At 42.3% G+C, this 72,089-nt stretch overlaps 1 long non-coding RNA gene and 1 pseudogene across 2 annotated transcripts in view; both read right to left on the reverse strand.

Annotated features, from left to right (window-relative positions):
* Window positions 1-5,020: 5,020 nt before the first annotated feature.
* Window positions 5,021-13,512, reverse strand: LOC309489898 (up-regulator of cell proliferation-like; annotated as a pseudogene). The gene is made up of 3 exons (XR_014211727.1): window positions 13,410-13,512; window positions 7,805-10,350; window positions 5,021-7,196 (listed from the first exon to the last, which is right to left on the reverse strand). The product of XR_014211727.1 is annotated as an up-regulator of cell proliferation-like (transcript).
* Window positions 13,513-60,574: 47,062 nt separating this feature from the next.
* Window positions 60,575-72,089, reverse strand: part of LOC309489904 — a 76,088-nt gene continuing 64,573 nt past the window's right edge. Inside the window, exons 3-4 of the long non-coding RNA XR_014202560.1 lie at window positions 67,782-67,846; window positions 60,575-61,475 (exon numbers count right to left, since the gene is read on the reverse strand). This is a non-coding gene — a long non-coding RNA (uncharacterized lncRNA). The remainder of the gene's footprint in view (window positions 61,476-67,781; window positions 67,847-72,089) is intronic.

Genomic DNA, 72,089 nt, shown 5'->3' on the forward strand with positions numbered 1-72,089 from the left:
AACAGACCCAAGTTCAAGATGCACAGGCCTGTCAAGAAAGCAGCAAAATGGCGGAAAACAAGCCAATATCTGCACAGCTCACAATCGAATCTCTAGTCAAAGAGCTCGAAAAATTCAGAAAAGACATGACTGGGGAATTGCTCTCTGGAACCAACCGATCTTCAATCGAATCGATTGGTGCGACTCTGACAACACACACAGTGACCATAAGCGAGATGGAATCGGGTCTCTCAGACCATACCGACCGAATAACTCAGCTCGAGCATGATGTAAACGCTCTTCAATCAAAACTGACGACCATGGAGCAGGAAAACACGGTGCTTAAAGCTAATGTAGAAGATCTGATTTCTCGCTCGAAGCGCCATAACATATGAGGGGTAGGCCTTCCTGAGGGCCTTGAGGGGAAAAGCGTGAGGGAGTTCATGACTAACCTGCTTTCTGAACTTCTCTGTGACTCCCTTACAGAACCACCTGAGCTGGGCCACCACAGCCTGAGGCCCAGACCTCGCGCAGAGGAATCTCCACGTCCACTGATTATCAGATTTCATCAATACATCGTTAAGGAAACTGTCATGAGTTGGGCTAAATCTCACAAAGACAATTATTACAAGGGCCACAAAATTAAGATGTACGAGGACTTCAGCACCGAGTTGGCAGGGAAACGAGTGGCTTTCAACAAGATCAAGAGCCTACTTTACCAGCAAGGAGTGTGTTTTGTAATGCTGTACCCTGCTCGCCTCCGAGTGAGTCGTAACGGCGGGGAACGGATCTTCAACTCCCCTGAACTCATCAGAACTTTCCTAATTAAGTTGTGGACTAATACTCGTTTCCGAAACGGGATGGTAAATTCAACAGGTACAAGCTGCTGTAAATAATTTAAGGACAGTTTTAAGCTCTCACGCTACTTATGATTGGCCTTGAGGGAACATTAGACTGTCACACTACGAGTGCCTCTGTCTGCTTTATTTTGATGTTATTCACGCATCCCCAAATTATATAGTTTATGGGTTGCACATTAATGAAGCTATTCGGTTGATGATTTTAAATGTCATACCACCTGATCCATGTTTGCAGTGCCATCTTGTGGCGGATCGCTTATATAACTTGCCAACTTTAAATATTTTTTGTTTAATGTTTTCTTATTATCTACTAGTTTTTTCCTTCTCATAGTCTCTCAGCACACAACTAAGCTTTGATGGCTGTTTTGGGTGTATATTTAAGTTTTAGGAGTTGACAGTGCTACGTGGTTGATCTGTTGTGTGAATCGGTGTTCTGGCTACTCGTCATGTTCAAAAAGATGAGCATCAGAGTTGTAAGTATAGGTTTGTATACCCCCCCCCCCCCCCTCCCCCCCTCTCTCTCTCTCTCTCTTTTATTATTATTATTTTTCTTTTTCTTTCCCTCCCCCTTCCACACCCTTCAATTTACCCGTCTCAGACTTTTTTCTTTTCTTTTATCTTCACAATAATATAAATGATTAGTCCTAAAGTGAACACAGAGGGGCTGGCTGATCATACTGTCAAATCTGTTACTTGAAATGTGAGGGGTCTAGGTGGTCAAATGAAAAGATCAAGAGTGTTCTCGCACTTAAACTATAATTTGAACTTTGCTAAAAGTGAGTGTTTTCCCATAAATGAATTAGCAAAACAAATTCCTCCAGCTATGCTCCCTTTCCACATGTCCTCTAGGGGTTTCCATTACCTAGGGTTTCATATTTCAAACTCATTCAAGTCATTGCACAAAGAAAATTTTACAAAATTAATGGACCGCATTAAAGCAGATCTTCAGCGTTGGAACAATCTTCCACTTTCTTTAGTAGGATTGAATCAGTTAAAATGAATATTCTACCACAAATACTTTTTTATTACAGACTATTCCTATTTTTCTTCCTAAATATTTTTTAAATAATTCGACACCATTATATCCTCATATATTTTGGGCTGGTAAGCCTCTGCGTGTACACAAGTCAACTTGTGGGGGTCTCGCTCTACCAATTTTCCTGTTCTATTATTGGGCAGCTAATATTCAGAAAATATATGCATGGTGTAATTCTCCGAATATTGATTGGTGTATGACAGAAATTTGCGACGCTTCTCTAAATACAACACTAACCCGATTGTGCTTTCATCGCTCAAAATTTTTTATTAAAAACATTATCCACCTTAATGACAATTTGTGTAACCATCTTTTTGTACCTTCTACTTTGGATTCAACTTTTGCACAGCTCAGAGAGAAGGGCCTAGATCTGTTTCATGATTTGTATCCTGATGATATTTTAGCACACTTTGCTACCTTCCCTCACCAGCCAAAGAAAACTTTAATTGAAGATATAATGTCACTTCCGAAATCACATATCTCCTCAATGTATGTCCTGTTACGCTCTTCGCAGTTCCCTCCTCTTTTTGCACTCAAGGGAACCTGGGAGAGAGAGCTAGGACTGGAGCTTGACGAGGAGATGTGGAATAATACTAGCTAAAAACTCTCTCGGCATCTGTGCTCGCTTGAATCTTATTCAGTTTAAAGTTGTTCACAGAATTCAATTCACTAAAGCAAAATTTAAGAAACTTTCTTTAACAGAAGATGATATGTGCAATAGATGTTCGCTATCCCCAACAGATCATACTCATACATTTTATACCTGTCCTAAATTGTATTCATTCTTGTCTTCTTTTTTTGCTACACTGTCAAAGGCTCTTAATGTCTCTGTGAAACCCTGCACAATTTTTGGAATAACACCTGTTGATGGCTTGTACAACAAGCGCCATGCTGATATTATTGCTCTTGCTTCATTGGTGGCCAGAAGACAAATACTGTTGCATTGGAAATCCTCATGCCCCCCTTCTAATGTTTCTTGGCTGAAGGACTTACTGTCCTTTCTACACCTGGAAAAACTAAACACTCCATCAGAGACTCTGTTAACTCATTTTATAAAATGTGGAATCCTATCCTTTCCTTTGTTGAGATTGTCCTTTCATTGGAGATTTGATTATTTTTCTCCCCCCTTTTTCTTCTTGTTCTGTAATTGTTTTTTTCTTCTGTGATGTTTTGTGGGATATTTTGGGATGGGTAGAGTTAAGAGTGTTCTGTATATTTGTATCATTTTTTTTATTCATTTCTATGGATGTTAGAAAAGAAAAACAGTATGTTGTGATGTTTTTTTATGAGATGCACAAATTGTCACTTAAAAATCTGCTCAATAAAAATATACATACAAAAATAATAAAATACACTAGAAATAACAGTAAATTTTACAATGGCTACTTTTCTGAAATTAGACAACCTTCGATGACATATGTGACCCCTTCTAGATGAGACACAGACAATTGAATTCAGAATCGCATACTAACAGACTACTCTAACTATTTTTGCCCCAGAAAGATATAGGAGAATAGTAAGAGTAAGCTAGGATGCAGTTCTGAATTCAGCATTTGACTGAGGGAATGAGTGAGGCATATACAGTGCATGCATTCCTTGATTCAGTGTCTGTTGCTTGCAGGTGGAGGTGATTAAAAGGAGGTTATCTTTTAATTGATCAAATCATCAATGATGATCATTAAATGTTGACTTAGAACAGTGGTTTTCAACCTGGGGACCCTCCACCGCTCTGCACATTTTGTATGTCTCTCTTATCTGACACACAATTCAGTTCTCAATAGCTCTCATGATGAATGACTGAATCAGGAGTGTTAAATGAAGAAGAAATACAAAATGTGCAGAGCGGTGGAGTTGAGTATCACTGACTAAGAAAATGGATCGATAGAGCATCATCAACTCTATTTTATTCAGCTCTGTTGTATAAATTATTGCATTTTGTAAGACAAAGGTTCAAAATTTAAGATCAAGAAAAAAAATACCCTGTGTTCTCCCTCAGTCTTCGTCCGTTCTTGTTAATGTTTAGTGTGATTTTCTCCTGGTTCCTGAGCGTTGTCATTAAAGACTATAATCTTCATCCTCCTTCGTCTTCGTGCTATTTCCACTACCATGTTACATAACGTTGTTTGTCACAACATGTCTATTTAAAATAAAGTGTTGACCGGACAGTTTTAAAGACTCACTTTAAAAAAAAAAGAGTTGTCATTGCTAATGCTTTCATTCACCTTTGGTTGTAAAGGTTGTGCAGGACATCTGAGATATCTTTAAACATCTGAATCATTTAGATTTACTCTATCCCACATATATTGTAAAAGGAATAACAACTACTTGCAGGATGGAGGTGTTGGAGGCTACATGCAGAGGACATTAAAACTCCAAGTGAGTCCATTAGATGGCCTAATAAAAGACCCAAATGTGTATAGAAGTTTGATATGTCCATGCTTTTTAATATATTTTATCAATATCTTTAGATGATTGTTTCAATGGTGGTGACTTTGTTCAATTGTAGATGCATGACAGACAATATATTATTAACAATAAAAGTTACAGAACAACTCTGATGCCGGTAACATTTATTCAGGTCACACTGATTTCATGAGATTGGCAAATGCTTCAAATGTTAATTAAACTGATGCAGATCTCAGCAGTGTTGTGACCTCACTAATACAGATGTGCCTGTATATGTCTTAACAGAGTCACAGAACAACACTCTTAACAGAGATACATTCACAACACAAATCAAAATCAAATTCACAATCACAAAAATAGCTCAGAAAAACACCTCACAGTTACAGTACATGATTAAAAATCAAAGACTAAGATTTGAAGCTCGAACATTTGAAAGAAAATCTGTTCTAAAATAAGATGTCATGAATGTCAACAAAACAAAATAATTCATGCATGTATAGGTGAAATAATTATTTGTCACTAAGAGTATACCACAACAATCGAATTAGTACTACATGTTTACATAAAACACATCTTTATTTTATTGGAATAAAACACTTAGCTTAGTTTAATTATTTTTTATGTTTTCTTATTACAAGGCAAGAGCAAGTGCAAGCAACTTTTTGTATAATGACACTCATGCATTAGTCAGGATATGCAATGATTAATATTGAAACCAGCAGTTTTTAATTTTTAAAAAATTTGTTGTCATAGTTAATATTCATGGATACTTGGATTTTAAGGTGTGAGTTTTAAGTTTTCTTACCATCATAACAAACTAATTTAAACAGAGGTCAGAGAGGTAGTTAATTGAGGTTTAGGCTTTTCTCTGCATCTTCTTTTGTGATTTCCCCCCAGGGTATTTCTGCAGGCTCTGCATCGTACTCCTCTGCAAACTGCTCATTGAATTCTGCCATCACGTATTTCCAGTATGCTGAGGCCTCTATACTGGGGTCTGGATCGATTCGCCAGTCTGGATAGATTTTGCTGTATTCTTTATATGGATGCGACTGATCGTTTGTGTCTTCGCACTCAAAGGTTGTGTTGCTGTGCACTAGTGATGAGCAGATGTCGGTCACTAGTTTTTCAGAATCATTAGATCTGTAGCGGCCGAGACCTTGTGGTCTGTGGATTGAGACAAAGTGTTCAGTGTGAGCGTCTCCTCCAGCCTCACATGGTGCCTGACAGAATGGACATTGTTTCCCACAGCCTTGCACTCGTTTGAACAGCACGTCCTGGGGTTTGGTTTGAAGATGATCTATTTTCCTTTGAAAATCTCTTTCTTGGAAACTTGCTTTCAGTGATTTATCCATGTCCATTACAGAACATTGAAGGCATTCAGCAAATTTTTTGGGATTTGCGTTATTCAGTGAACTGATTTTGTCCACTGCGTCCTTGGGAAAAACAAGCCTATTTACAAGTTTATTACAAATGTTCTCAATAAATCCCTTGATGTCATTTATCTCTGGGTCTCGCTCTGCCTCTTCAATGGCCTGTTTAATTTCACTGATGACTTCATTGACGAGTTTCTCCTCCAATGTGAACATTCTGTTCTCTGCTGAAAAGTGCTCTTTGATTTTGTCCACAATAAAGGCTTTAACAAACGTTTCATATGACGAGATGAAATGCAAATATGTTTTAAATTTAGATTCATCGAGAAGATTTTTCAAGACTGAAATCTGAAATGTTGTCCTTGATCCAAAAATTGCTGAGTTTTCACCAGTCACCATCTTGTCTGCCATTTTCATGCCCAAGTTCTCTGAAATATATCTTTCTAAAGCAGGTTTTAGGCAGTTTCTCATGAATTCATCAGCTTTCCTCTGACACTGCGGTCTCTTTCACGGTAAAGGTCAATGAAGTCAGAGCGGTATGTTTGTTTGAAGTTCTCCAAGGCTGTTCGTGGGTTGTTTTCCTTGATGAATTGATTGTGAATCTCTTGAAATTCTCTGCTTGCAAAGCCACATATGTGCAGTTTAAGGGACAGCTCAAAATCTTCATTTAGCTTAAGATCTTCATGAGCCTTAAGTTTCTCATCAATCATGTTAAGAATTTCCCCGATGTATGTGTCATCATAATCATCATTACATTCCCCCTTTGCTTTCACAAATTCCTGACAATCCCTGATAAGGTTGTCTGACATCTCTTGAACTGTATTGATCCATTGAGCGTGCCACTTCCTGCTAAATAAATTACCTTTGTAGGCAATAAACTTTCCATGGCCATGACTGTTTAAATCTTTAACTTCATCTAGGCGTTGAGCCATTGAACTTCCTCTAGATTGAAGATTTACCCTCAAACGATGAAAAACTCTTGTCCCGATATCTTGTGGTTTGAGCCTTGTGCATCCCAGTGTCCTGACAGTCTCCTGCCACATTTTTTCAAATGCTTCATCCAGCATGGAGTCTGACATGTCTGACTTGTTCTCACGACAGTCTCTCAGCAAGTTCAGCACTTTTCCCTCCATTTTGTCCATGTATGTCTTTTGGATTCCTTCCACTTTGATCATTCCACTTCGACGTGAAACAGCTGCATCCAGTTTGATTGTGACAGAATTTGAAAGTTCCTTCTTCAAAGACGTGGCAGAGTTTATAAAGTCTTGTCGATAATTTTCCACTAGTTCAACATGACCTTCTCCTTGTTCATAGTATGATTCGATCTTGTCATTAATTTCATCTTGTCCTTTTGAAAGCTTATCTTCTGCCTCTCGCAGTAAATGACAACGAACATCTTCAACGGTGAACTTCTCAGAGTTTTCAAATTTTCCATGGTTTAAGATCTTGGTTTCAGCTTCTAATGCCCATGTGTGCATTTGCTTTCTCAGTGTCCAGTCCCATCTGTTGTACTCTGTGCACAGTTTCATGTATGTGTCACAGTGTCTGGTTGTGTTTCCCCGGGTATCCACTAGATGTCCTCCTTTTCCCCACGGTGTCATTCACAGGAACTACATGTCCCACTATCCCTGTCTGCGTGATTACACCCAGGTGTTGGTATTTGTAATCACCCAGCTGTCTCTCGTTGTTCCCTCGTTGTTCTTGTATTTAATGCCCTGTTTGTCTCATGTTCTGTGTGGATCGTTGTTTTGTGTCACCTCGCTTGTGTTCCTGTGTTTCTTGCCTGTAGCCTGTTTAGTGTTTTGTATTGCCTGTCTGGACTTTGAACCCTGCCTGTTTTGACTATGATTTTGGATTGCCCTATATAATAAACTCATCACTGCACTTTGGATCCGCTTTGCCCTCTTCCTTGTGCGATCCGTGACAGAACGATCCACACAGAACATGAGACAAACAGGGCATTAAATACAAGAACAACGAGGGAACAACGAGAGACAGCTGGGTGATTACAAATACCAACACCTGGGTGTAATCACGCAGACAGGGATAGTGGGACATGTAGTTCCTGTGAATGACACCGTGAGGAAAAGGAGGACATCTAGTGGATACCCGGGGAAACACAACCAGACACTGTGACAGTATGCATCAGCCACCAGGCTGTTTCTGAAACTGAAGATGAATTTCTCAAATTTCACAGCAGTCCACAAGTCTTTGGTCCATTTAAGAAATTCATTGATGTTGTAGGACTCATAATCTCTGAAGATTTCCATTATATGCTTTTTGAGATCATATACAGACTCACTATAGCCAATACTCACTGGTGCCATTGGGGGCTTTCCATGCCACAATCCAGGGATGTAGTGGTCACCCGTCTTAGTGTCATAGTTCATCACATCTGTAAATTTGCTGAATTCCAGTTTGTTCTCCATTTTGGCTGCAGCTTGTGTCATTTCATCCAGTTGTTCCAACAGAAATTTACGGTCTCTCATGTTTGAGTCATGAGCCGAGACATCAGCAACATTCTGGTGTACAAACAAACACTTGTGTTTCTTTCCCGTCTCCTTCATCCTGAGGAAGGCGTGAACAATGATCTGTAAAATGTCTTTCATCTCTGTTGAATTCTCCATGGCAATGTTGACAATTGTTACATCACTCAGTCCAACAACAAGAGTTGCCAACTCATTGTCATGTTCATGGCTGTTGTCCAGTTGTGCGAGCTCAGGGGATTTCAGTCCTTCAGTGTCAATTATCACTATATAATCACAATTGAGTTCTGCTTGGCGATCGTCTGCTACTTTAATAAGCTGCATAAAGGCTCCCCTGGTGCACCTTCCACTGCTTACTGCAAACTGAACTCCAAACATGGTGTTCAACAGCGTTGACTTTCCTGAACTTTGGACCCCCAAAACTGTGACAACCATAATCTTGTTTTTGGACTCCACCAGTGTGTTTAATTCAGAAAACACACTAGAAAGCCATTTCACAGGGATATTTGAAGAATCTCCATCCACAAGTTCAAGTGAAAATCCATCCAATAGGAGTTCAGCACAGAGTCTAGGTAAGTGTTCCAGCTGTTTTCGGTGAAGTGCATCTTCTGGAAGCGAGACTGAAGCCTCGTAAAGCTGGCTCATCTCTCGAATGAAGTGTTCCACTCCTAAAGAACTGTTTGAAATCTTTTTATCAAGCTCAGCAATTTCTGCCTTGTTTCCACAAACATCTTGACATTTCTGTTTGTACAGTTCTCTGAGTTGAGGCAGTACTTCATGTGATCGATTCTCTAGAGCGTTTCTCAACCATTTTAAGTAGTAGGCCCTTTCTGGTGTTGATATTGCACTGATGAAGCAGCTCATAGTGGCAGACATGTTTTTGCTACGTTGCTCTTCTCTGAGTTTATCTTTCTGCATCTTAAGGTACTCTTTGTACTTCCCAATATCCTTATCCCCTACTTTCTTTAGTCGGCATTCCTCCTTCTCTAACTTGGCCAGTTTCATCAAGATCTCTCCTTGCAAGGGCAGCTCATCCTTCTTGAACTGCACTATATCCACTATTTTTGATGTGATTTCATCTGCACTTTTTTTTGCATGCTGACATTCTTCACCATCCTCGTCTACAAAGATTCCCAGATTTCGTGCAATCTCAGCTAAACGAACAACTGAGGTTTTGTGATTGTTGTTATTAATTGCATCTTGTAACTTGCTCTGAATTTTATCAACAAAGTCTGCATCATTCTGCTTGGCTTTAAAGATGAAATTGCTTTTCTTCAGCTTGAGCTTGTTGACTATAGCTTTTATGCTGTTGTTGTTGGAGTCCCCCACAAAAAATAGCCGAGGCGTAGGTTTCTGACTGGGGACTGAAATGAACTGAGTATCTAAAAGTTGTGATTCAAAGAACACAAACACAGCAGTTGACGCCTCACAAAGAAAAGAGTACTGTGTTTCAGAGTCCTGGATGTCACCTCTCAGGTTTGCAATCGCTATCGGCTCAGGAAAGACATCAATGTTCTTGTTTCCACAAGGAAGATACCAGGCCATCTCAACCAAGCCATTTGATATTTTCTTGTTGATGTTTCCACAACCCATGTTGAAGTGCACAAAGGTATCAGTGTATTGTTGTGAATTGCTGAGCAGTTTATTCAGAATTTCTGATTTGGAAATGTTGCTCCTGCCAAGTCTCACAAAAGACACTAACGGTAGGTCTGAGAGAACAATCCTTTCTTCCACAAATCCACTTGGATCTGACAGGGAGTGTGGTCTGTATTTTTTCACAATATCTCTCATTGCCCAAAGCATAAGCGTGATCTGATTGTCATCACTGTTTGGAAGCAGCAGAGGAACCGCAAACTGACACATGGACATTGTCATGATCATTTCCTGCTGAAGAAAACTGTCAGAACAAAGAAACACAGCAGTCAAAACGTCTAAAGGGTTTACTGACTGAGGACAGTCTGATTCAGCACTATCCTGATCATCATCCCACTCTGAATCTTCTGCCTCATCTGAAGAGGAACACTTAACACTCCTCGCTGTCCTTTGTAGCAACATCAGTCTCTTCAAGAACAGCCATGGCAGATCTGAAAGGGACTGGACAGACACATCTGTCACACTGTTCTTGTTGATCTGCAGCACTGTGTGGAGAGTGAGTTTCTTGCCATAATACTCTGCCAAATCCACATTTTCCAGGAGTTTCTTCATGATGTTCCCTGTAAATTAGAAGAAAATGAGTTACATTTTAAAATATCTTCTTTTGTGTTCAACAGAAGAAAGAAACTCATACAGGTTTTGAACAACCTGAGGGTGAGTCAGTGAGTCAAAATGTTCAGCCCTTAGTTGGACTACAGACAAATCACCAAATAATACTAACCGAGAGCAGGCAGCACATAATAAGAGGTATAGACACAGGATATATGGGAATATGGGATAGCCAGCATGGTCAAAATAGATAACAGTTTAGGTACAGTTTTTGCTCATAAAGCAGTATCAATATTTTCTGCCCTAATTTTGATCTGTCTGAAACACTCTGTATTAGTTCCGAGTGTTATTTAAGACAGACACTGTTACAACTGGTTAACCCACCCCTGGTAGACTTCAAGAAAATAAAAATAAAATACAAACATAGAATGTAGACCCAAAAAAAGAATAATAATAAAAAATAAAAATAAAAATTACATAGATGTTAAAAAAGTTGACACAATATCAAAAGCAGCATGCAATAAATTCACAGTCTTAACATTGGATCTATGCATACGAGAAGTTGAGAGTTCCATCGATATAATGTCCAGCAAAGACACTGTCCATGTTCGTCTGTCCATTGTGTGAGGAGGATTCCAGCGGTTAACTTAAAATTGTTTTGCCGCTGTGAGAGCGGCTAACAGTAAATATCTTTGTTGAATGGATAAGCTAAGGTCCCTAAAATCTTTTTTTTTAAATGGTGTGGGGTCAAAGAAATATCAGTGTCCAACAGATATGATAAGTCCTGTGAGAGCTGGGCCCAAAAAGGTGAGAGAGAGGGACACTTCCAAAAGAAGTGCAAGTACGTGCCTAGAGATCCTTGAGAACACAGATTACACTTGGGAGAGGAGGATAGATTCATATAGAAACGTTTCATAGGAGTCAAGCAAACCCTTTGTAGTAATTTCCAGTGTATCATTTGATGATTGGGGTTCTTCGAAGACAGCTTAAACATCCTCCATACCTGATCCGAAAATAAATGGACTGCATTTATATAGCGCTTTCAACAGATCCATGGCCACAAAAGCGCTCACTCATTCATACACCGACGGCGGTGTCAGCCATGCAAGGCGCCATCCAGCTCATCGGGAGCAGCTGGGGTTAGGTGTCTTATAAATAAGTAAATGAATAAAACATGCACATCTTCATTAAGATCTTTGGCCCAAACAGTTGTAATAGATAAGGGTTTGAATGAATGCTCAAGAAGATACCGATAAATAACCGAAACAGAAGAGGCTGATCTCTCAGAAGGAATGATTACTTTTGCAGTGGGTGAATAGGTAAATGGGAGTCCCAAGGGACCCCATATGCCCGAAGGGCCGATCTTATTCGCAAATACATATAAAAAGATGTACCTTGTAAATTACAGACTGAGCATTGTTAAATTCATTGCTAGGGAGGTCGTGTCTGGAGTGCCAGGGCGATACCTGAGGGACAGACCAAGAGTGTCACAGTGTCTGGTTGTGTTCCCCAGGTCTCCACTAGATGTCCTCCTTACCCCCACGGTGTCTTGCACTAAGAACTTCATCTCCCACAATTCTGTCTGTAAATTACACCCAGGTGTCTGTAGTTTGTAATCACCAGCTGTCTATCGTTATCCCCTTGTCATTCATGTATTTAAAGCCCTGTTTGTCTTGTGTTCCTTGTGGATCAATGTTAGATGTCACACCGTTTTGTTCCCGAGTTTCCTGTCTCCAGTCAAGTTGGTTGTTTTATGTTTTTGGACTGATATTCTGGATTTTGACCCTTGCCTGTTTGTTGATTACCCTTTTTGGATTGCCCTATAATAAAACCCCGTTTACTGCATTTGGATCCTGCGCCTCTCTTCAGTTTTAGCGTGATCGTGACAAAGAGGGCTGCATCTGGGGGGCTGGGTGGTAACCTAACCCTAACCCATGCGGAGAGAGGCCATATCCTTAAAGGTGAACTAAGTAACTTTTTTTTACCTTAACTGAACAGCTTCGGAGTCATTGGAATGGTTATATTGCTTATTTCGGGTTGAATGGTGGTCGTTTTGCACCCCCCTGGTGTCCGTGAGCGGAAAATACGCACTTGCAACTTTGAGCCGGCGGGCCGCCGGCCGCTGCGTCAGGAAGTCTCGCGTGATATCAGGTCTCACGATGTAAACAATTGCTTTACGGCCAAAAGAAATCTGCTAAAATGCTGTCATTATTGCGCTCCCTCACGCTGTTCGAACCCGAATGAAGAAGACGTTTTAAAGAACGTCCCGTCTGCTTTGATGTCGTTGATCTATAGCCTCTGGTGTCTGAGAATCACCAACGAGTTTTTACAACAGTGTTGTCAAATATCTATTCCGAAGCTGTGGGGGGAGCTCTAGAGAGAAACCTGCGAGCAAAAAGCGACAATACAGCGAAGAAATCCCGAAGCTACTGAGTGCTGCTTTAACTTCAAGACCCACAAGACTGTGTTTGAGGTATTATCATATTTAGTCAACCTTGTCCTAGTTTTGTTTAGTAAAGTTTTAGTCAACTAAATGTCTGAGCATTTTAGTCTAGTTTTAGTTAATGAAAACTAAGCCACATTTTAATCATGTGGCATAATGGTTAAATTGATAATCCTGATTATTTTGTTCAAAATGATAATCAATTATAATGAATAGAAATTTATTTTTACATTTCATTAGAATTATTATGGTTTCACCTATAAGCAGAAAAATCAAGAGAATGTCAGCCCATATGAATGGTTTATTTTACCATCTAACCACCATCTCATCTAATTTCCTGATTTATTATAGATTTATTATATCAGTGGTTTTCAATTCTGGTCCACCTGGGGACCCACCGCTCTGCACTAATGTCTCTAATAACTGACACAGTCAGTGCAGTTTATGGAGCTGTAATGATGATCTGAATCAGGTGTGTTAAATAAGGGTGACATACAACATGTACAGAGCGTTGGGTCCCCAGGAGGACCAGAATTGAAATCCACTGATCTATACAAAGATTGTAGAACAACAAAAACAAATGAAACTAATAGTACTAATAGACAGAAAGATAGTACTAGTACTTACTCTGCACCGGGAATGCTTCTCTGAGGTCTGGAGGTGGCTGCACTTTTTCCTTTGATTTTCTATGTAATATACGTTTAAACAAGAACATGTTGTAATCACACAGGTAGATGCTGCAACTTGGTGGTGGTTGAGGAGATTCCCCCTTCTGTAAAGCGCTTTGAGTACACAGAAAATGTAAAGAATTATTATTATAATTTTGTTTTTTAGAATAAAAGACAAATCTAGACTTTCATTATTACAGACAATTATCAAAGTATAAGAACATACTGTATGAAGCATAATGTAATAACTGCACATAATGTAAGAAGTATTACATTATTATTGTAATAAAATGTTCATATTGTAATAATCTTCTCAAAACGTAATAAAATCTTGAGCTCATAATGTAATCATTTTTACAGAATGAGAAATGTATTATATTGTAAACTCACCAGAAACATTTCATAGTTTCATAATTGTATTAGTACTCCCTTTAACCAGTGTGGATTGGAGAGATCCTTAAGTGTGGTACGAGGAAAAATACTATACTTGACAAGTGTTATGGTAATATTAAGGACGCTTATGTAGCCAAGGACTGTGGAACTCAATTCGGGGAATGACTAATGTTGCATGTCGAAATGAATGGATTCCAAGACGTGCATAATTTGATGGGTTCGTTTAATCTTGTTCACTGCTTACATTAACTCAGCATTTATTCACAGTCCACCGAAACTCTGCGCGCGTTCACAACACTACTAAAAACTCTCTTCCTCTGTTTCTAGTTCACGCCCGCACCTCTCTTCCGTGGGCGCCCCCTCTCCTGTAGGATCGCCATAACATGCCTGCTTGAGCATCACTCAATATAAACCAAGCAGAGATTATGCGTCTGCACAAACATTGACTTAAACATATTTCCAGTATTAACCCCATCAAGAATTTAGAATACATATGAACTAAGTGAACAATAAAAATTAAATAAAGACATATAGGGGGGTACTCTCTCTCTCTAAACATTAACAGTAGCATTACAGGGAATGTTATTATGAGCCCCACACTCTCCCCTCCAAAAATGAATGCTGTCTCAGCATTCCATAGTTCCCAGAGTCTCTGTTTTCAACACAAGAGCAAAGAAGTACATAAGGGAGTCAGTCTCTATACTTGATGCTAAGTAGTCTTGAAACTGTCTTTGCGTGACATCTATCTCCCATTTCATGTCATCTGCTGACGTAGACACCACTGGCCACATGATATCTGAAACATTGCTCCGTCATACAACGGGCCACGCATCAAGTGCTGAAAGGTCGCAACCATTAACATATTCCATGCTCTATACACAGACCCACATATGCTATTTTGACTGTATCATCATATTTTAGCAAACTATGTGCCAATGTCTGTTTACTGGTACTTTATGTGTATTAACTAAAACATAATCCCATTAACTTCTTCTTAATTATGAACTTATGAACTGTGTTTTTACTAACTTGTATAGTAACTATGAAATCAAATTACTCTGTGTGTAATAGAAGGCGTGCCTAATGTATCATATGTCAGTGTTTTTGGTGGATGTATTTGTCTGAAAGGATACTTTCTTTGTGGCAGGTGAGTTGCAGCTGGGCTGACGTCATCTGCCTCATCGGATGATGTCTCCTGTCGCCCTTCTACCATCTCATTTTCATCTTCCAATTCATCTGCAGACTTCTCTGAGTTTCTGTCCTCTTCCTCACACATTTCCATGGGCAGTACATGCTCGCATTCTGGCTCTTGGTCCACTTCTCCTTCTGTTGCCCTTAATTGGAACTCATCCTCCTCAATTCTTGGTCGGCGTTTCCTCTCTGCATGTTGTTTTGTCGGCACTGCCGTCAAGCCTCTCCAATCATCCTCGTCCTCAGAATCCTCTTCCGTCTCAGCGTCCATGTGATGTGTGTCCTTTTTCCCCTTTGCCACTGTCACTTTCCCCCTTGATTGCGTTATATTCCTGTTCTGCTGGACATAGTCAACAGGTAGGAAGTCGCAAGGCAGCAAAAAGTTTCGGTGTAGGACCCTCGCTTCCCCTGGGCCACGTTCTGGCTTAACCACGTAGACTGGGCCGTCTGCATACTTCCTTTCCGTCACAACATGCACTCGATCCTCCCAGTACGACCGGAGTTTCCCCGGACCACCTCTTTCTCCCCGATTTCTCACCAAAACTCTGTTTCCTGGCTGGAGATCTGCTCCATATATCTTCTTGTCGTAGCCTTGTTTTGCTCTCCTCTGTTCTTTCTGAACTGTCCTTGATGCCAATTCATATGCCTCTTTCATGCGATTTCTCCACTTGGCAGCATAATCACTATGCGACACTCCACTCTCCCTTGGCTTCAGGCCAAACATTACATCGATGGGCAGCCTCGGGTGTCTGCCATACAGAAGGTAGTATGGGGCATAACCTGTCACTTCACTTCGCGTACAGTTATACGCATGGACAACCTTGTTTAGAGAGCTCTTCCAATCGGCCTTGGCTTGACTCGGCAGAGATCTTAGCATTGACAGCAACGTTCTGTTAAATCTTTCCACCTGTCCGTTTCCAGCCGGGTGGTATGGAGTCGTGCGGGAGTGTTGGATATCACAGATTTCCTCCATGTGCTCAAACAACTTGTTTTCAAATTCCCTCCCTTGATCGTGGTGGAGTTTAGTAGGGAATCCATATCTGAGAACAAAGTCGCCATAGATCTTTTCTGCTGCTGTCTTTGCAGACTTATTTTTACAAGCATACGCTTGGGCGAAGCGTGTAAAATGGTCCATTATCACCAGGATGTATTCGTAGCCACCCTTGCAGCCCTCCAGATGCAGGAAATCGACTGATACCAGTTCGAAAGGGTACGTTGTCACTATATTGACCAATGGTGCTCTTGTCACTTTGTTTGGACGCTTGCGTTTCAGACAGCTACACACCTTGGTGACATAATGTTCCACATCGGCCTGCATGTGAGGCCAATAGAACCTGTCCCGGATGAGGCTGAGTGTGCGCTCAACTCCCTGGTGACCCATATCCTCATGAAGCTCCTTAAACACCAACTGGCGGTATTTTCTGGGCAGTACTGTCTGGGTGCGTCCCGCTGATTGTCGACACAGTACTCCTTCCTCATCCACAACTAACCTGTTTCTCTGCCTATACAGGACAGTCAACTCATCACGACGGTCTCGTCCCACCAACTTTGGCCAACGTTCTGCCAGCAAGTACTCCCGCACCTTTCCAAGCACTGTATCTTTTTCTTGGGCTCCTCTTAGTTCCTCAGGGGTCACTTTGTTCTCTTGTGTTGCTCCTTGATCCTGCTCTGCCTCAGAGCAAATTGTAGCTAAGGTGATTGGACACATCCAGGGCTCCTCTTCCTCCAGCTTTAGGAGAAGTGAATCTGTGACAGCAGCTATGACTCTTGGACTGGCCTCCTGCGAACAGGTCTGCATGTATCTCTCCATGTCCAAAGGCATCCTCGACAGTCCATCAGCATCCCGGTGTACGCGGCCTGGTCTATACTTGATGGTAAAATTGTAGTCGGCCAACTCTGCTATCCATCGGTGGGTGGTGGCATTAAGCTTGGCCGTGGACAGAACATACGTCAGCGGGTTGTTGTCCGTGTAGACCACAAAGGAGGTTGCGTGATATAGGTATTCACGGAATCGTTCACAAATGGCCCATTTCATCGCCAAGAATTCCAGTTTCCCAGAGTGCAGATGGTAATTCTTCTCTGGAGCTGTTAGAGTCCGTGACCCAAAGCCAATGACCACCAGTTTACCTTTTTGCCTCTGATATAGTATGGCCCCCAGTCCATCTTGTGATGCATCACAATGTAAGATGAAGGGCTGTTCAAAATCAGGGTAGCCTATGATTGGAGGATGAAGCAAGAACTCCAGTAGTTGGTTGAGGACATTCTGATGTTGTTCTGTCCAAGCTATAGGCCGACTGGAATGAAGTTGAGCTGGTTTTCCCCCTTTACCACGACCCTTCTTACCGTTGTCATCTTTACTGCTTGTCCCCTTTCCTGAAGGCGTCCCTGTTGACAATATCTCATAGAGGGGTCTGGCAATTTGGGAAAAACTGGGAATGTACGTGCGATAGTATGATAGGAACCCCAGCAGTTGTCTCAGGTCTCCGACCGTCTTAGGCTTACGGTCTCTTAGTGCTTGCACGGGTGCAATTTCCTTGGGGTCCATAGTGTATCCCCCTTTAGAGACTATTTTCCCCAGGAACTTTACCTCAGCCCTGAACAATTCGCACTTCTTGGCTGTAAGCTTCACTCCATGAGCTTGATAGCGGCGTAACACTTCCTTAACATCACGGAGATGCTCCTCAAATGTCTTACTATGTATGAGGTTATCATCTAAGTATGGAAGGCAGGTGTCATCCCTGAGTCCCACTAAACACTCCTCCATACTACGCTGGAACTCGGCAGGGGCAGAGGACAGCCCAAAGGGGATTCTGACCCATTCATAAAGGCCCCACGGTGTTATGAAAGCAGTGTATGGTCGACTTCCCTCCTCCACAAACCCCTGATGATATGCCTTCCCCTGGTCCAGGACTGAGAACCATGTACTTCCACATAAACTGTTTAGCATGTCCTGTACCCGTGGGATAGGGTGACGGTCTGGGATGGATTTGCGGTTGAGCTCCCGGTAATCTATACAAAGACGTAGACTACCATCTTTCTTTCGGACACAGACGATCGGAGATGCATAGGAGGAGCGAGACTTCTGAATCCATCCTTTATTCAAAAGGTCTTCCACATATTCTTTCACCTCCTTGTGTAGTGGTTTTGGTACGGAGACATACGTACGCTTTACTGGTGTCGTGTCACTCAATCTGATTCTCATTTGGAGTGACGGGATGCACCCCACATCGTTCTCATCCTTTGAAAATGCTGTACACTCCTCCCTCAGCAGCTGTTTAACTTTTCTCTGTTGCTCCGGGGTGAGATGGTCAATTGACACTGGTGGGTCCCACAGTTTTCCATTAGTATCCTGTCCTGTGTTGTCAATCTCATTCAGATCTTTCACCTCACGGATTATCATGTCCTTACTTTCAGCGACCATTACTCCCGCCGCCACCACATCCTCCCCAATGTCATTCCAGTCTGCCTTCACCGTAGCGGGTTTGGTGTCTGCTGGATAGATGGACCTGACTTGCTGAACTCGTCCTAGTACAGTGCGGGGAGCAAGCATGATGTCCACATTGCTGATGTTGGTAACTGGGATGTGAACTTTTGTCAAGTTTCCCCTCTGAAGACTGATTACCATCTTAGTTACATCAAGTCCCTCAGGCCACTGTGGAATAACTTCTGGTTCAAACAAGACTTCCTGCTTTGAAACCAGAGGACCAGCCCTCACTCTACATTTCACCGTTTTTGTCTGTCCGGCAGCAACAACTGTATTAATCCGTCCAACTTTCACTATTCCTTCTTTTCCAACTTGGTCCCCATTCTGCATCATTCTAATCAATATCACAGCTTTTTTGCAGTCACAAGAGAAAGCTTCCTTTACCACTTCTGGAATGATATCAGGGTACTGCTCCATTCCCTTTGTCACCAGCTGCTGAATAACATTATAGCCAATAATTGGAGGCTGCCCCACGCCTTGCTCACTGGAGAGAAGCACGGGTACCAGGAGTTCTGCCTGGGCCACTCTTTTCGGCCCAAGTTGAAATTTCAACTCCACCCATCCTGAGAAAGGCATATCAGTTTGGTTTGCTGCTCGTCCAATGAGTGTTTCACCTTCGTCCAGCAGCTCACTTAGGCTGCGTGTCGCAATGTGGGGAAAGCAAGTATTCTTCCATTCCTCATTGATGATGGTCACCTGCGACCCTGTGTCCCAGAGCGCCTGCACAGGCACGCATTCAAAGAAACAGTCAACCATACATCTAGGACCAATGAGGTTCTCCAATCTTGGGTGTCGTTGGAAAGGTATGTGGTTGGTATAGGTGGTAGCTCTAACATGCTCTGTTTTTCCTCTTTGTTCTAACTCCGCCTCCAGCTGTTTAATTCTTTGTCGCAGTAGCTCTTGAGTTTTCTCTTGTGGGTCACAATAACTCAGAATGGAGGTCGAGCTGTCTGGTCTCATGGAATGAACAGATATTTTTACATCGCTTCTGCCCTCTGCTGGATTCTTTGGTGCTCTACATCCCCGGGCGGCATGACCCACAACTCCACATCTGAAGCAGTGCTCGCATCGATCCTCTTCACCTTTCTCCTGACAAGCTCTGCATCCCTTTCTGTAGCTGGATCTTCCCTTGACTATACGCTCAGGAGGGTTGTTTTGTCCTTTTCGGAGTTCCGCAACTTCCTCTCTCAGGAGTTTCACCATCGCATATAACTCGGATTCTCTCCGCCCCTCCGCTGCTGGTGTTTCTCTGGATTTCCGCCTGACAACATCACTTGACTGTTCCTGAACCAACACTTTGGCGGTCATTTCATCCTGTCTGCATGGATGAGCCTGCATTTCTGGACACAATTGGTGTACTTTTGCCACTTTGCTTCCTGTGTTCTTCTTTTGTTTATTCAGTCTCTCGGTTTCATCACCGGCTGCCTCGTTCATTTTGTTGATCAACAGTTCATCTGAAATTTTTGAATCGTCCAGGTATGGCCTCATCTGAAATTTAATATGATCACTGATCAGACCGGTGCCAACCGAGCGTAGAAACTTCTTTTGTATGTGCTCTGTACTGAAATACTCGCCACCTTCTTCACACGTGCGTAACAGCTTTTCTTTTAACTCAATGGCTCTGAAAAGGAAGGCTTGTGGTGATTCATTGGCACTTTGAGTGATGTTCAACAATTTGTAGTACAGGTCGGTAGAACTGTCCTCCTTGAAATGTCCCTTTAATATTGTTTTCAGCTGTGACAGAGTGAGATCTCTTTTGATTTCCAGCATATTGCGTAAACTCAATCCTGGGCTGATGGCTTTTATTACTGCTTCAATAATTTCTGCTTCACTGTGGCCTCTTCTCAGCCCTTTGTCAACCTGATGCATCAAATTAGTGAATGACAGTTTATCCTTTTGCCCACTCTCCCCAATCTGACCGCAGACTTTGAAATCCCTCCTCACCGTGACTTCAGGGGCCATGCCAATGAATGCTGGCTGTTCTAGAGGCTGTTTTTTTTCTTTTTCACTCTCTTTTCCCTTTTTTCCCATTTGATCTCTCATATTCGTATTTCCAATCTGCAGTTCAGAGTGATTTTGCTGTGAATCCGCCTCGTTCACTACATCATGCTCAATCTGCGAGATTTCCGTCTCAATTTTATTTCTGCCGCCATTTTCGTCAATTTCGTTCTCTCCCTGCGCCTCCATGAGCGAAAACATTGAATACAAATAGTGCTTCGCTACTTCTTCTTCTTCCGTATCAATCGCGGCATCAATCGACTCTGTAATCTTCCTGATAAGTGCACGCTTAGTAGAGACATTTGCGGTAGGGATTTTGTTACAATCACATACCTCCTTCACTTGGTCGAGCCGCAACAGCCACAGTCTCTCCGTTACACGTTCGGCTAGTGCTTCCAGATCCATCTCGCGCTGACATGCACTCGCTTACTCGGCCGAGAATCTCCGCTCTCCCGCGTGCTCGCGGTGTTCCCTCCGGCTCGCACTTCGTCTCCCACTTCGGCTCGCACTTATTAGAAATCCCAGCGGTGCCTCCAAGTTTGTTGCATGTCGAAATGAATGGATTCCAAGACGTGCATAATTTGATGGGTTCGTTTAATCTTGTTCACTGCTTACATTAACTCAGCATTTATTCACAGTCCACCGAAACTCTGCGCGCGTTCACAACACTACTAAAAACTCTCTTCCTCTGTTTCTAGTTCACGCCCGCACCTCTCTTCCGTGGGCGCCCCCTCTCCTGTAGGATCGCCATAACATGCCTGCTTGAGCATCACTCAATATAAACCAAGCAGAGATTATGCGTCTGCACAAACATTGACTTAAACATATTTCCAGTATTAACCCCATCAAGAATTTAGAATACATATGAACTAAGTGAACAATAAAAATTAAATAAAGACATATAGGGGGGTACTCTCTCTCTCTAAACATTAACAGTAGCATTACAGGGAATGTTATTATGAGCCCCACACTAACATGACCCCAAGGAAATCAATGTTCGTCTGCAATGAATTCGATAGGGCAAATAACTGAACAATTTTTTTTATTAGATTTGAGACTGATACTTTTAACAAATGCTGTGAAATATTAAGCAAAGTAATTTATAATAGTTGTGACAACTGTTCTTTCAAAGACATTTGCTGAGGAACTCACACCAGCCTGGCATAGCCTTTTCCAGCTTTCTTTTGATTTGCATATAGTACCAGAGCTTTGGAAAAAATCTGATGTTGCAGTGAGCAGCACGGGATCCCCACAAGGATGTGTTAGTTCGCCATTTCTATTTACTTTTTACACAAATGACTGTATTAGTAATCAACCAAATCAAATGTATTTAAATTTCCGGATGATAAAGTAATTATGAACCTGTTAACAAAGGATTCTAGCATTGATGTCCATCACCCCCTGATCAATGTCAAGAAAACTGAAGAAGTTATTATAGATCCCAGATCAGTGGGCGATAGGAGCTCTGTTGTGATACATGTACAGGATATTAAACAGGAGGCTTCCTACAAGAGTCCACATCGACAGTGAGCTCAAATGGCACACACACATCAAGTTTTTGTTCAAGAGTCCATCAGCGACTAAATTTTTTAAGAAGATTAAGATTATATGGAGTCAGTAGCAATATTATGCAATTATTTTACAGAGCCACGATAGAGTGAAAAGACGGTGAAAATGAAAGCTCAAATAAGTAGCTTGGTCAGAGTAGCAGGAAAAATTACGGGAATACAGACACTCAATTCCTTACAAGATAATTTTGAGATGTCTATGATACAGCATGCCAATAAGATTTTATCGGACACGTGTTGTGTTCAGAGTATGTGTGATGAACTCTGGTAGGAGATACTGTACAGGGTCCCGCTATGCAAGCATAATCACTACAAACATTAGTTTGTTCTATTGTCGACAAAACTGGGCTGGGTTTTCCGGTAACGTTGTCTCTTAGCGCGCTACGAAGACTCTTAAGGTATAACTTAACTGAAGGTATACCATTTCTAGGCGTGTTCCCCGAACTATACCTTAGGAATCTGCTTAAGATATCCCTTCTTACGTGCGACGTTACCCGGTGCTGTCCGTGGCGATGCTGCTGAACTGGTTGATATCGATGACTCGAGAATCAATTATTCTCTCGTGCAGGGGCTGCTTCACTGCATTATGTGAGAAAGCGGTGCTCTTTATAAAAGAATCACTTCAGAAATAGTTGAAATTGCATTTATTAGGACTTATTGGATATTATAAAAATTAATCAAAACTATAATAGCCTATAATAGCCAAGCCTACATATTTTAAAATTGTATCATATTGCTGCCATAATAACCAAATTTATCAAATAAATCAAATTTTTATGTGCTTTCTTCTCTTTCCCATTTGTGTTCGCTGAGGTGGAGCTGCGATGAAATATTGTTCTTGGAAATACTTTCCAGCATTTCAGTAATAAAAGTGTACATCTTACGTACGGTGCTCGGCAGTGATCAAAAAGGATTTAAACAGTGGATTTTGAATCTCTTCTTGTAAACTCAGAGATGTGGATTCAGACGGCAATTCAATTACCAAACGACCTGTTTGTCAAAAAACAGTAGGTACTAATTTGGCCAGGGATTTTTATGCGGGTTGGGTGAGAAAAAAACATTGATATTATGGATTCGGACGGCACTAAATTACTCCTGTAAATGTTTAAAATACCGCACGAGCCCATGAGAAACCATATTAGCGTCCGAATAGGACTTAACTGACAGTAGCCTATGCTTTCACTGGCCTTTAAAAGCGCTTTTTAATTAAATTAATAATATTGTATAATAATATAATTAAAAATCTAACAACAATCAGTGTAATGACAGTTTTGTTGAGTTATGTGACTATATTAATGCAGCTGACGTTGCATTCGGAGGAAAAGAGTGGACGATAGAGATGAGCCATCTTTAGCCGTTTTCGGCATATTTATTTCACGAGCTGCAGACACATCAGTCTCACGGTCAGACAGCCTTAATACGGTGAAACATTTGGGAAAAACAAACAATAATACAAACGCGTCCTCTTTAGCCTGCACCTTAGTGCCCCCCTGTGGCTTATGCACAATACAGAACAGTACTGCATTACATTCTTAATATACAACTGAGGACATTAATGAACATATTTTAACACCCCCACTTGTACTCAGATTGCTATACTCTTTAAAAAAAAAAAAAAAAAAAAAAAAAACACAATGAATGTGGACTCCTGTCATACACATATCAATCTCCAAAAAGAGTACCTGCAAACTTCTTCAGTTTCAACTTATTTACAGGTTTGGTCATTACATCAGCAATCATGTTATCGGTAGAACAATACATCAAAGTCACTCTTCCCTCATTCACAGTAGACCTGATAAAGTGATACTTTATGTCAATATGTTTACATTTTCGTCTGTTTACAGGGTTTTTGGCGAGAGCGATTGTTCCCTGATTGTCCTCATGTACTATAGTTTGTGTGTACTTATAGTTATCTATACCTCCCAGTAACTGTTCTAGGTATAGACACTCTTGTATGGTTGATGCCAGTGCCATATATTCCGCCTCGCATGTGGATAGCGCAACAGTAGGCTGCTTTCTAGTCTTCCACGAGATCAGAGAACTGTTCTGACTTAGGCTCACACAGTATCCTGTGGTACTGCGTCTGTCATTGGTATCCGCTGCCCAGTCGGCATCACTGTAGGCCTGTATACCTAGTTTCTCACTGTCATTTCTCCTAAAACTTAACCCTTTCTCTGCTGTGCCTTTGAGATACCTAAGTACATGCTTCACAGTGACCCACTGTTCTTCTGTAGGCTCAGCAAAGAATTGTGACAACCTGCTCACAACAAAGCTTAAATCTGGTCTGGTGCAAACAGTCAGATATATAAGACTTCCCACAGCCTCTCTGTACATCCTGACATCTTCCATCTTTACTGCATCCTCAGTATATTCTAGCTTTTGCTCACAGGGTGTTTCTCTTGCTCTACAGTCTTGCATATTAAAACGCTGTAGTATCTTGTTAGTGTACTTTTCCTGTGACATCTTTACACACCCATCTGACTGACTAAAATCGATACCCAGAAAATGTTTGTTTGCCCAGATCTTTCATTTTAAACTTTTCTGCAAGCATCTTTCACATTTTTCAGTCTCTCTTTATCACTCGCTGCAATGATCAAATCATCGACCCATATGATGGTGATCACCTTCCCTTCTTTTGACTCTTTGGCATAAACACAGTGGTCAGCTGGGTTTTGTTTAAAACCATCCTCAGTTAGGCAATCGTGCAAAACCCTATTCCAATTTCGCCCGGATTGTTTTAAAGGGATACTTTACCGTTTTTTCATATTAAACTATGTTATTCCCTTAACTAAGACGAGTTGATACATACCTCTCTCGTCTCAGTGCGTGCACTAAATCCCTCTGTCTTGCGGCGAAACTTTGTAATTACTATATTACTGCGCCAAGTCGAAGTGCTTACAAGCACTTGCTATGGTATTCCGCCATACAAAATAGTTATCCATTTTACACGCTTAGAAAAGCGCAACGTTTTGTTTTGTGTCACCGTTCTAGGTCGAGTTACACTTCGCGAGTAACTGTATTTAAATAGGGAAAACGTGGAGGTGTTTGGTAGCTTCTCTGCTTGGCCCATATTAAATGAACTGGGCTAACAAAGTTTCGCCGCAAGACAGAGGGATTTAGTCATAGACTGTAAAGGATTTAGTGCACGCACTGAGACGAGAGAGGTATGTATCAACTCGTCTTAGTTAAGGGAATAACATAGTTTAATATGAAAAAACGGTAAAGTATCCCTTTAAACCATAAAGCGATTTCTCTAGCTTATAAACTATACCCTCTTTCTCTTGATAGCCTTCTGGTGGATTGATGTAGATCTCATAGTCTATGGGAGCGTGCAAATATGCTGTTTTCACGTCCATTTGGTGTAGGAGTAAATTCTCCTGTGCTGCTTTCTGTAGCACAACCCTAACACTCGTCAAGTCTGCAGTGGGTGAAAACGTCTCCCCATAATCTACTCCCATTCTCTGGCTGTAAACCTTAGCTACAAACCTTGCTTTATATTTGTCTTTTCCATCTATATCAGTTTTGATGGAGTAAACCCATCTACCCCCCACTGTTTTCTTGCCTATTGGTAGTGTTGTCGGGGTAAAGGTTTTGTTCTCGTTTAGGGACTGGATTTCCTCATCCATGGCTTTTACCCATTCTTTTGAGTTAGCTGACCCCATTGCTCCCCCATAAGTCTGTGGAATGCCACACACGGCTCTGCAGCAATAGTCTACCGTGATATGAACCCCGTCACTATCACTGTCTTCAGTTACAAAGTCATCTAAGTAACTCGGTGTTCTTCTCTCTCTAGCCGGATACCTCCTACTCTCGGGTTCACCACTTGTCACACTCTGTTGTGCTTGATTATGGTCACTAGACCTTGTTTCTGTCCCTGGACTACCACTATGAGCACTTCTACTCCATACACTTGGCTCTGGAACATTTTCTGTACTCCTACTTTGTGTGGTCTCGCAAGTCAGGGGTCTCACATTGTCATAGTCGTCGCTTGGATCTGGCTCACCCGTCTGTGTTTGTTTTTCCACAGCTGCCTTGCTCACAAACTTCACTAGCCTGTGTTTTTGAACTTTGTTTGTATCTGTGTAATACACCAAATAAGCCGGGCTGTTCTTATCGTAACCTACAAAACGCCCCATGTCACATCTGGAGTCAAGTTTTCCCTTTTCCTGTTTGTAAGTATAGCATACAGATCCAAACTTTTGCATCTTAGATACATTAGGCTTCTTGTCTGTCAACGACTCATAAGGAGTCTGCCCTGTACGCCTGTTGAAGCACCTGTTGCGTACCATTGCTGCTGTTTGTACTGCGTAGGGCCATAGCTGCTTTGGTAGTACACTTTCAACTATCATACATCTACCCAGTGTTGTAGTCGAGTCACCAATTGTCGAGTCCGAGTCAAGTCTCGAGTCCCCGTGTTCGAGTCCGAGTCCAAGTCCGAGTCACCAAAGAAGAGACCGAGTCGAGTCCGAGTCGAGTCACCATTACCTGAGTTCGAGTCCGAGTCGAGTCTCGAGTCCCCAGTGTTCGAGTCCGAGTCGAGTCATCAAGGTTGAGTCTGTGTTATATTTCAAGACTGCCAACATTTCTCTACTCTGGCACCTTTAAAGAGCTGATATAATTATAAAAGAGGGTCTACATTAAACAAAAATGACACCACTGTGTTGACAATTATAAATAATAAATACAATATAAATAAATATAAATAAAAAATTTGATTTCAATAATGTAGGCTATTAGTAGGCTAAATGTTGAAATTAACATTAACAATGCTGTAGAAGAGCAGTTTATTAATAGTAGCCTAAATGTTAACTAATGTAGTTAACTAGAGTTTAATAAATGGAACATATTGTAAAGTGTTACCGATTTGTTATACACCGATTCAGACGTCTCGTGAGTTCGTTGTTGGACAGATGGTCAGTTGTTTTAACCATTCATTAAAGTGAATCGTTCAAAGGAGTCATTAGTTCGCGAATCGGACGTGTCATTAATGGACGTGTAGCCTATACGGCACGCCTTGTGTGATTATCTCGGCAGTTTAGGACAGGACAAGATTTGTGTCAACACAGAAAACATTTCATCACTAGATAGGTCTTTTCGTTTATTGAAATTGTGGCTAATGTCAGCTGAATGTGCGGAACGCTTTTCAGAGAAGATAAGGCAAACGTTTTTTGTTTTTTTTCAGCACAATTCACACCTCGCGGTAATTCAGGAGAAAAAAATCTCTGAATGATCTACGTGAAACTTCGGTCTTCCGACCTTTTACTATCGTGTCAATTGATTTTGATTAATATGCGTGAGGAGGGAGCACCGCTCGTGTTGTTTGAAGACGGTGAGAGCGCGCGCGCGCCTGGGGCTTTCTCTCTGCTCGTTCATATATGCAGGAAAAAAAGAGATCCCGTCCGGTCTTGGAGCCCAAAACAGGAAAAGTGTAACATCTTATATCAAATTTTAAATCCTATTTAGTCAGAAACTTCATCCAACGTCATTCATTTGATGAATGCTCAAGTCCGATTTTATATCCTCGAGTCCGAGTCCAAGAACGAGTCATCAGTCCGCGAGTCCAAGTCAAGTCACGAGTCCTGAGAATAGAGTCTCGAGTCGGACTCGAGTCCAGAGAATAGGGACTCGAGTCGGACTCGAGTCCGAGTCCAGGACTCGAGTACTCCATCACTGCATCTACCCATCTCAAAAAGAGTACGCCAACCCCTCTCTGCAGTTCCGTTTTGGTGCGGGGAATACGGAGCTGACGTTTCATGTCTGATTTTGTTTTTCCTCAACAGCGCTTGAAAATCACCACATGTAAATTCCGTTCCGTTATCGGATCTGATGCACTTCACTTTCCCGTATGGGGACACATCTGCTAGGAACTTTTCCGTAGCCTGTACAGTGTCACTTTTCTTCTTTAGAAAATATACAAATACTGCGCTTGAGTAATCATCAGTGAATGACTGCACATATTTGTAACCATCTATTGACTCAGTGGCTACTGGACCTGCGAGGTCTGTGTGTACCATCTGTAAGGGAGCCTTTGCTCTGGTATCAGGGTCCCTATTTCTGGTTTGGGCAAATTTTCCCTGTATACACACCTCACACCCTTGTTCGGGTCTGCCTGTTTTGCCCTTGATCTGCATACCTTCAACGACGTTCTGCAACTTAAAAACATCGTCATAGTTACAGTGGCCCAATATCTCGTGCCATGTCTGTATGTCATGACATGCGTTACACTTATCATTAGACTCAGCTTCAGTGTGCAAAAAATACAACCTGCCGTATACGTGAATGTTAAACCTGGTACCGTCTCTGGTTATCAGGGCGTCTTTATCTTCTTTAAAGACAACCGTAGCCCCACTGGTGGTCGCTGCCTTCACTGAGAAGATGCTTTGGGGGTACGACGGTACGAACAAAGCGTCTTTCAGCACCGCCTTGCGTCGCTGTCCTCTGCTGTCGATGAGGGAAACCTCAGCATTTCCCCTCCGCTGAGCGATCCCGCTACACCGGGTGCCGTCTGCCAGCTCGACACTGTGCGTTTCTGGCCTGAACGCGCAGTCGAAGCTCTTGAACATGGTTATGTCCGTGATGATATGAGAGGTAGCCCCCGTGTCCACCATCAGACCCCTCTCCTGGATGCTGCATGGCGGCTGCCGCTGGGTACCGGCCCCTCCGTCTCTCATCTTGAACACGTAGTCCTCGGCGTCTTCTGAGGCTTTACTCGCTCCATCCTTTTTGCTCTTACTGTCCTTGTCCTTACGCCTACACGTGGCGTCTTTGTGTGTGTCACTTCTACAGAGACTACACCAGGTTTTCTGTCGACATCCTTTTGCTCGGTGGCCTTTGGTGCCACACTTGAAACACACCAGCTCTGCGTCGTCTTTTATCCAGCCACGTGCGCTCGTCTTGGCGGGTCGCCGTCCGGTTTTCCCTTGAGTCTTCATTACACTGTCGCTTGATTCAGCTGCTTTTATCTTTTCTGTCTCTTCAAAACTACGTAGTTTAGTCTTGAATTCTGCAAACGTGATTTTATCGTCTGCATGTGCCACATGTATTGCAAATGGCTTAAAACTCTCAGGCAAACCCTTTAAGACCATAGCAACTAGCAGTCCGTCTCCTAACGTTTCACCCACGTTCCGTAGTGCTGTGATGGCGGTTTCGGCTCTGATGATATAGTCCATTACACTTTCATCATTTGCCTTCTGAAGCGATGTCAACGTGGTGTACAAGTTGATTATACGGGGCTTTCCCCTCCCTGCATAATACTCTCTCAATATTTCCAAAGCTTTTCTTCCATTGTTGGGCGCATCTCTCATTACTAATGATAGACTTTTGTCATCTAGAAGCAAAATCAACTCTGCATACGCGTCCGCGTTTTTCTTTTCATCTGCTGCTATCTCGGCTTCTGACACCGGTTCTCTCAGCACCGTGTCCTTTAGCCCTGATAAATGAAAATGTCCCAACATTTTGGTCTCCCAAAGCTCATACTTAGTCTCATCTCCGTCGAACGTCAGTCGAGGCAACCTCCTTCGTTGTTCCGTCATGTTAGCTTAAGTTACTCTTTTTTTTTTTTTTTTTTTTTTTTTTTTTTTTTTTTTAGTAGTCCGTTAGCACGCGGTCCGTTGCGACTTTCTAAACGGTGGAAAACAACGAACTTTCTTCCGAACGACTTCCTGGGCCCATAACCTGTTGAGTTATGTGACTATATTAATGCAGCTGACGTTGCATTCGGAGGAAAAGAGTGGACGATAGAGATGAGCCATCTTTAGCCGTTTTCGGCATATTTATTTCACGAGCTGCAGACACATCAGTCTCACGGTCAGACAGCCTTAATACGGTGAAACATTTGGGACAAACAAACAATAATACAAACGCGTCCTCTTTAGCCTGCACCTTAGTGCCCCCCTGTGGCTTATGCACAATACAGAACAGTACTGCATTACATTCTTAATATACAACTGAGGACATTGTTGGAGCTATTTTGCACTTTGATTATTTTCTTGTTTATTTACATTGTCGTTTATTGGTCACGTGGTGCTATGTTAATTTGCATAAATAGGTCAAGGTGGGAGGAACTAGGAGGGCTGCGAGGGCATATGGTTTTTTACCACAGCGTGAGAGAGGCAACAGGAAATGTCTGTGAGCTTGCTTATATGTGTAAATAAACCTCCTCGAACTCATCTTTTGCTATGGACATTAGTTTATTTTGGTACCTCTAACCATGAGTAAAGCCTAACCCATGACGTAGCCTCAGTGGCCATTTGAGAAGTTTGGTATTATTAGTTTTGTTTAAGTTTATGGACAAATAGCCACTACATTAAGTAAAAAACCCGCCCCTGGATGTATATCGTTGGTTTACCTGGAAATTGGACTCGTTGTTTGCTGGATTACCCTTTTGAAAGTGGATTACTCACCTGGATGCTCGAGACAATGCTGGGCCTAGGAGTGGTGGAGGCGCGGGCTGGATACAGCGCAAACATCAAGTAATCCGACCCATCCGACAGTGTAAAGTTTCCCTGGACACCGTACTGGATAACGGTGACGCTACTGGAGCGCTGGAGCTGCATTTACGGAGTGGAGGATAGATGTTTGTTGCAATCGGATTCGCAAAAGCTGGCCCAAAGCCTTCACAGGTGACGCGCACGGCCGCGCGCAACAACAATCACTGCGCGCATTCAACTCCGTGCGCAAAGGCAACCACCGCTGCAAACAAAGTTCCGCAAGGTACGTGCTTTATTCAACCTTTGCAAATAACTGTGTGTGCACCTGGCCAACATCAATAGAAAGTAAAAATGTCTGACGTTGCATCCAAAGCCACAAGTGACACGGCGCTTTCGATAAGGAGGCGCACAAGTTTTACTGCTAAAGGAATGATGTTTTTCATGCAAACGTGTCAGGAAAAGAGATCGACGAAATGCAGACAAGCCAAATTGTGCATGAATCAAATGGATAAATTGATGCATTCTGCAGACAATATTGATGCAGTCAAGTCTCTTTTGGATCAAATGATAACATGTGTTAATGAGGCAAAACAACATCATTTGTCATTTGTGTCACTGAACATACCTCAGGATGAAAAGGAAAACCAAGATAAATATTTTGAACTAAAGGAAAATTTGTTTTCAAACTTTATTGATGATGTCAAAGGGTGGTTATCAAATGCAGGCCATTCATATGAACTTCCAATCAAACCACCTGACAATCAAACTGATATTAGGCCTGAGGACAGTGTATCCAATAAAGGTTCTGCAGCGCGCTCAAAAGCTGGCTCTAAACTGTCAAGAACTTCATCCAGTGCATCTGCAAAAATATTAGCGCAAGCAGATAAAGCAGTATTACAGGAGCGCATGGCTGCTCTAAAACAAAAGCACATTTTGGAGGCGCAGGAGGAACAAATAAGACTTGAACAAGAGGAATCAAGAAGGAAACAGGAAAAGGACCAAGAGGAATTACGGAAGAAACGGGAACGTTTAAGGAGAGAAAAGGAACAACTTGCTCTGGAGGCAGAATTAAAGGTGACAAATGCAAAATTGAAGGTTCTGGAAATAAATTCAAAGTGTGGCTCTAAAGTGTCAAAATGTGCATCTACAACATCAGATGGCATGAACTCTTACTTGGAAAGGTCAGAAACTCCAGGAAAATATGAATTAAATCCAAATGCTGAATGTTTTGTGTCCACCAATGAAAACTTTGAACCTTCCTCCAGTCGCTTATTAAATTCTGTTTCTGCTGGTGTTAAACCCAAACATGTTGTAATACAACCACCCATACCTAATGTCATTCCTGTTTCTCAAAGACAAAGTACACGACCACTGGTTTTGCAAAATGCTCATGACAACCAATCCACCAACTCTCCGGACATTTTGAACATCATGCAGCGTCAAAATGAAATTACTGCCCTGTTGGTCCAACAAAACACAGCCTCTGCTCTGCCTATGAGAAATATACCTGTATTTGATGGTGATCCCCTGTATTTCAAATCTTTTCTCAGAGCCTTTGAAAATTGTATTGAGGATAAAACTCAAAATTTCAGTGATTGTTTGTACTTCCTAGAACAGTACACTAGGGGGCAACCAAGAAACATTGTAAGAAGTTGTCAGCATCTGCCCTCTGAACCTGGTTACCAAAGAGCAAAAACACTTTTGATTGAACATTTTGGCAGTGAACACAAAATCTCTTCTGCTTATATGGACAAAATCAACAACTGGCCCTCAATAAAACCTGAGGATGTTAACGCTCTGCAGTCATTTGCTTTGTTCCTTCGAGGTTGCTCCAATATAGTACATCATATAAAGTACATGAAGGAGTTGGACATGCCAGCTAACCTCAGGACAATCCTAATGAAACTCCCATACAAACTGAGGGAAAAGTGGAGAAATGTGGCATGTGACATACTGGAACAAACTGGAAGCAGAGCAGTGTTTGTTGATTTTGTAAATTTTATTGAAAAACAAGTCAAAATTGTTTCAGACCCGCTGTTTGGAAATATTAATGATGTTTCCCCAGCCAGCCACACAAAGCTATCCACTCAAGTTAAGCAGAAAAGAAAAAGTGGTACCTTTGCCACCAGCATCAATGCAATAAAGGATGGACACAAAGAAAAGGAAAACTTAACAGTTCACAGTAACCAGCTCAAATGTCTGTTCTGCCATTTCACCAATCACACTCTGGAAAAATGCTTTCAGTTTAAAAGAAAGACACAACAGGACAAGATTCACTTTCTAAAGGAGAAAGGTGTTTGTTTTGGGTGCTTGAAATATGGACACACAAGCAAAGACTGTAGGAGTCGTTTGGATTGTGAAGTGTGTCACAGGAAACACCCATCTGTCCTGCATGTGGAGAAGGAGGATACTTCAAGGATAACCTCCAAAGAAACTGTGAGCATTGTACCCGAGCAGCAGCAGACGTGTGGTCATATTGGGGCTGGTGAAGAGGATACTGCTGTTTTCTCCATTGTGGCTGTGCAGGTGAAAAGTCAGAAAAGTAATAAAGTTGTGCACACTTACGCTTTCTTGGACCCTGGGAGCTCTGGTACCTTCTGCACTGCAAGTCTGGCTGAAAGGCTGGGAGTATCAGGTAAAAACTGTAACATACTATTAAGGACAATGGGACAGACTAAAACCATTAATACCACTGTGATAATTGGTCTGGAGGTGTCTGGTTTTGACACCGAGGATTTTATTGAGCTGCCATCTGTTCTGACACAAACAGAAATGCCTGTATCCAAAGTCAATGTGCCATGTCAGGATGATGTTGCCAAGTGGGCGTATTTGAGTAGCATTAGGCTACATGAAGTAGATGCAGAGGTGGACTTGCTCATTGGAACTGACTCTCCCAAAGTTTTGGAGCCATGGGAACTAATAAATAGTCAATGTGGTGGACCGTATGCAGTGAGGACCAGAGTTGGCTGGGTCATAAACGGGCCTCTTCGTGTTGGAGACTCTGGAGGTGCTGGTGTCAAATCAGGATGCACTGTTGTAACTGCTAATCATATATCTGTGGAGCACTTGGAAAATATGTTGATGCAGCAGTACAATCATGGCTTTGCTGAAAGAATATATGATGAACAACTTGAGATGTCAAGAGAGGACATTAAATTCATGAAAATTGTGAAGGATACAACAGTGCTTAACAATGAACATTATTGCATTCACTTACCTTTCAGAGTTGAAGATCCTGTTTTGCCAAACAATCGCTGCATTGCATTACAACGACTCCAAAGTTTGAAGAGGAGATTTAACAGAGATATTTCATTCAAAGCCCGATACGTTGATTTCCTCAACAACATGTTGGAGCAAGGATATGCAGAAAAGGTTCCCACAAATGAGCCCACTCCAAAACAAGGAAAGGTGTGGTACATTCCCCACCATGGTGTACATCACCCAACCAAAGGGAAATTGCGTGTTGTGTTCGATTGCGGCTGTACTTACAAAGGTACATCATTAAACAGCCAGCTCCTGCAGGGCCCAGACTTCACTAACACGCTTATTGGTGTCCTCCTCCGGTTTAGAGAAGAGCCCATCGCTGTTATGGCTGACATCAACGCCATGTTCCATCAGGTCCGGGTCCCACACAAGCATGTCAACTTCTTGCGCTTTTTATGGTGGCCCAATGGAGACGTTACAACGGAGCCAGAGGAATACAGGATGTGCGTGCATTTGTTTGGAGCTGTATCCTCTCCAAGCTGCTCAAACTATGCACTGAGAAGAACAGCTGAGGATAATGCACTGCAATCCTCACCCGACGTCCTCAGCACAGTCAAAACAAATTTCTATGTGGATGACTGTCTCAAGTCCACTGTGACAGAGGAAGATGCAGTGAAACTCATACATGGACTAACATCTCTCTGTAAAAAGGGCGGCTTCCATCTCCAAAAGTGGGTCACAAATAGCCAAAAGGTGTTTGCACTTATTCCCATTAATATCAGAGCAGTGGGTTTGGAGAACATGGATTTGGACAGGGACCAACTCCCTGTGGAAAGAGCTCTGGGGATGCAATGGTGTGTTCAAGGAGACACGTTCAGCTTCAGGACTGCAGTGCAGGAACGTCCACACACCAGGAGGGGCATCCTTTCTGTGGTGAGCTCTCTCTATGATCCATTGGGTTTTCTGTCTCCTTTCATAATCCCTGCCAAGTTACTGTTACAGGAGTTGTGTAGAATGAACTTCAAATGGGATGAGCCAGTCCCCAGTGCCGTCTCCAGACATTGGTCTGAGTGGCTCTCTGAACTTCAGCATATGAGTGGATTTAAAGTGGAACGGTGCCTCAAACCCAAGAACTTTGGAACACAAGTGAAAGCAGAACTGCATCATTTTTCAGATGCCAGTCAATCAGGATATGGCACTGTTTCATACTTGAGATTGGAGAGTACTGACAGTGTGCATGTTTCATTCATCACAGGCAAGGCTCGTGTTGCTCCTCTAAAGCAACTAACCATCCCACGCCTTGAGCTTGCTGCAGCTGTGCTTGCGGTTCGAGTGAACACGATGCTGTTGAAGGAGTTACAGTTGCCATTGCAAAGGTCATTTTTCTGGACTGATAGCACTACTGTTCTCAAGTACATCTTCAATGAAACAAAGCGCTTTCACACATATGTTGCCAACCGTGTCAGCACCATAAGAGAAGCCACGCACAAAGATCAGTGGAGGTATGTAAACACCAAAGATAATCCTGCAGATGAAGCATCTCGAGGACTAAGAGCTCAGGAGTTTGGGAAAGGAAAATGGCTAAAAGGACCAGACTTTTTGCATTTGTCTTCCACCGAATGGCCAAAACTCGACTTGTACTCCTCCTCCATCCCATCTGATGATCCAGAGGTAAAAAGGGAACTTAAAGTGAATGCTGTTACAACACACAGTGACAATCCCCTCAGTTGGCTCATTCACTATTTCTCATCCTGGAGAAAGCTTAAAACATCAGTGGCCTGGTTGTTGGAGCTGAAAGAAAGACTTTTACTTTTGAGCCAAAAGAGGAAAGAATATGTGGTCAAGCAGAATGAAAATGTGGAAAAGGAGCTTAAAAAATTCAAAGCCGCACTTGGAAGATCCAGCTTGACATCAGAGCGCTTGGAGGAAGCCGAAAAGGCAATAATTCAGTTTGCACAAAACCAAAGATTCAGCACTGAAATTTCCTCACTAAAACACGACCCAAAGACTGTTTCCAAAGATAGCCCTCTGTATCGCCTCGACCCCTTCATCAAAGATGGCATCCTCAGAGTTGGTGGACGCCTGTCTAAATCTGCCCTGCCGTTGGAGGTAAAGCATCCTGTGATTCTATCGAAGGATCTGCATGTTTCCCAGCTCATATTACGTTACATCCATTACCAACTTGGACATGCTGGACGCAATCACATGCTGCACAGATTGAGACAGAAGTATTGGATTATAAATGCCAACTCTGCGGCCAGGAAGATTCTCTCACAATGTATAGTGTGCAGAAGGTACAGAGGAAAACTTGGAGAACAAAAAATGTCCGATTTACCAGAGGAACGAGTTGTGCCTGATAACGCACCCTTTACAAATGCGGGAGTGGACTATTTTGGACCACTGGATGTGAGGAGAGGGAGAACTGTGCTGAAGCGATATGGAGTGATATTTACCTGTCTGAGCAGCCGCGCAATACATCTGGAGGTGGCGAACTCCCTCGACACAGACTCCTGCATCAATGCTGTGCGAAGATTTATCTGCAGAAGAGGACCTGTGACAAGTATGAGGTCAGATAACGGCACAAATTTTGTTGGTGCGAAGAAGGAGCTGAGGCAGGCTCTGGCTGCTTTAAATCACTCTAAAATTGAAAGGACTTTTGTGCAGGAAGGAGTGACGTGGAGTTTTAACACCCCAGCTGCATCTCACCAAGGTGGCGTTTGGGAGCGTCTGATTCGCTCTGTGCGCAGTGTACTTACCTCTGTTGTTGGACATCAACTGCTGGACGAGGAAGGCCTGCAAACACTGTTTTGTGAGGTAGAAGCAATACTCAATGACCGGCCAATAACTAAGGTCTCAGAAGATCCCAATGACTTGGAAGCGCTCACTCCAAATCACATTCTCCTGCTGAAAGGCAAGCCCATTCTGCCACCAGGTCTGTTCGAAAAATCTGACCTGTACATTAAGAGGAGATGGAGGCAAGTGCAGTACGTTGCGGAGCTTTTCTGGAAAAGGTGGACATCAGAGTATTTGCTTGTAATGCAAGAAAGACAAAAATGGACAAAGCAAAAAAGAAATTTCATCCCAGGAGATATTGTTGTAATCGCTGATGCTACAGCTCCAAGAGGCTCATGGATGATGGGCAGAGTTCTAAGTATCACAGCTGACTCAAGAGGACTGGTCCGCTCTGTGAAGGTCCAAACGAAGACCAGCATCCTGGACAGACCAATAACCAAGCTCTGTCTTCTCTTGGAGGCTAACAATTGACTATGCATCTCATTCTCTCTCCTATCTCTGTTTTCTTTCTATCTATTTGTTTTTTTTTTGCAGGCATGGAAAATCTGAAGATGCAAGATTCAAGCTTAGTGCTTAGGTTATAATCAGGAAATAGCTCCTTTGTGCTAAAAGCTAAGGTTAATTGTGGGTAAATTATCGTCACAATTAGGGGCTGGGTTGTTGGAGCTATTTTGCACTTTGATTATTTTCTTGTTTATTTACATTGTCGTTTATTGGTCACGTGGTGCTATGTTAATTTGCATAAATAGGTCAAGGTGGGAGGAACTAGGAGGGCTGCGAGGGCATATGGTTTTTTACCACAGCGTGAGAGAGGCAACAGGAAATGTCTGTGAGCTTGCTTATATGTGTAAATAAACCTCCTCGAACTCATCTTTTGCTATGGACATTAGTTTATTTTGGTACCTCTAACCATGAGTAAAGCCTAACCCATGACGTAGCCTCAGTGGCCATTTGAGAAGTTTGGTATTATTAGTTTTGTTTAAGTTTATGGACAAATAGCCACTACAGACATTAATGAACATATTTTAACAAGTTTGATTCTTAAAAACACTTGAATTAGCCTAATTGAACACTGTCTGGGTGTATTAAAACTTAAGAATTATATTCGTATAGACCTGCAACAGTGATAAGGTAAAGCTAAGAGTGGTCCAGACCAACCTTTCCGAACGTATGACTTACAGAAGGTATACTTAATTAATGATGATGATGATTAACTTTATTAATCCCCAAAGGGAAATTTAGGTGTCGCAGCAGCACAACCATACAATGAATAAGTTAAATAAGTTAATAAGCAGCACAACCATACAATGAATAAATTAAAACAACTTTAAAACAACATTCACAGACAACACAAGACTCATTCTCCAGTATCAAGTCGCAAAGCATTCTGATTATATACAAAGACATAAATCATAAAAAGTATGTCATCTTGAATAACACTGATTATACAACTTAATTGCAGTAGGAAAAAAAGACTTCCTATAACGCTCCCTGTAACAGCGTGGATGGATTAATCTTAAACTGCGAGTACTCATAAAATCACGAACTATTTCATTTAGGGGATGACAATCATACTTCATCATAGAAGAGAGTTTCCCGATCATTCTATCCTGTATTATCACCTCTAAGTTGGGTAACACACTCCCTACAACAGAACCTGCCTTCTTTATCAGTTTATTTAACTTATTCTTCTCTTTCTCTAGCAGTCCCCCTCCCCAACTTGTGACAGAGTACAAGATCACAGATGAGACCACAGAGTCATAGAAGGTCTTAAGTAGTGCATGACTTACACCAAAGGACCTCAGTCGCCTTAACAAATGAATACGACTTTGACCTTTCTTATAGACTTGCATCGTGTTGTCAGACCAATTGAGCTTATTATTCAAATATACACCCAAATACTTGTAAGTTTTTACAATCTCAACTTCTGACTCTCTTATTTTTACTGGTACCACTTGCTGAGGAAATCTACTAAAATCAACTACAACTTCTTTTGTCTTACTAGCATTTAGCCTGAGACCATTTTTCTCACACCAGTCCACAAAACTCTTTAATAACTCCCTATATTCACTCTCATCATGGTCCGTTATACAGCCAACAATTGCGGAGTCGTCAGAAAATTTCTGAAGGTGACAGGATTTAGAATTATACTGGAAATCTGACGTATAAAAAGTGAACAAAAATGGAGCTAAAACCGTTCCTTGAGGGACTCCAGTGCTGCACTTCACTGCTTGAGAGACACAGTCCTGCATCCTCACATACTGTGGTCTATTTGAAAGATAATCAATTATCCAATTTACCATACCATGATGTACTCCAGCATTTTCCATCTTACTTTGCAGTAGTGAGGGCTGAATAGTATTAAACGCACTAGAGAAGTCGAAGAAAGTGATTCTGACAGTACTGCCCGAGGTCTCTAAATGACTTAAAGATTTATGCAAGAGGTATATAAGTGCATCGTCAACCCCAACACCGGTTTTATAAGCAAACTGGAGTTTATCCACAGCACTACACAATACTAACTTTAAATGATCTAGTACTAGTCTCTCAAACACCTTCATTAAGTGTGACGTTAAAGCTATTGGTCTATAATGTGAGAACTCCTTGGGATTTGTTAACTTGGGTACGGGTACTATGCATGATGTCTTCCATAAAACAGGTAATTTCTCCAAGCGCAGACTCAAATTAAAAATATAATGAACCACCCTACAAATCTGATCAGCACAGGCCTTAAGGACTCTAGGATTAATGCCATCCGGACCTTGAGATTTATTTATCTTAATTCTCCTTAACCCATTTCTTACTTGTTCAACTGACATAGAAAAGCCAGGAATATACTCACAAATGGAAGAGATGGGAGAAAAGGATGAGCTAATAGCTGGGGGTAGATAAAGTGGAGAGCTCTGTGGTAAACTACTTAGCGGGAGATGTTCAAGATCATCATTAGACCCAGCATCAAATCTATTAAAAAATAAATTTAATCCATCTACCCATGTCTGACCACCAGGGGCAATATACCTCCTTACTTTATTTTCATGTCCAGACATCATATTTAGATCTTTCCAAACCCCTCTCACATTCTTTTGTTGTAGTTTCTGTTCCGTTTTTAACTTATAACTCTCTTTCCCCTCTCTAACTTTAACTTTTAGTAACCTCTGTACTCTCTTTTGCTCATCCTTATCACCCACTAGAAAGGCCCTCTTTTTCTCGTTTAATAATACTTTTAACTCAGAGGTGACCCAAGGCTTGTTGTTTGAATAACATTTGATCTTTTTGGTAGGTACTGTGTTTTCAACACAGAAGTTAATATAATCTGTAATACATTCAGTTAAACTATCAATGTCCTCTTCATGTGATTTGCACAGAACCTCCCAATCGGTTGTTTCAAAACAGTCCATTAATGCTTCATAGGCTGAGTCAGACCATATCTGAACTGTTCTCTTTACTGGCGGTTGCTTCCTCACAACCGGCACATAAACAGACCTAATGTAAACAAGGTTATGATCCGATCGTCCCAATGGAGGAAGCGGTGAGGATCTATAGGCTTCTTTCATATTTGCATAAAACAAGTCCAATATTTTATTGTCTCTCGTATCACAGTCCACATACTGAGTAAACGTAGGTAGAGTATTTTGTAGAGATGCTTGGTTAAAATCACCAGAGATAATAATCAGTGATTGAGGATATTTTATCTGCATCCTGGCTGTAACAGTATTAATATGTTCACAAGCATTAGTCACATTGGCCGAAGGAGGGATGTACACCGTTGTCGCTATCACGTAAGAAAATTCTCTTGGCAAGTAATACGGCCTCAGACCCACCACAAGTAGTTCAATATCCTTATTGCACAGTTTTTCTTTAACCGTGATATGACCCGGATTGCACCAGCGTTCATTAACAAACAGTGCCAGCCCTCCTCCTTTCCTCTTACCCGTCTCCGAAGCACACCTGTCCGCTCGCACAAGATGAAAACAATCCAGTTTTGCAACAGAATCCGGCGTTCTCTCGTTCAACCAAGTCTCCGTAAAACACATAAAACTGCACTCACGATACTCCCGTTGCATCTTTGTTAGTGCCGTAAGCTCCTCCATTTTGTTCCCGAGCGACCGGACATTTCCCATAATAATCACAGGTAAAGATGGTTTATGTCTCCTTTTCTTCATTCGGTGCTTTACTCCAGCTCTACACCCTCTTCTCCTTCTTCTTAATTCCATAGGAATCTCCATTCTAGGTACAGATGACATCGTTGTATGTTGGAGTGCCAATAGTTGTTCTTTTGAATAAATGATGGAGCTAAAGTTTGGTGCTCCTGAAACTGTCCCCAGAGTTCCAATTAAGAATGCCAAAATATAAATAATCACAATCCAATGCTTCTTGATACTCTCAAGCTTGGGTCCACACTTAAACACATTCCTCAAACATCGATAAAAAAAATTTAAAAGATAAAAAAAATTAAATAGGTTAAAAACATTCAAAGCTGCTGCAACAGGCTGCCACATACACGGCGCCATCTTTTCGGCTTAAGAACGTTTCGGGAAACACGTATTAACAATAAGGTACAGCTTAAGGTGTAACTTAAGAACGACGTACACTGTAAAAAATGTCTAGCCTTTCCAAGTCAAAATTTTCTAGTGACTGATAACATCTTAATTTTTTAATTGGCCCAAGTGCAATTCTTGTTGCAATAGTCTGTTAACATTGGCTCACTGAGAAATAATGAGAAATAATACGTCAGACTAATTTAAAAATTTAGATGTAACCAGTCACTAGAAAATTTTGACTTGGGGATGTAATTTTTTTTTTACAGTGTAGCGTTAAGGAGGTTTCGGGAAACCCAGTCCTGATTAATAAGCAACTCCAGTAAGGTGGTGATATAACTGCATGTACTGTTGGCGGATTAGAGGTAATATAAATACAGGAGTTGCATGCTTTTTAGGGGATTTATGAACTAATAGTGTTTATGTTTTTATTTTCTTTATTTAATAATATTATTTTTATTTAGTTTAGGGAAGAATGCTTAATGTGGAGTGAATATTAATGTTTGAATGATGGATGTTTTTGGTGGGTTGATGTTGCAGCAGTTCTCTCTCCAACAGGAGAAAATTAAAAAAGTACCTTGACCTGCCATGACTTCTACTTCTACTTCTCACATACTGTATATACATTTTTTTAAATGAAGCGTAGCGTCAGTTCTGGCATGTCACGTTAGTCAACTCGCATCAGCTGACTTTCAGTATTATCCACGTCTACATAGGAATACGACACCTATCATAAGCTCCTCAGTATTATCAGTACTATGACGCTATCGCGTTTATTTAAGGACCCAACTAAAAGGCGAAATTCGGCAGGCAAACCGCATCATCTCACAAGGAATCGTGCAATCGGGAATTTAGCGAGAGGAATTCGTTCCCCACAAGGATTTCACCTCAGATTAATTCACGTTTGTGAACTTGAACACGAGATTCGCCACACTTGTTCTAGGCTTCTCTGGTTGCATTGGGAAAATGCTCGTTCTTGATTCTATCCGATTATTGCAACATGAAGTGTTAAAGTAGAACATGCTTGTGGCTAAAACTAATCTATATTATCAGTAACATACTTTCACCGTTCACCACAGAGATCTGTTATTCAACACTAACAACATCGTAGCTTGATGGTCCTGTGAAGGAGTGTGGAATCATGGGAGTCGTCATCACCTCCAAAACCAATGGAATTCATTACGACGGGAGCAGAAATCATGTTCATGAATGAGGAAGCACACTGTACTTCCATTGCTTAGCTGCGCACTGCATATGACTCCCCTGACCAGACTACACTAGTCTTAATACTAGTCCTATGGTTATAACATGCTTGTATCAGATTTTGTTGTCGCTAGTCGGAGCCATTGCTTTATGTTTCCCCTGCCAAACTACACTAGTTTTAGCAATAGTTCTGTGATATACAATATGCTTATGCTAGGCTGCATGGATGTGCAGGGATTTCTTGCCCAGAACAGAACCATACCGCCAATCCTAACTGTATGCTAATAGTCAATCGTATTTGACGATAGTGGTCCTGACAGAAATGTACTATAATGGAATACTAATATTTTTTTATGTTTTAAAAGCTACTACATTTATGAAAAAAATTATGTTTTTGGTGAGTTTAATGTACTAAATTTCTCATAATGTAAAAACTGTTATTACATTATGAGCTCAAGATTTTAATACGTTTTGATAAAATTATTATTATATTATGAACATTTTGTTACAATAATGTATGTAATATGTAATGTAATACTTTATGTAATAAATAAATGTAATACAACATTTTGTGCAGTTTTTAAATTATGTGCAGTTATTACATTATGAGTTGCTACAACATAGTATACGTCTCTGTAAAAATATATATTGTTTTGTTAACAAAGACATTCTTATGGAAAAAGTATTGAAGTATTGATGCACTCTTGATTAATTGATTTATCTCAGTGGTTCTCAACCCTCTTCCTGGAGCCTATTTGTAAATGTAAGCTTATACTTCTAAAATACAACATACCAAAACATCAAAAAAGATGATAAAAAGCAGTTCATCTTAAATCCGTTCTTCATGTTTATTATTGAACCTGGTCTAATTTAAATTTCATCAGTGAAACGTGAAAAATTATGTCTCATTCAAATCAGTCCTTAATTCTTTCCCCAAATCACACACTGCCATTTCTCCACTGATTGTTTACAGAATATCCAAAAACTGAATATCACAAGCAGACATGAATATAAATCAGTAATACATCTGAAAAGAAACAGATACTTACCCTGAATTTGAAATGTTTCTCTGATGCCTGAAGGGAATGAGGAGGACCAGCTGGAGCCCCTCTCTCTTATAGGGGAAGGGTCCAGAGAGGGGAGCCAACAGAGGGGAGGGTGGTGTGATCTTAGTTAAAAAAAAAAAGATAATTACATTAGAAGAACATAACGTCCCCATAAGTCCCTATTATAGTGAAGGATTAAAGTGCAAAACTGGCTATTTCCGTATTAACGGAATTAACAATAACAGTATTTTGAAGACTTCCCACTTTCAGTTTCATTTTTCCTTTCATTTTCATTTTTCCTTTCAGTCATGTGATTTTCAGGAACTTGCTGAGTTCAGAGTGACAGTGCAGATCTGGAGAGCTGTCCAATTTCCCATCATCCTCCACTTTGATCTTCAGTTGGTCAGTTCTGCCAAACTATTAAAATAACTTTAAGCATTGGGACAGAGGGATGTATAAAGCTGTTAGGTATGAATTCAAGCGATCTGTCTGGTTAAATGAAAATGAAAACACAATTTAAAAAAGGAGAAGAAGCAAATAAGAAGATTGTCAAAACATCTTAATAGATACATTTTTGTTAATGTCGCAGTTTATGTCACACTCACAGAATGCAATATATTCTAGCTTATTTACAATGCTGTGCTCTCCTGTGATCTGCCACAGCTGTAATGGCAGAAACCTAAAGCATTACTTTTACTGGATTTGATTCACACACACACACACACACACACACACACACACACACACACACACACACACACACACACACACACACACACACACACACACACACACACACACACACACACACACACACACAAAACATTTTTTTTTTTTTTTTTTTTGAGGCTAACCATTTAACTTATATCCAGACAATCACAACTGAACTGGCCATAATGCGGCCCGTAAATAAATATAAAGATTTATGGGTGTTCTACACTTTTCTACAGAGGAAGTCCTGGTAATTCTGTAAGACTTCATAAATCTACTGTCAGCCTCACAGCTTACATGTGGTTTCATTTTTATTTGCAAGGGGACCCAGAATCTCTTTTTAAAGTAGACCTATATTCACACACTAATTAAAATCATTTATAAGTGATTTCTGTCTTCTTTTTTTTACATGCAATAAATATTGTATTTACCTCCTTTAGAAACAAACACTGCTTATGGGTATTAACAATTAAATTGTAAAGCATCTGCGTGAAAACAAACCTGGAAAGAGATGTGAGGTTTTGGGGAGAAAAAAGAGATTCTTAGTGCATTGAAAATAAAAAAAATTTTGGGGGGGGGAGAAAATAATCAGAGGGAAAAGAATGCAGTGACTGAAAAAAGCTCTTGCCATTTTCATGTTATACCATGTAACATTAAAATACCAAGCGTTATGTTGTTCTCCTGACTTCTGAAAATAGAATGTGTTTTGCGCGCTACGAAGACTCTTAAGGTATAACTTAACTAAAGGTATACCATTACTACGCGTGTTCCCTGAACTATACCTTAGGAAGCTGCTTAAGATATCCCTTCTTACGTGCGACGTTACCCGGTGCTGTCCGTGGCGATGCTGCTGAACTGGTTGATATCGATGACTCGAGAATCAATTATTCTCTCGTGTAGGGGCTGCTTCACTGCATTATGTGAGAAAGCGGTGTTCTTTATAAAAAGAAGCACTTCAGAAATAGTTGAAATTGCATTTATTAGGACTCATGGGATATTATAAAAAATAATACAAACTATAATAGCCTATAATTAAAGGCTATAGCCTACATATTTTTAAATTGTATAATATATTGCTGCCACAATAATCATTTAAAAATGTTTACGTGCTTTCATCTCTTTCCCATTTTTGTTCGCTGAGGTGGAGCTGCGATGAAATAGTGTTCTTGTAAATACTTTCCAGCATTTCAGTAATATTATTAGATACAAGAACAGATACAAGATACAGTAATACAAGAACAATATTTCATCGCAGCTCCACCTCAGCAAACAAAAATGGGAAAGAGAAGAAAGCGGTTATTATGGCAGCAATATATGATACAATTTTAAAATATGTAGGCTTGGCTATTATAGGCTATTATAGTTTGGATTATTTTTTTATAATATCCCATAAGTCCTAAAAAATGCAATTTCAACCATTTCTGAAGTGATTCTTTTATAAAGAGCACCGCTTTCTCACATAATGCAGTGAAGCAGCTCCTGCACGAGAGAATAATTGATTCTCGAGTCATCGATATCAACCAGTTCAGCAGCATCGCCACGGACAGCACCGGGTAACGTCGCACGTCAGAAGGGATATCTTAAGCAGCTTTCTAAGGTATAGTTCGGGGAACACGCCTAGCAATGGTATACCTTTAGTTAAGTTATACCTTAAGAGTCTTCGTAGCGCGCTAAGAGACAACGTTATCGGGAAACTCAGCCCTGATTTTTGTAATCTGACCACATAATCCATATTACATACAATTTGTTACTACACATTATTCATTGATATGGGCCTAAACATATTCCAAATAATCTTTTTTATGTACAATGTGAAAGGAGTTCAAAATAATATGAACAGAAGAAACTACAAATCATCACATTATATAGCGCTTTACTACTACTACTGTACACCCAAAGCGCTTTACAATCATATCAGGGGGTCTCCCCTCAAACACCACTAGTGTGCAGCTTCCACCTGGATGAAGTGACGGCAGCCACAGAACAATGGCGTCAGTGCGCTCACCACACACCAGCTATAGGTGGAGAGGAGAGAGAGAGAGAGAGAGAGAGAGAGAGAGAGAGAGAGAGAGAGAGAGAGAGAGAGAGAGAGAGTGATCGAGTCAATTCAGTGGATGTGGATTATTAGGAGGCCATGATTGAAATGGCCAATGGAGGGAATTTGGCCAGGACAGCGGGTGTAACCCTTACTTTTACGAGAAGTGCTATGGGATTTTTAATGACCATAGAGAGTCAGGACCTCGGTTTAACGTTCATCCGAAGGATGGTGCTTGATTCAGTATAGTGTCCCCATCACTATACTGGGGCATTAGGACACACACAGCAGCAAGCTGGTTTTCCCAGGAGGTCTCCTATCCAGGTACTGACCAGGCTCAACCCTGCTTAGCTTCAGTGGTCAACCAGTCTTGGGCTACAGGGTGATATGGCTGCTGGCTTCACAGAGCACAATCACAATGAGAGTTTTCAAGTTTCCTGGTCACTCTTCTCCTTTTGCATTATGAATGAATGAATGAATGAATGAATGAATGAATGAAAAGAACTGAAAAGTGTCCAGTGAATTCCCATGAATTTTATACTCTTTATTATGTACATAAATGGACCGGAGTGAAGGTATTTAGACAAGTTGTGAACCTTTTTTTGGTTTTAGACAGTTGAATATAACGTTACTGCCGCTTTTAGGTGATGAGAAATCTTTCATCTTTCGATGAGAAAAAAGGCTAGAGCGACTAGATTGTCCCATTTAACAACTCAGTTCGACCGTTGTGGAAACATTTAAAGTGAGTGGACCTTGTTGAAATAGGGTGGACCTCAACGCCTACACTCAAATTACATCATTTTACAATAGGATAAAAATTATTTGATAATTAAGATTTGTTAAATGTGATTCATTGTCAGCCGTCAGTTTCATAAAAACAAAATTCATTAAATAAAACAAATAAACAGAATAAGATCAATGTAACAAGGTTTGTTATTCAGGGAAGGAGAAGACGGGAACTGGCGAACCTTTAAACACTTTATCATAAAATACAAAACTGAAGCAAAAGCGGAAGGCCCTCACGGACGACTGCCACACACATATAAACCAAACATAACATAAAATAGTCCAGGCCTGGTTCTCTCTCATCCTTCTGTCATGATTCCTGTCTTGTGTGCCCAGGGCCGGCGCTAGCCATTTGGGTGCCCTAAGCACAAATGCTTGGTGGTGCCCCCCCCCCCCCCCACCCACCCACCCACCAAGGGAATAACAACCATTCAGAATTTCTTAGTTAGGTTCTCTTTACTTCCAAAATAACTGCTGCAAATAAATAATTTTACATTAACAATGGCACCAAACATGAAAAGAAATAAATAATATAAAGGTTAAAATTATAAATACCAAATACCACCACAATTACTAAAAACACAGATTTGGAACTGAACAATGTAAACACAGAAAGTTAAAAGTGCAAAGGTCAGGCACAATATAATAATTCTGTACATAATTTGACAACTCTGTGAATATGAAAATATACAAACACTGAGATTGTGGGGTTTTTTTTTCTTCTAATTGCAGTTTCAAAGTTTAAAAAAAAAAAAGAAGAAGATTTTAGCCATGCAGGGCTAAAGCCCCGGATCTTTTGCAATACTATAGCGACGCCCCTGGACATGCATACGCATAGGCGTAATTTGCGGGTAGGACATGTCCCCACCACTTTTGAAACATCTCGCGGCACGAATGTACCAATACAAACAAACAAAACATCTCCAGTTAACCAGCAGAGCATTCATTTCATTCGTTTTTTAAATAAGAGTCGATCTAGCGCTGAAATGTGTTGTTTTTTTAAATCAACTGATCAAAGTGCTCGTTGCCGAGCGATCAGTGGCGCGGATACTATGTTTGTTTCTGGCTCGCGCACAGCCTTGAGCCTTCACTCAGACGCGCGTTTCAATCGTTGTGGAGAGACTCTCTATTCGCTCCGGTACAATTAGAAAACAAAAAGCACAAAAAGTGTCCCTGCCTGATATACAACCACTAAAAAACATAATCGGTTTTGATAAAAAAAAAAAAAAAAAAAAAAAAAAACTATATGAGTGCGGATTAGAACTCAGAACCTCTGACACGCTTGGCAAAAATTCTACCACTGGACCACTTAAATACACACATAATTTTCGTCAGATCAACATATAATAGGCCTCATTGAACGACCACTTAAACCCAATATTAACATGCTTTAGACATATTTTATTTGTTATTTATACTAGTACCCTATTGTGATGATTTTTCACGACCCAGATTTTTTGGTGCCCCCCCAAGCACTTGGTGCCCTACGCGCAGTGCGTGATGTGCGTGTGCGGAGCGCCGGCCCTGTGTGTGCCCCTTGTCTTGTGTGGACTTATGTTATTTCCTGTTCTGTGCCATGTTTTGTAGTCTTGTAGTTTTTCTTGTTGATTAGTCATTATGAGTTCATTTGTCCCAGCTGTGTCTCGTTTCCCTGATCTGTTCTGTGTTTTGAAGCCCTGTGTTTCAGTCTGTTCCTTGTCTGTCGTTGTTGCGTTATGTTGGTTGTTTTCTGTTCAGTTGTTCTGTTCTTGTTTCTTGTGATCCAGTTTATGACTGTTAGAGTTTGTTTAAATAAAAGCTGCTGCAAGTAGATCCTGCATTCTTCCCTGCTTCAACCTGCAGCGTTACAGAACGACAGACCAGCATAGGATCTAGCAGCAGTAAAAATGAACTCATATTGACTAATCAACAAGAACATCTACAAAGGACTACAAAACATGGCACAGAACAGGAAATAACATAAGTTCACACAAGACAGGAATTATGACCCCTTCACTGTCGTCGCTCCTACTTTTATGCTTCTGAAGCTCCTCCGTGAGAAACTTGAGACCGGTGCCTCGCGCAGGTGATGCTCATTAGTTCAGTTTTATTTTTCCTTTCAGTTTCATTTTTTTCCTTTCAGTCATGTGATTTGCAGGAACTTGCAGAGTTCAGAGTGACAAGGCAGATTTGAAAGGCTGTCCGATTTCCAGGAATCAGAACACGAGTAACAAGCAATGCAGATGTGGAAAGCTAATCTGAGCAAATAGTTCTGCCAAACTATTAATATAACTTTAAGCATTGGGACAGAGGGATGTATACAGCTGTTAGGTATGAATTCAAGAGATCTGTCTGGCTAAACGAAAATGAAAACACAAAACACACATTTAAAAAAAGGAGCTGCAAATCAGAAGACAGTCAATACATGGTAATAGATACATTTTTGTTAATGTCGCAGCTTATGTCACACTCAAAGAATGCAATATATTCTAGCTTATTTACAATGTTGTGCTCCTCTGTGACCGCCACCGGCCTTGTCTCATTCTCAAGGCCCTCGGCTCTCGGCCTCGCCCTGCTCGCCACAAACAATAAACTAAGGTAAATAGTCATCGGTGGAATGTGTGTAAGGCTGGGTAAGGACTTGAGACTAGAGTTAAAATATTTTTCAAACCACTGCCTGCTGCTGCTTAGTTGCTTTTAGAGGAAAAAGCTGCCCATAATTGCTGGTCTAGGATCAGTTTTCTCCGTAATAATAGCATATTGGCGATTTGGCAAACAATCCAGTGCCTATCTGTGTGTGCTCTGGAGAGCGTCAAAGGTTTTTATTTGTGTTTTCGCATCTGGGACCAGTGTAGCCAGTCACAGACATATCTGTTGATTTCTTGAACGCAATGGCCAATCAGAAGTGTTTAAGTTAGAATCCATTCCCCGCTCAAAGCTGGAGTTTTTGTCCAGGGCTGATTTCTGGACATGCTAGGCAGCTTTATGCTTAAAGGACAAGTTCGGTATTTTACACTTAAAGCCCTGTTTACAGATCGTATCTGATGAAATAGAACGGTTAAGATTAAAATTTGGACACATGCTCCTGTCCCGAGAATTTTAGGTTTATTTCGCTTTTGTGGACCTATTTTGCCAAACGCGTCACACCCGTGATTCTTCCGTTGAGAGCTTGAATAATAGACACTCCAGCCCAGTTGGTGGCGATAATGCACCTTTGCCAATTGCAAGCAAACCACGGGCATTTCATTGAATACACAGAAGAAGCAGAAGAAGAAGCGGCGGAGTAATATCGTAAAGGTGCTGCGGTCTCACAGCAAGTCAATGGAGTTGGACAAAAACTACGATAAAACCTGTTGGAAAGCATCTTTTTCAGCGATTTTTGATGGAACATATCAGTGAACACCCCTGACCACTCGGTGAGTTTCACGTCTTTGTAAACGAAAGTTTAATGTGTTTTTAGGACGGAATCTTCCAGTGCATATAGACAACCATTGTGGGGGTGGGGGGGGGAAGCGAAATAAACCTAAAATTCTCGGGACAGCAGCATGTGTCCAAATTTTTATCTTAACCGTTCTATTTCATCAGATACGATCTGTAAACAGGGCTTTAAGTGTAAAATACCGAACTTGTCCTTTAAAAGTCACATTGTTAACCTAAAAGTCAAATTTACCAAACAAAGTGAGTTCATATTACTCAACATCACTTAAAGTTCATTGTACTTAATAGAAAAAAACTTAAACTTAAAGGGTTAGTTCACCCAAAAATGAAAATTCTGTCAGTAATTACTCACCCTCATGTTGTTCCAACCGCGTAAGACCTTCGTTCATCTTCGGAACACAAATTAAGATATTTTTGATGAAATCTGAGAGCTGATAACTTCTCCGTAGGCTGCTAGGTGGCCCAAACTTGCTGGCCCAGAAAAGTTATTAAAGAGATCGTTAATATAGTCCAAGTGACTACAGTGGCTCAATCTTAAGTATATCAAGCGACGAGAATACTTTTTGTGCGCAAAAACAAACAAAAATAACGACTTTATTCCACTATTCATTTCCTTCTCTCTGGGCCTCGTAAGTGTTTTTGCGCAGCGCGTCTGTGTTACACGTCACCACGTAGGCTCACTATTGGCCGACGCTGGTCATGTGTGTGACGCGCAGCGCAAAAACACTACGCGAACCAACTAGAGGCTCAGAGAGAAGGAAATGAATAGTGGAATAAAGTCGTTATTTTTGTTTGTTTTTGCGCACAAAAAGTATTCTCGTCGCTTGATATACTTAAGATTGAGCCACTGTAGTCACTTGGACTATATTAACGATCTCTTTAATAACTTTTCTGGGCCAGCAAGTTTAGGCCACCTAGCAGCCTACGGAGAAGTGATCAGCTCTCAGATTTCATCAAAAATATCTTAATTTGTGTTCCGAAGATGAACGAAGGTCTTACGCGGTTGGAACAACATGAGGGTGAGTAATTACTGACAGAATTTTCATTTTTGGGTGAACTAACCCTTTAATAACTGATTATATTGAGCAGAACTCAAACAGGGGTGCATTTCCCAAAAGCATCGTTAGCCAACTATGTTCGCAAGTTCCATCGTTATCAGCATAGTTCAATGAGTCTGTGTTTCCAAACCATCGTTCCAAAGAACATTCGCAAACAGCATCGCAAACTTGTGTGTTTGGAACGACAGTGGTTAGAACCTGTGGTTAGAAGCAGAGTTTCTAGTTTGCATGACATGTGGACTTAATAAATCCTTATCTTGAGCAAAATAAGCAAGCTAACATTCAGTACAACCTGTGTCTTTAAATTAGAATACATAAAAATGTCAGACTTTTAGTTTGTCTAGAGATTTAAAGCACCGTTTTTGAAGACTGCGCATGTGCGTACATGCTCTACTAGTCTACTTTGTAAGAACTAGCCTTTGATTGAGTGTGGTGATATGTGTTCATGTTTGTGATTGACTGTTAGCGTCCCAAAATGGCGCCGCGGATGGCTGCCTCGGTGTGGAGCTCTCCAGTTATTGTGTTGTTTTTGTTGGTTTGTTCTGCGTTTAGTCATTCTTTTCCTATCAGTTTCACCAAAGACGAACTACTGGACATTAGGAAACACACACCAGACAACTTTTTTACAGACTTTGATTACTCAGACGTTTTACTGGACATTCTCGTCGGAGGGGCAGCGGTGTTGTTCAAACGCGCGGTCAGACGCAAACGCGGGAAGCGCGCTGGCGCGCTGGTTAAACTCCGCGAGCGCGGCCTCCGTACTGCACTCCCCAGTATTCATCTTGCGAATCTCCGATCTCTTCCTAACAAAATGGACGAACTTCTTCTCCTCACCCGCACTAACAAGGATTTTTTAAACTCCGCTGCTCTGTGCTTCACTGAAACCTGGCTGAGTGAAGCCATACCGGACAACGCACTACATCTGCCGGGCTTTCAGCTGTTCCGAGCGGATCGCATCGCGGAACTAACGGGGAAAACGAGAGGTGGTGGATTGTGTTTCTACATTAACGAAAGTTGGTGTTCAGATGTAACAACACTGAAGAAGATGTGCTCTCCTAATTTAGAGGCACATTTCATAAACTGTAAACCTTTCTACTCGCCGCGGGAGTTTTCCTCATTCATTCTCGCGAATGTTTACATTCCTCCAGACGCGTGTGTGAGCGCGGCGATACAACAGCTGGCTGAACATATAGCTGAAATGGAACAAAGGTACCCAGACTCTCTTTTAATCATTCTTGGGGATTTTAACAAAGCAAATCTCTCCCGTGAACTGCCAAAATACAGACAGCATGTTACATGTCCTACCAGAGACAGTAATATATTGGACCACTGTTACACCACGATAAAGAATGCGTATCACTCCGTCCCACGGGCAGCTTTGGGGCTCTCTGATCATTGTTTGGTTCATCTTATACCGACCTACAGGCAGAAACTGAAATCAGCTAAACCTGTAATAAGGACTGTAAAAAGATGGACCAACGAAGCAGAGCAGGATCTACAGGCCTGCTTCGATTGCACTGATTGGACTGTTTTTGAAGCTGCAGCCACCGATCTGGATGAGCTCACAGATACTGTAACATCATATATCAGTTTCTGTGAGGATACATGCATTCCTACCAGGACATTCTTATCATTCACTAATGATAAACCATGGTTTACTGGGAAACTCAAACAGCTTCGTCATGCCAAAGAGGATGCTTACAGAAGTGGGGATAAAATCTTGTATAACCAGGCCAGAAACAGACTGACAAAGGAGATCAGAGTTGCTAAAAGAAGCTACTCTGAAAAGCTGAAAAACCAGTTTTCAGCCAACGACCCGGCATCAGTCTGGAGAGGCCTGAGGAACATCACCAACTACAAATCACCATCCCCCCGATCTGTGGAGAATCAACAACTGGCTGACACTCTCAATGCATTCTATTGCAGGTTTGAGAAGCCCAGACTCACACCTCACACCCGCTCTGATGTGCACTTCACACATCCACCATCACCTCCTGCAACCCCTCTCCTCCCCCCTTCTGCCATCCAACCTGAGCTTAAGGTCTGTGTGGAGGACGTGAGCCGAGTCTTCAAAAAACAGAAGACTAGGAAAGCTTCAGGCCCAGACGGCATCTCATCTGCTTGTCTAAAAGCCTGCGCTGACCAACTGGCCCCAGTCTTCACGCAGATCTTCAACAGATCATTGGAGCAGTGTGAAGTTCCCTGCTGCTTCAAACGCTCCACTATCATTCCGGTTCCCAAAAAACCTAAAATCACTGGACTTAATGACTACAGACCTGTCGCTCTCACGTCTGTGGTCATGAAGTCGTTTGAAAGACTGGTGTTGGCCTATCTGAAGGACATCACTGGACCCCTTCTGGATCCCTTTCAGTTTGCTTACAGAGCAAACAGGTCTGTGGATGATGCAGTCAACATGGGACTGCACTATATCCTGCAACATCTTGACAGACCTGGGACTTATGCACGGATCTTATTTGTGGACTTCAGTTCGGCCTTCAATACCATCATCCCTGATCTTCTCACAGCCAAACTGACTCAGCTCTCCATGCCATCCTCAATCTGTCAGTGGATCTCCAGCTTCCTGACAGACCGGCAGCAGCGAGTGAGACTGGGGAAGCTCACATCCAGGACCCTCACCATCAGCACTGGCGCCCCCCAAGGGTGCGTTCTCTCCCCACTGCTCTTCTCCCTGTACACTAATGACTGCACTTCTAAAGACCCCTCTGTCAAGCTCCTGAAATTTGCAGACGACACCACCGTCATCGGTCTCATCCAAAATGGTGACGAGTCTGCTTACAGACTGGGGGTTGAACAGCTGGCTGTCTGGTGCAGCTATAACAACCTTGAGCTGAACACGCTCAAAACAGTGGAGATGATTGTGGATTTCAGGAGAAAATCCCCAGCACTCCCCCCTCTCACCATCATGAACAGCACTGTGGAAGCAGTGGAGTCATTCAGGTTCCTGGGCTCTACCATCTCTCAGGACCTGAAGTGGGCAAATCACATTGACTCCATTGTGAAAAAGGCCCAGCAGAGACTGTACTTCCTTCGCCAGCTGAAGAAGTTCAATCTGCCACAGGAGCTGCTGATCCAGTTCTACTCAGCCGTCATTGAGTCTGTTTTAAGCACTTCCATCACTGTCTGGTTTGGTTCAGCTACCAAATCGGACATCAGGAGACTACAACGGACAGTCCGGACAGCAGAGAGGATTATTGGTGCCCCCCTGCCAACCCTCCAGGACCTGTACTCTTCCAGAGTGAGGAAGAGAGCAGGTAAAATCATCACAGACTCCACTCACCCTGGACACCCCCTGTTTGAACTGTTACCGTCAGGACGGCGACACAGATCACTGGCCACAAGAACATCCAGGCACAGGAACAGTTTCTTTCCACAGGCCATTTCCCTTCTGAACACTTAACATGCCCCCCAAGGCATATGCCTGCAAGTGCAATACTCCCACTGTCTAGTGCAATATTCTCTTAACTCAGGTGATATTTATATTTATATTATTCATACTACTCAAAATACTGTAAATATGTTCATAATCTGTAACATGCACTAGACTCCCACTGTCTAGTGTAATATTCTCTAACTCAGGTGATATTTATATTTATATTATTCATACTTCTCAAAATACTGTAAATATGTTCATAATCTGTAAATGTTTATTCAGACTAAACCCAACTGTGACCCCTTTTTTTTACTTTTTATACTATTTTATTTTATTTTATTTTTTTATATATTTTATTCTTAGAATTTGTATTACTATGTTTCTTGTTGTATTTGTATTTGTATATGTGCACTGGAAGCTTCAGTACCAAGAAAAATTCCTTGTGGGTGCAAGCACACTTGGCAATAAAGCTCTTTCTGATTCTGATAAAGCTCTTTCTGACTGTTAGCTGCAGGGTCCAGGGTTGCTGCGAAACAGGGGCGAGGTTATAGTGTGACAGTCACGACGGTGAGTTTGTTCGACATCTGCTGTGTATGTTAAATAAAAGAGATTCTGAGTTCATCAAGTTGTCAGTTCAATATCATGACACTGAGAAAAATTTGAAATTGTCTGTACGATGTCTGTAATTTATATAAAAACATCTAGCGTTAATTCGATCTCAAACAGTTTCATTAAAATATCTTATTACTCACCACGTGCGTGACGTCATAAACCAAGTGGGTTGAACGACCAATTTGCAACAACATGGTTTCGGGAAACAGTCGTGACTAGCAAATTGATTTCACCAACAATGCATCGTACTATGGTAGTGAAGCAGCGAGTTACGTCGTTGTACAGGAAACGCACCCCAGAATAGTTACATCAGATTTCTATTTCCCAGCATGCTTTGCTTCCGACTGTAAAGAGAGAGTAAATTTTAAAATTAATTGTTATTTCATGTGTTTTTGCTTAAGATTGATATTGGGGTGATCTGTTACACTGTCTACAATGGACGAGACAGTTATTGTCTGTGTGCTATATAGTGTTGTCAAAAATTTAGATTTTTCGATAAATATCGATACTGAAATATCTGAAACGCTTTGAAACAGCTGAAACAGCTGTGCTCTCTCATCTCTCCAACAGCAAGTTGACACACAAACCCGCCTCTTCTCACTCACTCATTTAATTTGCTCCGGATGAATATTGTTGGTGTTACAGGGCTTGAATTTCGCTGAGGGATTGTACGTATTGCACATAATTTTACTCATTTCCGCAGATTTTGTGCTCACACCCAAAGTGCCTCGATCGAATTCTCCCTCACCAACCTATGGCACTGGGTGGAAATATTTGCATAATGCCACCCAAATGCATATGCAAAGAAAGAAGGTGTGGCTTCAGTTGTCGTAGTAGTGTTGTTGCCGCCATGTCGTTAGATGCTGTGTGTTTCTATGCGAAAGCAAAAGCACTTTATTTGGCCTTCCAAAAGAAGAAGCAATTAGGAATCAGTGATTAAGATTTATTTACAGCACTGCTCCAGAACAGTACAACCCGAATGGTTGTGTCACTTGTGTGTGTGTGTGTGTGTGTGTAGCATATTTGACAGCAAACAGTTTCCTGAACCTGGGAGAGTACAAGGCCGGCTGTGCACAAAGGCTATTTCTAAAAAGAATGGGGTAATTCCAGCTTTGCTAGGGCAATCTGGCACTTCTGAATCAGAGCCTGTAAGTATGCTTTATTATTTGTTGAAGTATTTGCTATTGACTGTTCAAATGCAGAGTTTTGTGCAGTGTAGAGTAACGCATATTGTTTGTCGTTCTTACGATTTATGTTTAAAAGCATTGTATCCTCTGTCCTCCGCTTATAGCTTGTGGTGAAAAGATGACAAACACAGATGCACTTCGTGTTCAGTTTCACACTGGCTGCTCAAGTAGAGCTGAAGCAGCACACACTCATTGTGCTTTCAAACTGAACCGCGTTTACAGAATCCGACTCGAACTGATATAGTAAAACTGATGACATTATTAACTGTCTTTATAATTGCTTGCGATTATGGTTCGGCCAATCACAACACACTGGGTCAGCTAGCCAATCAGAGCACACTACAGTTTTTGGAAGCAGGGGCTTTGTAGAAACTGACACTTGTTAGAATGACTGGGCATAAAGGAGCTACAATAATGTACAGTATAAAAACATTAAAGCTTGTTAACATGTTCTATTACACCCAATACACAAAATAATGATCGTTGAAAATAGCATCATATGACCCCATAATGTTCTAAAAAAGGGGGGGATTTAGTGTCTGTGTGTGCATTTATAGGCTTTAGTAGGAATTACATCTGTGTTTGTTGATGCTATTACAGCAACATCCCGCTAGAGGGAAGTGTTACAAAGTTTAAGTTATGAAGTATTTTATACTTTTGTTTTATTTTTGGAGCATGACAGTCCTATATTCTGTGTGTGAAAAACCCAGCCTATCTCCTTTTATTTTTCACAGCGCAAAGAAAGTCATACGGATTTTTAAACAACACAAGGTTGGGTAAACTGCTGACAGAATTTTCTCTGGCTATTTTTCTAAATGTTAACGAGGAAGGTATTAGCATCTGTTACATCCCTGCCTTAATTAATTAAACACACGGAGTGCTTCTCAATATCCCTCCTTGTTTCCTCGCTCCTCCGTCCTCCATCCTATGACCTGGAAACCGATCGAGCTCAGCCATCCTGAAGGACATCTCAGTTCTCTAACTGCACCGTGAGGAGGCGAGGATCGAGGAGTGAGGCTTCATGAGGAGTTATGAGCGAGGGTACACATGTATCCTTTGCGGAAGAGTTTTATCGACTAAACTTGACACACATATCAATTCTCCTCCCTCTTCATATCGGTCACAATAATTTTAATTTATATTTTACCTTTGCAGTTTATATAAACCACATCCCACATATTTCAACAGGGGGTGCTTCTCAATTCTTATTTGTGTATCCTCGTTTCCTCCCCTCGCTTCCTTTCCTCGCGTCTCAGCTCCGCCCCCTGTAGGATGCGAGGGAAGGCTGCAAGGAAAAGACGCGAGGACGGAGGGATCGAATGAAAGCTTTTTTTGTACATTGGAATCCTTGATCACTCAAGCGTCACTTCATCGCGTCATCAGCAGCGCTCAAAGGATCTGCCCTTATGTTGTTGAAATTTGTTTATTTTAAGAAATTCATAATAAATAATAATAAAGAAAGATACCCTGTTGAAATATGTGAGGTGTGTGGTTTATATAAACTGCAAAAGTAAAGTATAAATCAAAATGATTGTGACCGATGTGAAGGGGGAGGAGAATTTATACGTGCATCACGTTTTAGTCCATAAAACTCTTCCGCATAGGATACACCTGTGTATCCTCGCTCATGACTCCTCAGGAAGCCTCCTAACTCCTCGATCCTCGACTCCTCGCGGTGCAATTAGAGAATTGAGATGTCCTTCAAGATGGCTGAGCTCGATCGGTTTCCGGGTCATAGGATGGAGGATGGAGGACGGAGGAGAGAGGAGACGAGGAGGGATATTGAGAAGCACCCATTGTATCTTGCTTTATTATTATTTATTATGAATTTCTTTAATAACCAAACTTCAACAACATAAGGGCAGATCCTTTGAGCGCTGCTGATGACGCTGTGAAGTGACTCTCGAGTGATCAAGTGAATAAAATGTATAAAAAAGCTTTCATTCGATTCCTTTGTCCTCCTATTCTTTCCTTGCAGCCTTCCCTCTCTCCCTATATGTGGAGGAGCTGATAGGCGAGGAAAGAAAACGAGGATGCACAAAAAAGGAAATGACCCACAGACACACGGGGTGCTTCTCATTTCTTATTTGTGCATCCTCGTTTCCTTTCCTCGCTTCCTTTCCTCGCGTCTCAGCTCCGCCCCCTGTAGGATGCGAGGGAAGGCTGCAAGGAAAAGACGCGAGGACGGAGGAATCGAATGTAACTTTTTTTAAAACATTGGAATACTTGATCACTCAAGCGTCACTTCATCGCGTCATCAGCAGCGCTCAAAGGATCTGCCCTTATGTTGTTGAAGTTTGTTTATGTAAGAAATTTATAATAAATAATAATAAAGCAAGATACCCTGTTGAAATATGTGAGATGTGTGGTTTATATAAACTGCAAAGGTAAAGTATAAATTAAAATGATTGTGACCGATGTGAAGGGGGAGGAGAATTTAGACGTGCGTCACGTTTAAGTCGATAAAACTCTTCCGCATAGGATACACCTGTGTATCCTCGCTCGTGACTCCTCAGGAAGCCTCCTAACTCCTCGATCCTCGACTCCTCGCGGTGCAATTAGAGAATTGAGATGTCCTTCAAGATGGCTGAGCTCGATCGGTTTCCGGGTCATAGGATGGAGGACGGAGGAGAGAGGAGACGAGGAGGTATATTGAAAAGCACCCACGCTTTTAGGTTTCAACTCCGTGAACTCTCACTTCTTTACTGAAGATTTTCCCACTGTAGGGGCAACAGCGCCCTCTAGTGTTAGATACTTGTATAATCCTAATACATGACATCCCCCCTTTTCTTGGATATAAAATCACAATATCACTTAACTGAACATGTGTTCAAGACTAAATTCTATAATAACTCAATAAACATATCTTGAACTTCTTCAACCCATTAACATTAACATTAACATTAACATTGTTTCTGTGATTTGAACAAACAGTCAAACATCTATAGCATTTATTCCTTTTAGTCAATGATATAATCAGACAACTACTCAGGCAATCGTCTAGCCCTTTGGGCTCTGTCCTGTTTTGGTGTATTTGGCAAATCCGCTTTGGGGTTCAGGACAAAAGCTCTTCATGTTCTGTTGTATCTGTTCACAATTAGTTTTTACATCAGCGTTTTTACATCAGCTGTTTTGTTGGTGTTGAATCTTTTAATATGAGTAGTGTTTCACGTGTATCTTGACCCAGTGGATGATTATATAGTCATCTGATTTCCAGTTTTGCTCACAACCTGGTGCGGGATTGGATTGAATGGGGTCGTGAATTTATCCATCTTTTCTTGTTGCACAAGCACTGTGTCCCCTACATTTACATTTGAGTAGTTTTGACATGTTTAATGCCATTGCTCCCACAGAACACACTAAACTGTTCAGATCTGCACTGAGGTTCTTGATCTGACCTACATGTTACAGGTAGGCTGTGTCTACTAAATATAGACTCCAGGCTGTCTTTGATTTCTTTCTGATGTTGTCGACATCAGTATCATATTGATAGTAGCGACTATAATAATCCACCACAACAAGTATGAGTGACTAGTCTATTTTTTTATTTTTTTTAATAGGGACAGTGCTCATTAATCAACAGTCAAACACTGTAAATAAGCCAGAGTTAACCCCACAGTTAACCCCACAGTTAACCACACAGGCTAATTTGCATCTATTGCCCCTTGCCAGATTTAAAAAAGGCAACCTAAAATTTAAACACATGATTGGTAGGTTATCACATATACAAATCCAAATTATCCATAAATAAGAAACATGTATCACAAAAAATAAATAAATACAAAAAAATAGAAACAATATCAAATTACATAGAGTAACACTATAGGGATAATAATGGCAGTATCATAAAAATAATAATAATAATAATTTACACAATTACACATTTGTTTTGCTTTTAGCCATTCATTTAAATTTAAATGTTGAATAGTTTGTACCACCCCTTAACTCAGTTGGTAGAGTATTCCAATCATAAATGGCTCAAACTGAAAAGACTGATGGTCCAAAAGTTGAACGTCTAAAACTGTATAACAGTCTTCTCTAGTAATTACTCTGCCATTAGTATCATTTTGCATTATAAACTGATTTAATGGGGGAGGTGCATAAACATTAAAAAAATAATAATAATCAAACAAGCATCAACAAAATGTTTAATATTATCAAAACTCAATCAATTATATGTTTGCACCATGTTGCAATGATGAAAACTTTCCTATCAAATGTTTTAAGTGTCTGTTTGTAAAGAGGAAAAGCTTATCAATCTGCAGGTCAGGCTGGTGCTGCGCTGCACACTATGGCAGTGTTACAGGCGTCCCAGGCTGACCTGTTGAAGGACTTGAGTGCAGGCAGTGCAATAGATGAGGAAGCGTTCTCTGAACTGTGCAGAGCCACAGATCTGTCTCTCCCAAGCAAACGGCCCGTTCAATCGGCCGTTCAATGTCGGCGCTGGTTAGCACGGAGAGGCACCTGTGGCTGAACTTAACTGGAATTAAAGATAAAGACCGCGTCTTTCTGCTAGACTCCCCAGTTTCACCCTCTGGCCTGTTTGGTGACTTCATCAACACAGTCGTCAGAGGGTTCAGAGAGGTTAAAAAAGCTTGAGGAAGCTTTTGTCCAGTTCCTTCCTCGCCGCTCTCAAGGGGAGGGGCCACCGGCCACCCAACCTCTCCCCGGTCCTTCAAAAGCCAGGGAGGTTAAAAAGTGTTCAATTCAAAGTCGTCTCCTCAAAGATGTAGTGCTGAACCTCCTCAAGCTGCTCCTGTTTTTGCTGTACATCTGAATGTCTTTAAAAACTGTCCAGTGAATTCCCATGTACGGAGTAGGGAAAGCTAGAATCCACGAATCTCAACATGTTCTGTGGCTATGTCGTCACTTTGAAGGCATTGCAAGTATTTTAGAATTACTTTCCAGGAAGTTCCATGTTCCGTGAGTAGATGATGTCACTGCTGTCACGTTCTCTCATTCTTTACTGTGTTGTAGTTTTCTAAGGAAAAAACGTACTCGGTTACCTAACGTAACCTCTGTTCTCTCTAGAGAGGGAACGAGTATTGCGTAAGTTTAGCTTACGCTACGGGTAAAGTCATCTTTTCTCGAGATATGAAGCAAAAATTATCCTTAATTTTTATATCTTGTCAACGCAGTGCGGCAGCAAGCAGACCTAGAGCAGGCAATCTAGCGTGCTCATAGGCTGCTCTGCGGCAACTGCAGCAGCCTATCACTGAGCCCTTGGCGTGACGTCACGCCCAATGAGCGCGAGCAGCGCGCCTACGCGTCACGGCCCGAGGCGGGGCGTGGCAGAGGGTATAAATATGGGCTGAGAGGCTGCTTTCACTGGTTTTTGTCGCAGAAGCGAGTGAGCTCGTGGCGCGAGCACGGCGGGTTACGCAATACTCGTTCCCTCTCTAGAGAGAACAGAGGTTACGTTAGGTAACCGAGTACGTTCTCTTACGAGAGGTTCTCTCGTATTGCGTAAGTTTAGCTTACGCTACGGGAACTCCCTTGTCAACGCCGTGCGCGCCCGGCATCCACTGAATGAGTCCCAGGGAAGCCCGGGGAACACGAGAGTGTGAGCCAGGCGGCCAATGATATGGCTAGCGCAAGTACATAAGCACATAGTAGGGGGAACAGAACGGCGCGGCCGGTCTGACTAACCAACCCTTATATTGTACAGCTCAACCAGGAGGGCTAAATCAAACAGCAGTAGCCCGCGCACAGAAGTGGGCCGGCCTACGCGAGATTTAGACTGATAAAAGTTTAGCCTGCAGGGCGGGAACTTCTAGATTGTAAAATCTAACAAATGTAGACGGGGAGGCCCAGCCCGCCGCCGTACAAATGTCATGAATAGAAATTCCGCTAGTCCAAGCCCATGACGAGGCCATGCCTCTAGTAGAGTGGGCTCTGATGCCCAAAGGGCATTGCAGGTCTTTAGACGCATAAGCAGCTGCAATAGCGTCCACTATCCATCTGGACAGAGTGTGTTTCGAGGCGGCGAGACCCTTGGTGCGCCCACCAAACGAAACGAAAAGCTGCTCCGAGCGCCTCATGGCGGCGGAGCGCGTAATGTAATTTCTCAGCGCTCTGACAGGGCAAAGGAGATTACTGTCAACTTCGCTGCCGGTAGCCGGCAAAGCTGAGAGAGAAATGACCTGTGCTCTGAAGGGTGTGCCCAACACTTTGGGGACATAACCGTGTCTCGGTTTGAGAATGACTTTAGAGTCATTAGGTCCGAACTCGAGACATGCCGCGTTAACTGATAACGCATGCAGGTCACCCACACGTTTGACTGAAGACAGGGCTATCAGAAAAACGGTTTTGAGCGTGAGGTATTTCATATCCACAGTTTCCATGGGTTCAAAGGGATGCGCTTTCATGGCCTCTAAGACCAGGGAAAGATCCCAAATAGGAACCGAGGGGGGTCGCGGGGGGTTCATCCTCCTAGCTCCTCTAAGGAAGCGGATAATGAACTCATTCCTCCCTAATGCGCGGCCCAGCGCCGAGTCGGAAAAAGCTGATATGGCCGCAACATATACTTTGAGCGTGGAGGGGGACCTGCCCATGTCCAACAGCTCTTGGAGGAAACAAAGCACACGCGACACCTCACATGTTTGTGGATCCAGCCCTTGGGCGGTGCACCATTTATTAAACACAGACCATTTAGATGTGTAGAGCCGTCTCGTAGAGGGAGCTCTAGACTGTGTGATCGTGTTCACAACCCCTATTGGCAAGTCAACGGGTATCCGTTGACTATCCATACATGCAGAGACAGCGCTCTGGATGAGGATGCCAGATCGAGCCGCGGGCTTGAGAGAGAAGGTCTCTTCTCACCGGTATCGGCCAGGGGGGTGTGTCCGCCAGCCGTATTAGATCTGGGAACCACGTTTGATTCTCCCAATACGGGGCTATGAGGAGCACCGTGTGGCGCGCTTCCCTGATTCTCCCGATGACTTGTGGCAGCAGAGAGACAGGGGGAAAAGCGTAAAGCGGGCCGCTGGGCCAGGTTTGGGCCAGCGCGTCCTCGCTCTTGGAAAAGAACCGTGGGCAGTGCGCGTTGTCTTTTGACGCAAAGAGGTCGACTTCCGCTCTGCCGAAACGGCGCCACAGTGACTGGACTGTTTGGGGATGCAAAGACCACTCCCCCAGGGGAACATTGTCCCTGGACAGTCTGTCTGGACCCTCGTTCAGGAGACCCGGCACATGCGCGGCTCTGAGCGAGCGCAGTGAGTGCTGAGCCCACACAAGGAGGCGTTCCGCCAGGGCGCAGAGTGTTTTGGATCTGACACCGCCCTGACGGTTCACATAGGCTACCACTGACATGTTGTCCGTGCGGACTAGTACATGGTGGCCCTGTAGGTATGGGAGGAAGTGCTTGAGCGCTTTCTCGACCGCCAGCATCTCTAGACAGTTTATATGAAGGTGACTCTCCTGGTCTGACCAAGGGCCATAGACCGGTCTGCCCTCTAATAGCGCTCCCCAACCTAGGTTGGACGCATCTGTCGAGACAACTTTCCGGTGCGAGACAACTCCCATCGTCACTCCCGTGCGATACCATTCGGCTGCTAGCCAGGGCTGCAGGGCTGAAACACAGCCATGATCCACTCTGACTCGTAAGCGGCCGGCCGTCCAGGCTCGGTGAGGCACTCGCGCTTTCAGCCAGCGTTGAAGCGGGCGCATGCGCAGTAAGCCCAGCTGGAGCACTGCTGCAGCTGAGGCCATATGCCCCAGGACTCGCTGGAATGTCCTCAGCGGAACCTGACTGCCTGTCTGGAAAGACGCGGCGAGATGTCGAATGCGGCGCGCGCGCTGCTCTGACAATCTGGCCGTCATAGCCACCGAGTCCAGTTCTATTCCGAGAAAGGAAGTCGACTGGCGGGGCAGTAATGAGCTCTTGGTCCAGTTGACCGAGAGACCCAAGCATTCCAGATGGCTGAGAAGCGCTGTTCTGTGAGACAAAGCTCTGCCTCTGACTGCGCGAGGACTAGCCAGTCGTCCAGATAATTCAGTATCCGCATTCCTTGTCTCCTCAGGGGAGAGAGAGCCGCGTCCATGCACTTCGTAAATGTACGGGGTGCTAAAGATAGACCGAACGGCAGGACGGTGTACTGATATACCCGACCGTCAAAGGCGAATCTCAAGAATGGCCTGTGACGGGGTATTATCTGAATCTGAAAATATGCGTCCTTTAGATCGAGAGAGATGAACCAGTCTCCCGGCGAATTTGCGCGAGGATTTGTCTGGTTGTGATCATTTTGAACGGCCGTCTCATGAGAGCTTTGTTCAAATGTCTCAGATCTAAAATAGGTCTCAGCGCTCCGTCCTTCTTGGGTACGAGGAAGTAACGGCTGTAAAGCCCGACTCGCTCAGAGAAGGATAAACCTGTTCTATAGCCCCTTTGCGCAGCAGCTTCGCTATTTGTGCTTGAAGCAGGTGCGCTGCTTCTAAAGTCACTTTTGTCTCCGTCTGCGCTAGAAAGCGCGGGGGGCGACGAGCGAATTGAAGCGAATAGCCGTGTTATATAGTATTCAGCACCCATTCTGACGCGCCCTGAATAGCTTCCCATGCTTTTGCACGCATAGCTAGGGGTCGAATGGTCTCTGGGTTCAGATCGCCGCGCTGAGCGGGATGGGGAACCTGTATCAGAGAGGATGGGGCGGCGACGCGCCGCCAGTGCTCGAACACGGGGGCTGGAAAACAGTGCTGACTGGCTGTACAGCATATGATGGCTCGATCGCTACGGATGGAGCGCGTTTTGCTGCTAAACACCCCTGGCGCGAGAGCGGCGTGGGGGTTGTCATGTCTGAAAGTGGGTGCGCGTGCTCGTGAGCGGGCGCAGAGTTTACACTTATAACACGGCCAGTGTTTGGGAGCTTTGTAACCCGAGGTAACTGAGTGGCAGAGCAAGCAGCGGGTAGTTGTGAGCACAGGGTTGTGGGCACATTTACTACACTTGGTACTCGAGCGTGTGTCCGCTTTATGAGAGTGCGCTCTGAGCGTGTTACCATGGGGATAGTGTTTGTGTGTAGTGGTGAGCACAATTTCTACACTTATGACACCTTCGGCCAGAGCCGGAATGTTTGTGAGCTTTGGAGGATCTGCAACCCGGGGTAACTGTGTAACAGAGCGGGCAGTGGGTAGGTGTGGGCACAGAATTGTGGGCACATTCTCTACGCTTAGCACTCGAGCGGCGCATGCCCGCTATGAGAGTGCGCTCTGTGAGCGTTACCGGGGAGACCGTGTTTGTGTGTAGCAGTGAGCACGTGGGAGTGGGCACATATTCTACACTTATAACACCATTGGCGTTATAGGAAACTGATAGAGCGAATGCTTTGATGGCTCATATGTTTAGACGCTCATAAATACTCAAGCACCATCCTGTGAGCGGGAGGGTGCGAGATGCGGGTTCACTTTCTGTATGTAAGAAAGCTGCCGCGAGCTCGAAGAAGCCAGCAGAAAAAATATATTTATCTGCCGCCAGAGTCGGATTCGAACTCGGGTCCCCCGCGCGGGAGCCTTGTGTTCTGCCACTGAGCCACAGGGGCACACATAAGCTCTTAGTTAGCGCGAGCATATGACAGAGCGTCGTGTTTCGTTTCGGCGTTTGTTTGCAGGCGCGCGTGTATTAAACAGGCTCGTTTACTGCAGTATTAGTATTTCCAGCCGCCTGAACTTTAGAGGGGACTGAGAAATATGTCAGGAACGGAGTTTAGTCCGACCTGGGTGGGACTTCCCCTTTTCGCCGGTGCTCGTGACGTCCGCTCTGATATCCCTTGAGAACGGCGCGGTTGCGCGGCTCGGACAAAGGGAGAGAGAGCGGGAAGATGTCATCATGTGCTGTGACATCGTTAGTTTGCAGACGTGCGTGTATGAAAACAGGCTCGTTTACTGCAACATAGATATTTCTAGTCGCCTGTAGCTTAGGAGGGGACTGAGAAATGGAGGTGGCCGGTAGGTGACGCGCACGACCGAGACGCGGGGTAGCTTTCTTATAACGTAAAGGAAGCCAGCCCGTGACCGCCTACTTCTGACATCCCTTGTGAGCGGCGCGTTTGCGCGGCTCGAACAGAGGGGGAGAGCGCAGGAAGGGCGAGCGTCGTCATGTTTTGCGTAGCGTTAGTTTGCAGGCGTGCGTGCATAAAAACAGGCTCGTTACTGCAATATATGTATTTCCAGTCGCCTGAGCTTAGGAGGGGACTGAGAAATATGTCAGGAATGGAGGTTAGTCCGCTAACACTCTACTCTCCTTTAGCCAGTGACGGGGGGGTAGCTTTCTTGTAACGTAAAGGAAGCTATAGCCCGAGACCGTCCGTTTCTGACATCCCTTGTGAGCGGCGCCGTTTGCGCGGCTTGACAGAGGGGTCTGACGTCATCTGCTTCGTCCCCTGAGGCGACGGCAGTGCGGGCAATGGCCGGCCGCTGCGCGTCGGTGAAGGGCGGGGGAGAAGGAGAGAGCGAGGCTCGCGGGAGGGGCTCCGGCGAGCGCTCAGCTGTCATACCCGGCTCGCTGAACGCAGCCGCCCGGGTAGAAGGCCAGGCAGAGAGCGCAATCACAAGGCGGTCTCCGTCGCTGAGCGTGGCTCTGCACGAGCCACAGGATGAGCGAGGCATTTGAAACAACGCCTCGCGCTCTTTTAGATGCAAAGTGTGTCGCGGGGCGAGCACACAACACACACACATAGAGCAAATAAAGGATATATTCGCCGGATAGCGAAGCAGGCAGGGATAGCTGAAGGCGGCGAAGGCGGCCGGCTTCCTCAGGCAGAATCCTCGGCTTGCAAGGCGCTGGTTTCAACGGCGGCTTCCTCAGAGATCAGCGATGCCAAGAGCTTCGCTGAAGAGACAAAAATCAGTGAAAGCAGCCTCTCAGCCCATATTTATACCCTCTGCCACGCCCCGCCTCGGGCCGTGACGCGTAGGCGCGCTGCTCGCGCTCATTGGGCGTGACGTCACGCCAAGGGCTCAGTGATAGGCTGCTGCAGTTGCCGCAGAGCAGCCTATGAGCACGCTAGATTGCCTGCTCTAGGTCTGCTTGCTGCCGCACTGCGTTGACAAGATATAAAAATTAAGGATAATTTTTGCTTCATATCTCGAGAAAAGATGACTTTACCCGTAGCGTAAGCTAAACTTACGCAATACGAGAGAACCTCTCGTAAGAGAACAGAGTTTAACACAAACATTCATGGGAACATGTGATTCCATCACAGTGGTCTGTATCATTAAAGAAAGACATACTCTACTCTATCTGTTCATTCATTCTAGTTCGTGTCAGTTTTTTTCTGAACACTAAATATCTCACCTTATCATGCATCTCTTCAGATATATCAGTTTGACTCTGCTCTGGACCACCAGAATCATGAGAAACTGGAACAAAACATTTGATTCTCTTTATATAGTTTATATGTGGTGAACAGACATTTCTGATAACTTTATGCTAAGTCAGATTTGTATCATCAGATATAGTGAAGAGCACACAGTGTCTGCTTCAGTACGGGAAGAATAATCTGTCTGTCATATTTTGCAACACTAACTGTATGTAAAATAAAATCTTTTTTTTTTTTTTTGAAGAAAAAATACATGCATCATATCAAACTAGAAGCAAATAGCGTAATGTAAATGGTTGTATTGTATTACAGAAAATATCTAGATTTCTGTTGTCTCTTTATGTAAAGATTCCTATTATCCAAAATAAGATCTGAGTTCTGAGTGAATAAACATTTTAAGACTATATTTATATGCTATACATATTCCTAATGGCCAGCCCCCTTTCTACTGCACAACCCAGAGGGACGTGTTGTTCTCCTTTAAACTTGTCAAACGGGTGACATGGAATGCCACACAATCACATATTTGTGTCATGATCACATTTCTGCTTTTCTTGAAGGTGAATAGGAGAAGGAAAGGCCTATTAAACGGAGAGACCCAGTTCAGTGTGTCAGTGGGTGGGTTCGGCTGAACTTTGGTGGATCAAGTGTCTCATTTTTATCCACATAATGTCAGTAAAGAAACAATAGCAAACTGAATGCTGCAGAAACGTGATGTAAGGTATTGCATCAGACATAATAACCCCAATATGGACAAAGGGACATAAGAAATATTCATAATGATTACAGTGAAAATCCCTAATGGTTTGAACAAATTGTGAAATAAAATTAAGGTTTTGGTAAGTATACAGTAATAAAGTACTTACAAATCATCAACAAACTATTAGTTTAAAGTTAATAATTCATAGTTCATAAATTGTACTCTCTACATTGTTAATGTATTAATAGGCTATATATACAAATAGGGAGTTCTTCATTAATTGTCACTGTAATTTACACAGTTATTATTGTTTAATTGGCTCATAGTAAAGGAATTGTTAATTAGTTATTAGTTATTAGGAGTAAATAGTTCTCACTTTAGATTAGGTCAAGGAAAATGTGACTAAGTAATTAAGATATATATATATATATATTTTTTTTTTAAAGGAACACTTATTCAATTTATATTAACACTTTATTACACACTAATGCAATTAATGTCTAATAAAGGTTGGTGTAAAGCACTTAATTAATGTTTATTTTTTATATTTTTTTTTTTACAATTTTTCATGACCTACTAGTGAGAACTGCAGTTAATAAGTTGTTAACAAAGAACTCACTATTTGTATAAAGCTTTTTAATATTAACTATGAATTAACTTTAATAGTTTTCAAATTAAGTACTTTATTACAGTATACTTATTATAAAGTCTTACAGATTTTTTTTTTTTTTTTTTTTTTTTTTTACTGAGTGGAAGGATTGAAATTTGTCTGGCTGTTAAACAACCTTATTGTCCAGCCCATGCGCCAAAGGGGACAGGCAGCTAGCAGATAGTGAGGAGATGTTTGCTGTATGTGACAAAAAATGTTTCGGCCTAAAAAATGCGTGACATCGCTTAGAGCAACTTTAATAATAAAATATGTCCTCGTAATCTTTAATAAAAAACAATGTCCCCTTCCCCTCAATGGCATCTCTTCTCTGATGACTGTGTAGGCAACGACTAATGATAACGTTAGAATTATATTCTCTTGAATTTTGATATGGCCGACACACGACCACAGAGACGATGAACAAATAGCAAAGAAGAGGGAAAAGGAGAAGGAACGTGCGAAGTCCCAAATTGACATCGGAAAAGCCTGTTTCAGGAAGCACGGAAGGGAGAGGGACGGGATGAGGAGGAGGAAGGGTCGAGATAGCCTCCGTTTTGTTTGACAATACTTCTAACGTCAACAAGAAGTGACATCACCCGACTTCGCTTAGAGCACCTTTAATAATAATAATAATGATGTGCACAAATAAGTCATTTATAATAAGCACTACAACATTCCATAAGAAAATAAGATGGTCCAATTTGATTTCATTGTGACACTGACATGTTATAAATGCATAGAAATTAATTTCTAGATCCATGAAACCCCAACAAAAATTTCTGAGCTTCATACAGTTAGTTAGTAAGTGATTGATAGGAAGCAGACACACACTGGATGAGGATAAAATCAACATTGGGACTATATTGTAGACAGGTGAGAATAACACGCCTGAGAAACGCATGTAATGCGGTCAATCAATATAGGGAAGATCAGATTGCAGTGGAAAAAAGGTGAAGGCGGTAAACCAACACAGGCAAGTATAAACCATGATGGGAGAAAGAGTCTGTACACCCAAAGGGAGACTAGACAATGACTGCCTCACTTTGAAGGCTACGCCCTGCAAGTCGCAACTGTCGGATGGATTTATCATTGAGTTTGTGTCATTTCGGAAAAGTAACATTACAATTTAAGAAAGAAATTACCATAATTTACTCCTCATTTTATTTATTTTTTTATTTTATAAGGACAACACACATTAATCAACATTTCTGTAAATGTGCCAGTGCTAGTCCTTTGCCGAGATGTTTTTGAAACCTTATAAAAAGTACATTATAACACCTCACAACTCCGTAAAGACAGCAATAACATCAAAAGAATAATTCTCAGCACAGACACAAGCCATGAGAAGCAACAAGAATCAGAATCAGAATCAGAATCAGAATCAGAATCAGAATGAGCTTTATTCGCCAAGTGTGCACAAACACACAAGGAATTTTTTGTGGTTTTTACAGGAGCTCTTGGTACATACATACATATATGACATTAGAACAGGCATTTAAATGAGAACATAAATAAATAGAATAAACAATAATAATAGTTCTAGTATACATCTGAAACAGAAGACTTATGTACAGATTTGTGCATTGTGTGTACAGCTCTATAAATAAAATTTGTATATGTATTTACACAAAAAAAACCTCTTGCTTCTCTCTCAAGTACTGAATGAGTTATACAGCAGGTGTTAATGGCTGTTTTAGCTGTTTAAGCTGGAGATAGCATGGGGGAAAAAACTGTTTTTGTGCCTAGATGTTCTAGTGCGCAGAGATCTGTAACGTCTGCCTGACGGCAGAAGTGCAAACAGGTTTTGGCCGGGGTGGGAGGGGTCTGTGATGATGTTCCCTGCCCGTTTCTTCACTCTGGCATTGTACAAGTCCTGAAGGTTGGGGAGGTGTACACCAATGATCCTTTCAGCTGTCCTAACAGTCCGTTGTAGTCTTCTTATATCTGATTTGCTGGCTGACCCAAACCAGACAGTTATAGAAGTGCACAGAACCGACTCAATAACAGCTGAGTAAAACTGAGTCATCTGCGCTTGTGGTAGGTTGAACTTTTTCAGTTGACGAAGGAAGTACAACCTCTGTTGGGCCTTTTTGACAATGGAGTCAATGTGATTGTCCCACTTCAGGTCCTGAGAGATGGTAGTGCCCAGGAACTTGAATGACTCCACTGCTGTCACAGTGCTGTCCATGATGGTGAGAGGGGGGAGTGCAGGGGGGTTTCTCCTAAAGTCCACTATCATCTCCACAGTTTTGAGCGTGTTCAGCTCCAGGTTGTTATGACTGCACCAGACAGCCAGCTGTTCAACCTCTTGTCTGTAAGCAGACTCGTCACCGTCCTGGATGAGGCCAATGACTGTGGTGTCGTCTGCAAACTTCAGGAGCTTGACGGAGGAGTCTTTGGAGGTGCAGTCATTTGTGTAGAGAGAGAAAAGCAGTGGGGAGAGAACGCACCCCTGGGGGGCACCAGTGCTGATGGTAAGGGTCCGAGATGTGACTTTTCCCAGCCTCACTAGCTGCTGCCGGTCTGTCAGGAAGCTGATGATCCACTGACAGATGGAGGAGGGCACCGAGAGCTGGGTTAGTTTATTCAGGAGGGTATACGGGACGATGGTGTTGAAAGCGGAGCTGAAGTCCACAAACAGGATCCTTGCATAAGTCCCTGGTTTGTCCAGATGTTGGAGGATGTAGTGCAGTCCCATGTTGACTGCATCATCCACAGACCTGTTTGCTCGATAAGCAAACTGCAGGGGGTCCAGCAAGGGTCCAGTGAGGTCCTTCAGGTAGGCCAGCACCAGTCTCTCAAATGACTTCATGACCACAGATGTCAAAGCAACAGGTCTGCAACAAGGAACTGCAAAACATCAGCACATTAACTCAGTAACAGCAATCAGCATTTCCACACAAATAGCCATACAAGCATACAAAGCGACAACAC

Source organism: Leuciscus leuciscus (genome assembly GCF_965113295.1).
Source record: "Leuciscus leuciscus genome assembly, chromosome: 24".
Lineage (NCBI taxonomy): Eukaryota > Metazoa > Chordata > Actinopteri > Cypriniformes > Leuciscidae > Leuciscus > Leuciscus leuciscus.